This window comes from Gymnoscopelus microlampas (assembly GCF_963454915.1).
Source record: "Gymnoscopelus microlampas genome assembly, chromosome: 16".
NCBI lineage: Eukaryota > Metazoa > Chordata > Actinopteri > Myctophiformes > Myctophidae > Gymnoscopelus > Gymnoscopelus microlampas.
This window is the reverse complement of record NC_139953.1, coordinates 5671226-5743314: the sequence shown is the minus strand read 5'-3', so window position 1 is coordinate 5743314 and position 72089 is coordinate 5671226. Positions and strand designations below refer to the sequence as shown.

At 40.9% G+C, this 72089-nt stretch overlaps 3 protein-coding genes, 1 long non-coding RNA gene and 1 pseudogene across 5 annotated transcripts; 1 reads left to right on the top strand and 4 right to left on the bottom strand.

Moving 5' to 3' along the window:
• Positions 1-555: 555 nt before the first annotated feature.
• On the bottom strand, positions 556-3163 carry LOC311063529 (uncharacterized protein). The gene is made up of 4 exons (XM_084083008.1): positions 2782-3163; positions 2223-2333; positions 1532-1632; positions 556-1095 (listed from the first exon to the last, which is right to left on the bottom strand). Exons 1-4 carry the CDS (start codon positions 3155-3157, stop codon positions 946-948), a joined length of 738 nt encoding a protein of 245 aa, XP_083939134.1. The 5' UTR covers positions 3158-3163; the 3' UTR covers positions 556-945.
• Positions 3164-25807: 22644 nt separating this feature from the next.
• LOC311062777 (nuclear factor 7, ovary-like) lies at positions 25808-27220 on the top strand (annotated as a pseudogene). Its single transcript has one exon. The product of its transcript is annotated as a nuclear factor 7, ovary-like (transcript).
• Positions 27221-30441: 3221 nt separating this feature from the next.
• Positions 30442-39482, bottom strand: LOC311062511 (E3 ubiquitin-protein ligase rnf146-like). The gene is made up of 6 exons (XM_084081601.1): positions 39372-39482; positions 36150-36352; positions 34998-35209; positions 34163-34348; positions 32800-33124; positions 30442-31218 (listed from the first exon to the last, which is right to left on the bottom strand). Exons 2-6 carry the CDS (start codon positions 36285-36287, stop codon positions 30850-30852), a joined length of 1230 nt encoding a protein of 409 aa, XP_083937727.1. The 5' UTR covers positions 36288-36352; positions 39372-39482; the 3' UTR covers positions 30442-30849.
• A 1487-nt stretch (positions 39483-40969) lies between these two features.
• Positions 40970-48063, bottom strand: LOC311062776 (R-spondin-3-like; the record flags this gene model as incomplete). The annotated part of the gene is made up of 5 exons (XM_084081995.1): positions 47785-48063; positions 44304-44444; positions 42450-42599; positions 41646-41834; positions 40970-40974 (listed from the first exon to the last, which is right to left on the bottom strand). Exons 1-5 carry the CDS (start codon positions 48008-48010, stop codon positions 40970-40972), a joined length of 711 nt encoding a protein of 236 aa, XP_083938121.1. The 5' UTR covers positions 48011-48063.
• Positions 48064-63123: 15060 nt separating this feature from the next.
• On the bottom strand, positions 63124-64774 carry LOC311062542. Its single transcript, XR_014602510.1, has 3 exons — positions 64690-64774; positions 64301-64347; positions 63124-64127 (listed from the first exon to the last, which is right to left on the bottom strand). It is a non-coding gene; the product is annotated as an uncharacterized lncRNA (long non-coding RNA).
• Positions 64775-72089: the final 7315 nt, after the last annotated feature.

Genomic DNA, 72089 nt, shown 5'->3' with positions numbered 1-72089 from the left:
ATTATCAAAAAAGTACTTCTTTTTTTTTTCTTCCCTGGAGCCAGGGTATGGCAGCTGCAATAGCCTGCCATACCCAATTGACGCCCCTGTTACAGATCTGCGGGTCCCCGGTCCTCACTTTGAGAACCACTGTTCTAGACACATTCTAACAACCAGACAACTAACAGCAGGTTTTTGGAGGAAAATGTTTTTTTTTAACATATTCAGGCCTTCTGGAATGATAATGAAAATGAAAATGAACATGAAAGTCATGTTAGAATTTAATTTTAAATTTAAACTACAGCATGAATGACTTCCTGGCGTAATATTAAATCAGCTTTTTTACCACATTTACACCTGCAGAGTTTTCAGTTTAAACCCCTTGTCTTAAATGAGATCAAATTACTTTATTTATCAAGTTGTGACAGCAGTGGAACAGTACAGAGACTAGTAGACATTTACTGAAATGTACGTATATATAAACATTTGAAAATAGTATAGCTTATTATACAAATACAACCATATACAAATACAACTTGCACCAGGTCCCAGGTCCACTGGCACATTATTGGTCCACCTGCTATTTTTGGCGAAGAGGTTTGGTGTAGATTTTAAAATAACGTACCAAGTTCAACTCATGTCCGTTTTACCCAGTCTAGACTAAAGGGTCTTAAGTGGTTAAAATGTAGAGATATTGATACATTCAAAATGTTGTCCAAGTATTCTGCGGCACCCCTGGACTAGTGTCACAACACCCACTTTGAGAAAGGCTGTAGTAGCCTAAGGTTACAGTACATGTGTTGGAACAGGTCCAGTGTGTTTAATATAAGGTAACAGTACAGGTGTTGGAACAGGTCCAGTGTGTTTAATGTAAGGTTACAGTACATGCGTTGGAACAGGCGCAGTGTGTTAAATGTAAGGTTACAGTACAGGTGTTGGAACAGGTCCAGTGTGTTTAATGTAAGGTTAAGGTACAGGTGTTGGAACAGGCATCTGGGCTTTGTAGTAAATACATTCTGAACCTAAACCTGAAGCACCAGGAGGGGGCTGGGACTCAACAGCGCCTCCATGATGTGACGTCTGTAACTGCACGGTGCTGCTCTGGATCTCCTCATACTGAAACACACGACAGAAAAACACATTCAATTAAAAACACCCTAAAACACCCTGGACAACGCTGTACACGTCCCAGACTCTTCTCCCTTCCCTAAAACACCCTGGACTACGCTCCACATGTCCCAGACTCTTCTCCCTTCCCTAAAACACCCTGGACAACGCTCCACACGCCCCAGACTCTTCTCCCTTCCCTAAAACACCCTGGACAACGCTCCACATGTCCCAGACTCTTCTCCCTTCCCTAAAACACCCTGGACAACGCTCCACACGTCCCAGACTCTTCTCCCTTCCCTAAAACACCCTGGACAACGCTCCACACGTCTTAGACTCTTCTCCCTCCTCTAAAACACCCTGGACAACGCTCTACATGTCCCAGACTCTTCTCCCTTCCTTACAGTACATCATAAAAGTCAGTGACATAAAAGTTTCCACTGACCTCAGCGGGGTCAGGGTTTCCAGGTGAGTCAGGGATGATGGGTGAAAGGTCACGGTCGGGGTCACTGCGTCTGTTGCGACATCGAGTTGATAAATAAAAACCTTCAAACACAAAACATACATATTCATTATTATTAATAATGACATCAAACACAAAGTTCATTCTCTATATCATTGAGATGCATCTGACTGTAGCTTAACATTAAAACCTTTATATGTATTGTATGAACTCATGAAGTCAGTGTGATGTCAGTGTATAAATGACTGACATATTAGATATTATATGTCTTGGTAGTTTATTTCCACTGAGGTGTCAGATGATCATGATGGAGAAATATTTCCATTCTGACACATACACACACACACACACACACACACACACACACACACACACACACACACACACACACACACACACACACACACACACACACACACACACACACACACACAGTTGAAGTAGTCATTTATTAATTGTTGATTACAGCTAAGGAAATTGTCGGGTGGAAACCTCATTATCTCCAAAACTTTTACTTTCCAGGATTCAAATTCAAAACTGTCAAAAGTAGTGAAAGTAGAAAAGTGCTACTTTTGATGCTTTTGTGTGATGCTGTAGTAAAAAAAAAGTTAAAATATGGAGATAAGACCTACAGACGTGCTATCACAGAGGTCATGACCTTTGACCTACAGACCTGTTATCACAGAGGTCAGGATGAAGTTGACACACAGAGAGACTGCTGTGACAGAAACTCTTGACCATGAGCAAACTTCCTGCTGAAACTCTTTGGTTGGCACCTCGCCAGCTGAAAATGTAACACTCTTAGTTAATGTCATACCAATAAAATAATGTATGTGTCACTAGAAAATAACTAGATGAAAACAGTGGGTTGTGCATATCCAGTTCGTTGATGGTGCTGGACACAGCGACAGTTCAGAAGAATAAAAGTCAGCACAACAGCATTGCTCCTAAATGATGAAGGCCAACTGTGGCTGAAATGTTGTACCATGTCATTTTGTCTGTGTTTTAAAGTAAACTAAACACTTAGGAGCAATGCTGTTGTGCAGACGTTTATTCTTTTGAACTGAAAAAATAACTATAATTTTCTTCATGCTTATTAGTGGAGCACTTTTTAAAACCTTTGTGATGATTGTGATAATTAATGGATCAGGTTTTTATAAGTACTAGTTATCTTAAGATAAAACATTTTCAAGTTCAAATGTTTCAAAAGTCAGGAAGTTTATCATGCTTACCAGAGACCAGATAGTAGATTTCATTCAAAGAGGTGTCTGTTTTTTCAGCAGTGCAGTAGTAGAATCTGAAGTCTTCCAAAGTCACGTTGTGAAGGAACAGACGGTTCCCTTTCTTCACAGAGAACCTGCCTTTCAAAGTCTTTGAAATATTGAAATATTCAAAATCCTCAGTTTTTTTAGTGAATGTTCTCAGGATGAGAACAGGAGCTTCTCCCAGTTGCTTCATGTTCCAGAAAACATTGTCTTCATCCAGAGAACAGTTGAGCAAGGCATCTTGTCCCAGTTGTACACGGACGTCGGTCCATTCCAGAGAGAGGACACATGTCATGAAAACAAATAAATACAACACAATCTGTAAGCCTTTACCTTTATCCATGTTGTTCTACTGTCTGTCTGTCTGTCTGTCATCATCTTCCTCTTTATAATTAGTTTGATGTCAACCCAGCCTCCAATGAGCGTGTTCGCAGGAAGGTCACAGTCTTAGTGACTCAGCTTCTAAACGAACTGACAGTAATTACTTACACATCATTTTTCTGTGTAACTTCCTGTTTAAGTGGTTTTGTATCTGTCAAACTGATCATGATAGACGATCATGATGAAACCTCAAACTTCTCCCTATAGTTATAAACAGGAAGTTTAACCTACTTCTTGTTCACAGTGACATCTGAATAAGAACGGGTTGACATGCATTGCAGTTATAATGAAGTCTAAATGCTCTTTGATACAAAATGATCATAATAAATAATAATAAAGTGGTTTATCTCTTGTTTATCAGACAGTTTCAGTACGTTTAAGATCGTTCAGATTCCATGTCAGCACAGATGGAGTACGGTGTGCAACAAGGCTCTATATATAGAGGGTATGCGACATCATCATCAAACCCGGAAATTATGCAGGAATGCCTACTGAGTGTCAAAAAAAGACTTTCTGGCCTTGACAGCCCATGCATCCAAACAGAAAAGTCATATCTGATTGCATTAAACAACATTAAACAATGTTAAACTCACTTTGCGTGTTGCTTTGCCACTCGATGTGCCATTCACTTTAAGCATGCGCATACCCTCTAATTCTCTTTCATTCTCACTCCACATGCTTCTACTATAGGCCACAGACCACAGACAGTGGTGGCTTAGCTGCTACTGTACAGCACACAGCCTGAGATTTAGGAGTGATTTCGGACAGCCGTCTTAGTCTTAACACACTAATAAGGTTGTCTAGTCCAGTATTAATCTAGGCTAGGAAAGAATGCTCTCTAAAATTAAGTCTTTTGTAACTCCTGCTGATCTAGAAAGTGTGTGGCCGGCATTATTTCATCTCTTTATTATTGGATGGTTAGGGTTTAATATAACAATATAAAACAACGGAAACACTCTTACACATTTATTACACCTACAAGACGCTCAACTATACATCATCTGTAATTCTGTAAATCAAAGCACTTTACAGAAAATAATGATTTAAAAGAAAGAGACATTTGAAACAGAGGACAATATAAATACATGAACATAAATGTAAATAAAAGCAGATAACGACAGCAGTAGTGTGGCCTGACCAAAGCAACCACGTTACAGTTAAATCAAAGCAAATAACTACAACAGCATCCTTTATGTGGCAACACCTCTAAGTCCTCAGTAAACTCAATATGTATTAAAGCTATAGAACCTATGTAGGTTAGAACCTGCTCAGCAGAACCCAATATAGACTTTAAAAAGCCACCTATAAGACCCTCTACAACCTGTCTGACCTCCTACCTGTCTGCCCCCCTAACTGTCTGATCCCCTACCGGTCTCACCTCCTCCACCATCATGTCATTATCATGTAGAACCCCCCCTCCCACATCCAGTTGCTGTTACATGACCTTTACATAAAGTACAAAAAATGCCTTTTACATTTCAAGACTATTCCAGTTTCTTAGTCGCCCCACATTTTTCTAAATGTATTTCAGCTTAAGGGAAACAAATTCTTCATTTCTTGTAGACAAAATGGAACCTCGTTTAAAAAAAGTATATAAAAACAAATAAGACTTGTTGGTTGTTTTGTATCCCCAGGGTATAAAACAACGTATAGAATAGTCCAGTTTATACTGCGGGGCATAAAACAGCCTAGCCCACTTCCACCCTGGCTATAATGCGTTTTATTTTGGGACTGCTCCAAATGAGGTGTGTGTGAATATGAAGCGCATGTTATAAAATACCATGTAAACATAAAATACTATACATGTCTGCTGGTTTGTGCGCTTGGTAATAATAATAATATGCTGTATCTAGAGATGCTGGAACCTGGCGCCAGTGGTGTAAAGTAACTAAGTACATTTACTCAAGTACTGTTCTCAAAGTGCAATTTTTAGGTACTTCTACTTTACTGGAGTATTTCCAAATGTCAATACTTCTACTCCACAACATCTCAGAGGCAAATATTGTACTTTTACTCCACTACACTTATTTGAAAACTTCAGTTACAAGTTATTTTTCAGATATAAATTATTGCATTACAAAACATACATTAACCACTTTAGACCTTTTTTATACCTAGGCTATTTGAAAATAGCCGATCTACAAGCTCACAACGCGTCGCATCGCAACGCGTTGTGAGCTTGTAGATCTGATATTTTCAAACATTTTAGTACATCAAACATTTTACTTTTGGTACTTTAACTCATTCACCACCAATGACGTCTTTTGCCTTTTCTTCTCTTTTTTTCCGCACACAGAACCAGGAGATAACGCGATCCAAAGACGTACTGCTCCATTCACTTCCTGCTTAAAGTATTTGGGAAATATTCTGTATCTCAGATCCTGTGTTTTACTATGTATTTCTGGCGAGACATGCTATTTTCAACGCACGATTACTTTTTCCTTTTCTTTTCGCGGAAGCACAGTGAAACCTTCCGTGATTAGCAACCATCTGGGGATTGATCATACTGGAGATAAATATTCTGTGACTACTTGAAAAGGTAAGAAAATCGCTGTCAGTCTGGGCTTTTTGGGCTATTTAGTGAATGGCAGTGAAGTACATTTTGATACCAATACTTTTGTACTTTTACTCAAGTACATTTTGAATTCCGGAATTTTACTTGTAACAGAGCACTTCTACATTGCAGTATTGATACTTTTACTTAGTAAAACATTGGAGTACTTTTCCCACCACTGGTTGAGGAATGGTTTAGTTCCTCAGAGCGAAGGTCACACACAGCATGATGAGGCTGTGTGTGTGTTCTCTTACAGACACACTGTGGCCTCTAGGTGGAGGCGTTTCTCCTCCTGGTCCAGCAGTGGATGGATCCTCTGTGGGTTTGACTGGAAAACAACAAGGGTTTATATTAATGATTCAAAAATGACTGTTATTAGTTATGTTAACATGTTGAAACACAAACACCTGGTTCAACCACTTAACCCATTTTGGGCGGGAACCCCTTTTTGTCACTATACCTTTCAGGACGGGAACCCCTTTTGGGGTTTCTGTTGCTATGTACAGTATACAGCAACATACATTTTTTTTTAACATTTTGGAATATTTGAAAATTTTCAGAAAACTTAAAAAAACCTTCTACAAAAAAAAGAATCACACCCAGTGTGAAGTGAGCGGTGTTATTTAAGGTCATCACAGTGATGGAAGCTCACTTTTAAAAAAAAAAGTAATGTTTTTGAAGTGCGTGGTGCTATTTATAGGTTATGAATTTCATCATGCGTCTCGCTAGCCAATCACAATACTGAGCAAAGGGTCTGAATACTTATCAGCCAATCACAGTACAGCGACGCATTTTCACGACGGATGGGTCATGGGTCCCAACCCCACTTATATTTATAGGAGCGGCTACACCGCTCAAAAAAGCCTTCAAAAAAGATTTAGAAGCTGTTTTTAGAATCGGCCTCAGGTCTACGGGTGATCTAGTTCACAATTTAACCCGGTTTTATCATTTAGTTGATTGTTAGACATTATTATACATTATACATTTAAATATTTGTTCTACTTCACATAGGATACCAATTTGATTAGGTCCATTTGGTTCTATTTGTACACTTTTGAGTTACAGACCTATTTTGGAACCCACACATTTGGAACCCTCTAAAGCGGTGGTTCTCAAACATTTTCATGTCAAGGACCCCCAAAATTATATGTATTTGGCTGTGGACCCCCATCTCAAAATATTTTGTTCCAGACCCCCCCAGAAGCAAAGATTTGTGTTACAAATGTTCGCTTTAAAAATATATATATATATTCAAAGATTTGCACACATTTTCACGATTTTTCAAAAATAGCCAAAGAATAAAATGATTGTGACTCTTTATTAACCAATTTTGCTGGGAACCCCCTGGTACCCCCCAAGGACCCCTGGGGGTCCCCAGACCCCACTTTGAGAACCAATGCCCTAAAGTAACCCAGAGGGTTCCTGGACCCCACTTAGAGAACCACTACAATAATATGTACAACATACATAAATATAATTTGTCTATGTTCCTGAGGCTAATGTATGTATGATTGAATTTGTGTTTGTCAACAATTTTAAGGGCAGAATTATACAGATTTTCATTTAATATATGAATGGTTAAAGGGAACCATTGAGGACTTTTTAGACTAACATTTGAATTTCATTTCTGAGCTCTTTTACCAGCTCTAATCCTCACACACACACACACACACACACACACACACACACACACACACACACACACACACACACACACACACACACACACACACACACACACACACACACACACACACACACACACACACATATCCAAAGCGACTTACAATAAGTGCATTCAACATAGGTAGGTAAGAACTACCTATGTTGCATTCTCTTCTAAAACAAGCAACTAAGAGTATACCTAGCGCTAAGGTAAAAGTGCAATATATCAGCTACCTACTTTCTTAGACAGATGAGACAAATAGGAAAATTAAATGAGCAAGAGCTAAAACAAACTAGACGCGTCGCAATTCCGGGGAAATTGCAAAGTGTGGTTGCGCCGACGCGGTCGGGACTCCAATAATACGCCGGGAGGAATACCGTCGGAGACTGCGCCAATTACATAGTCACGTCACTCCTGAGATCACCTGCGTTTCATTTTGAGAGGATTGATCCCCCAAAAATCATGTTTTTGCATCAAACGGTTACATTTCGTGCATTCGTGGCGCCCCTTATGGATCAAAGTAGAAATGCTTTTGGGGATTGGTTTAGTATACCACCCTCGACATGTGATTCAAATTTGGGATTGACCGGACGTTTCGTTCGTGATTTATGGCATTTTTTGTCAAACGGCCCCTCCCGCTGACTTTGGAAGCCATTTACGGACGAACGGTACGGACTAGCAAAATGCCGCTTGGATAGGTTTATCGCATGGGTCCATAGGTCACGTATACCGATTTTTGGGAGATTTGGAAAAAATCTGTAGGAAAAGGAGCAAAAAGTGTGTTTTGAAGAAATTTCAAAATGGCGGAAACTCTATCCTGACGCAAATGGGCGTGGCCTATATGGGGAGATGCGTTGGGAGCCAAGGAATCCAGGGAAAAAGAAATTTTGATTTTACGACATACGGTTCAAGAGTTATAGGCCAAAACGTAAAGGGGGCTGTTATAGCGCCACCATGTGGCCGACTGGTGTGATTCTTTTCGTAATAATTTTGCAAAAAACTATTAACCTCCCCTCCAAGTCTTGTAACTGCAGCCCTTACGGTTTCCGAGAAAAAAATACTTGAACGGGAGTTTTTGCAATTCCCATTAAAGTGGATGGGGAAATTTAATGCACTAATAAATCAATATCAAAAGATCTATCCTGACGCAAATGGGCGTGGCCTATATGGGGAGATGCGTAATGACCCAAGGAATCCAGGGAAAAATACATTTTGATTGTAGGACCTACGGTTCAAGAGTTACAGGCCAAAACGTAAAGGGGGCTGTTATAGCGCCACCATGAGGCCGAATAGTGTGATATATTTTTTAATAATTTCGGACTAAATCATACACATCCCCTCCAAATCTGGTAACTCTAGCTCTTACGGTTTCCGAGAAAGAAATACTTGAATGGGATTTTTTGCAATTCCCATTAAAGTGGATGGGGAAATTTAATGCACTAATAAATCAATATCAAAAAATCTATCCCGACGCAAATGGGCGTGGCCTATATGGAAAGTTGCGTAATGACCCAAGGAATCCAGGTGAAAATAAATTTTGATTTTAGGACCTACGGTTCAAGAGTTACAGGCCAAAACGTAAAGGGGGCTGTTATAGCGCCACCATGAGGCCGAATGGTGTGATTTTTTTTTTTTTAATTTCGGACTAAATTATGAACCTTTCCTCCAAATCTGGTAACTCCAGCTCGTACGATTTCGGAGAAAACAATACTTGAATTTGAGTTTTTGCACTTTTCCATTAAAGCGGATGGGGAAATTTAATGCACTAATAAATCAATATCAACTAGACGCGTCGCAATTGGCAATTGCAAAGTGTGGTTGCGCCGACGCGGTCGGGACTCCAGTAATACGCCGGGAGGAATACCGTCGGAGACTGCGCCAATCACATTTTCACGTCACTCCTGAGATCACTTGCGTTTCATATTGAAGGGACTGACCCCCCCAAAAATCATGTTTTTGCATCAAACGGTGAAATTTTGCGCATTTGTGGCGCCCCCTATGGATCAAAGTGGAAATGCTTTTGGGGATTGGTTTAGTATACCACCCTTGACATGTGATTCAATTTTGGGATTGACCGGACGTTTCGTTCGTGATTTATGGCATTTTTTGTCAAACAGGCCCCTCCCGCTAACTTTGGAAGCCATTTACGGAAGAACGGTACGGACTATTAAAATGCCGCTTGGATAGGTTTATCGCATGGGTCCATAGATCACGTGTACTGATTTTTGTGAGATTTGGAAAAAAATAGCAGGAAAAGGAGCAAAAAGTGTGTTTTGAAGAAAATTCAAAATGGCGGAAAATCTATCCTGACGCAAATGGGCGTGGCCTATATGGGGAGATGCGTCGTGACCCAAGGAATCCAGGGCAAAATAAATTTTGATTTTACGACCTATGGTTCAAGAGTTATAGGCCAAAAGGTAAAGTGGGCTGTTATAGCGCCACCATGTGGCCGACTGGTGTGATTATTTTTTTAATAATTTTGCAAAAAACTATTAACCTCCCTTCCAAGTCTTGTAACTGTAGCCCTTACGGTTTCCGAGAAAAAAATACTTGAATGTGAGTTTTTGCAATTCCCATTAAAGTGGATGGGGAAATTTAATGCACTAATAAATCAATATCAAAAAATCTATCCTGACGCAAATGGGCGTGGCCTATATGGGGAGATGTGTAGTGACCCAAGGAATCCAGGTGAAAAGAAATTTTGATTTTAGGACCTACGGTTCAAGAGTTACGGGCCAAAACGTAAAGGGGGCTGTTATAGCGCCACCATGAGGCCGAATGGTGTGATATTTTTTTAAATAATTTCGGACTAAATTATGAACCTTCTCTCCAAATCTGGTAACTCTAGCTCTTACGGTTTCTGAGAAAAAAATACTTGAACTTGAGTTTTGTCACTTTTCCATTAAAGTGGATGGGGAAATTTAATGCACTAATAAATCAATATCAATAAAACTATGTAACCAATCTCTTAACAAAATACAAGCACACGATTCCCGGTGAAGCCGGTCATTTTGATATATGGCACTAAATTGGGAAAAATAAACTGTGGGAGGAGATGCGGTTTGAAATATTGTTTATCTTGAAGAAGTGGAACTAGACGCGTCGCAATTCCGGGGAAATTGCAGAGTGTGGTTGCGCCGACGCGGGTCGCGGGTCGCGGCCGCCGGGACTCGAGGAATACGCCGGGAGGAATAACGTCGGAGGCTGCGCCGATTACATCGTGTCGTCACTCCTGAGATCGCTTGCGTTTCATTTTGAAAGGATCGATCCACCCCGAAATAATGTTTTTGCATCGAACGGTTACATTTTGCGCATTTGTGGCGCCCCCTATGGGTCAAAGTGGAAATGCTTTTGGGAATTTGTTGAGTAAACCACCCTCGACATGTGATTTGAATTTGGGATTGACCGGACGTTTCGTTCGTGATTTCTGGCATTTTTGGTCAAACGGGCCCCTCCCGCTAACTTTGGAAGCCGATTACGGACGAACGGTAAGGACTATCAAAATGCCGTTTGGATATCTTTATCGCATGGGTCCATAGGTCATGTGTACCGATTTGTGTGAGATTTGGACCAAATTTGAAGGAAAAGGAGCAAAAAGTGTGTTTTGAAGAAAATTCAAAATGGCGGAAAATCTATCCTGACGCAAATGGGCGAGGCCTATATGGGGAGATGCGTCGGGACCCAAGGAATCCAGGTGAAAAGAAATTTTGATTTTACGACCTACGGTTCAAGAGTTATAGGCCAAAAGGTAAAGTGGGCTGTTATAGCGCCACCATGTGGCCGACTGGTGTGATTATTTTCATAATAATTTCGCAAAAAACTATTAACCTCCCCTCCAAATCTTGTAACTGTAGCCCGTACGGTTTCCGAGAAAAAAATACTTGAATGGGAGTTTTTGCAATTACCATTAAAGTGGATGGGGAAATTTAATGCACAAATAAATCAATATCAAAAAATCTATCCTGACGCAAATGGGCGTGGCCTATATGGGGAGATGCGTAGTGACCCAAGGAATCCAGGTGAAAAGAAATTTTGATTTTCGGACCTACGGTTCAAGAGTTATAGGCCAAAACGTAAAGGGGGCTGTTATAGCGCCACCATGAGGCCGAATGGTGTGATATTTTGTTAAATAATTTGGGACTTAATTATGAATTATCCCTCCAAATCTGATAACTCTAGCTGTTAAGGTTTCTGAGAAAAAAATACTTGAATTTGAGTTTTTGCACTTTTCCATTAAAGTGGATGGGGACATTTAATGGCACTAATAAATTAATATCAATTAAAGTATTGAACCAATCTCTTAGCAAAATACAAGCACACGATTCCCGATTTAGACGGTCATTTTGACATATGGCGCAACATTGGGGGATGAAAACTGTGGGAGGAGATGCGGTTTGAAATATTGTTTATCTCAGTTTATCAATAACAATAGTCTGGTTGCCCTGTTGGGCAACCACACTAACTAGACGCGTCGCAATTCCGGGGAAATTGCAGAGTGTGGTTGCGCCGACGCCGGTCGCGTGTCGCGGCCGCCGGGACTCGAGGAATACGCCGGGAGGAATAACGTCGGAGGCTGCGCCAATTACATTGTGTCGTCACTCCTGAGATCGCTTGCGTTTCATTTTGAGAGGATCGATCCCCCCAAAAATCATGTTTTTGCATCGAACGGTTACATTTTGCGCATTTGTGGCGCCCCCTATGGGTCAAAGTGGAAATGCTTTTGGGGATTTGTTGAGTAAACCACCCTCGACATGTGATTCAAATCTGGGATCGATTGGACGTTTCGTTCGTGATTTTTGGCATTCTTTGTAAAACGGGCCCCTCCCGCTAACTTTGGAAGCCAATTACGGACGAACGGTAAGGACTATCAAAATGCCGTTTGGCTAACTTTATCGCATGGGTCCATAGATTATGTGTATCGATTTGTGTGAGATTTGGAAAAAAAATGTAGGAAAAGGAGCAAAAAGTGTGTTTTGAAGAAAATTCAAAATGGCGGAAAATCTATCCTGACGCAAATGGGCGTGGCCTATATGCGGAGATGCGTTGTGACCCAAGGAATCCAGGTGAAAAGAAATTTTGATTTTAGGACCTATGGTTCAACAGTTACAGGCCAAAACGTAAAGGGGGCTGTTATAGCGCCACCATGAGGCCGAATGGTGTGATATTTTTTTAAATAATTTCGGAGAAAATTATGAACCTCCCCTCCAAATGTGGTAACTATAGCTCTTACGGTTTTTGAGAAAAAAATACTTGAATTTGAGTTTTTTCACTTTTCCATTAAAGCGTATGGGGACATTTAATGCACTAAGAAATTAATATCAATTAAACTATACTACGGACGAACGGTAAGGACTATTACAATGCCGTTTGGATATGTTTATCGCATGGGTCCAGAGATCATGTGTACCGATTTTTGTGACATTTGAACGTTTCGTTGGTGATTTTTGGCATTTTTGGTAAAACGGGCCCCTCCCACTAACTTTGGAAGCCAATTACTGATGAACGGTAAGGACTATCAATATGCCGTTTGGATATATTCATCGCATGGGTCCATAGATCATGTGTACCGATTTGTGTGAGATTTGGACAAAATTTGAAGGAAAAGGGGCAAAAAGTGTGTTTTGAAGAAAATTCAAAATGGCGGAAAATCTAGCCCGGCGGAAATGGGCGTGGCCTATATGGGGAGATGCGTCGTGACCCAAGGAATCCAGGTGAAAAGAAATTTTGATTGTAGGACCTACGGTTCAAGAGTTATAGGCCAAAACGTAAAGGGGGCTGTTATAGCGCCACCATGAGGCCGAATGGTGTGATTATTTTTTGAATAATTTTGCAATAAATTATGAACCTTCCCTCCAAATCTGGTATCTCTAGCTCTTACGGTTTCTGAGAAAGAAATACTTGAAATCTAGTTTTTCTATTTTGCCATTTTCCCCCAACTTTTCCCCAACTTTTCCCCAATTCACTAATAAATTAATATCAATTAAACTATGCAACCAATCTCTTAGCAAAATACAAGCGCACGATTCCCGTTCAAGCCGGTCATTTTGATATATGGCACAACATTAGGGGATAAAAACTGTGGGAGGAGATACGGTTCGAAGTTTTTTTTTATAGAGTACTATAGTCTGGTTGCCCTGTTGGGCAACCACACTAATAAAGTGTATAGAGTACTATAGTCTGGTTGCCCTGTTAGGGCAACCACACTAATTAAACTATACAACCAATCCCTTAGCAAAATACTACTACTTATGCACGATTCCCGATCAAGACGGTTTTTTTGACATATGGCACGACATTGGGGGATAAAAACTGTGGGAGGAGTAGCGGCTCGAAGTATTGTTTATCTAGAAAGAAGGCATAAAGCCCAACTATAACAATAGTCTGGTTGCCCTGTTAGGGCAACCACACTAATAAGTGTATCAAATAAACTAGATCCAATAAAACAAGAGCTCGTAACACACACACGCACACACACACAAGAGTTCCTATTTCTGTTTCCCTGAAGACCACACACACACGCACCTGTGACAGTGAGCTGCAGTGTTTGTCGGTGCTCAACCTTGGGTATGTGACAGTTGTAAGGCCCTGTATCGTTCAGACCGACGTTCATCAGAACCAATGAGAAGTTGCCCTCCGAGTAGAGTTCAGGAAATCTACGCGTTCTGTTCCTGAAGCGAGGATCCTGACTGGACACGTCGGCCTCACCGGCAATGATGTCACAGAGGTTCAGAGTGTCTCTGTATCTCCAGAAGACGTTGAGGCTTGACGCCGTGGTGGATGTGATGTTGTAGGAACAAGACAGCAGAACGTCTTCACCTGGAGACACGCTGATCATCTCTACACAATACACTACACACACACACACGCACGCACGCACACACACACACAGGTTTTCAACTGAAATACTGACCACAGCAGACTATGCACACACAAACTATCTATCTATCTATCTATCTATCTATACACACAATTGTGTTTTTAGCATTGAACATTGGAACGTATGAATAAAAAAAACAAATCTGTTTGCCTCGTTATCAAAAAAGTGCACAGGGCATGACAAATAACTGAAGAAATGTAAATGACTGACATTTATACATTTTGTACTTGAAAAAATTAAAGTTAAAATAGCTGAAATAGCTGATCTACAAACTTGCAACGTATCACGAAGTGACGAAGTGACACGTTGCAAGTCAAGTCACGAAGTGACACGTTGCAAGCTTGTAGAACTGCTATTTCTGCTTTTATATGTATGAACATTTCTTGAACATGGAAACGATTATGACAAAATAATTGTGATTATCTCAAATAATTGCGATTAGACGATTATGTAATAATTGTGACAGGCCTACTGATCACTGTTCTGATGTTAATATTGATTAATACATGAATTGGTATTAAAGTGTTTGTGATTTTTACCTGAGTTCAACAGCAGGAAGATCAGAATCCAGACGCGGTCAGTGCTGTGAAATAAACCAATTAAAACTTTATGAACAAACACGTCAGTCACATTATTAACACTTAAAACACACTTCTTAAAACGTACAAACATTTGGGGAATAATAGTTGCGTGGAGGAAGAGAAGAAGAGACAGTTTGTTTACTATTCTCTATTAATAGCCTCACAGGAAGCCTCACTCATATCATCATTGAATTTGTAACATCCTCCGGAGGCTCATTTTTTTTTAGCTTTGACAACTTCAAAATGTTCAAACAGGTTGGGGTCATATACAAGACCCTACATGGTCTGTGCCCGTCCCCCCCTAAGTGAATTCATTAAAAGGAAGCCTGATAGGGGAATCACTACCAGAACCAGAGCAACCACTCGAGGAGATTGCGAAGTGCCGCACCGGCAAACAACATTCGGTCAAAATGTCCTCTCAGTACAGGGTTGTGTACCGTAGCATGGAATGGCCTTCCTCTGCGTATAAGGGATTGTGCTACATTTCCATCTTTTAAATTCAATCTGAAAAGATGGTTGATTGAAAACCAAAGCTGCAACCATTTGTGATCATGTTTTAGGTTTGTTTTTATGCTGTGTTCCCTATGTAATGTTGTGTGAATGTATTCCACCTCATGGCATCAGTGGCGTGCACAGACATTTTGAGGGGCAGGTGCTCAAGTAAAAAAAAAAAAAAAAACAGGGGTCTTCAACGGGCCAAGGACCCCCCAGCCGAGAGAGAGATCCCCTCTATATTGTATAAAATAGTGTTTAAGATTATACTTTTTTTTGTTTACTTGGTCTGCTCCTTTTTCCCTCTAGACCTATACCTCTTTGCCAAAAATAGCGCTGCGAGGCGTTGTGGGCTTGTAGATCGGCTATTTTTGGCTAAAGTTCTCCTCAGAAAAGCGATGCTAGGTTTCGAGTGGTTATGGTAAAAAAAAAAATCATATTACATAAAGATTTGGCGGACCCCCTGTAGTAACTCTGAGGAACCCCTTGGGGTCCCGGACCCCCTGAAAAAACAAAAACAAACTTTTTTTCCCCTTTTTTTCAAAAGGGCACTTCTGGTCAAGAGGGCAAAGGGCAGGTGCTCTAGCGACACCTACAGTCTATCTGTGCATGTCCCTGCATGGCATTGATGACATGAGTTAAAGGTAGGGTAAGTGATATTTTTTGGTTAAAACAAAAAGTATTTTGTTAAAAGGTTAAAATACTATATTCTGATAGTGATCATTGCTATAGAGTGTTTGTTCAGTTTGATTGATTGATGTACTTTATTTAGTAAGACATGAGAACAACAGTACATGGAAGTACAAATTCACAATACAAGGTCTACTAAACTGGAAGACTCATAAAAGCACTGAGCTTGTTTCAAATGAGTTCCCCAGTAACAGGAGTCTCCCTGTCTCTCCAGCTCTTAATAAACAGAAAATACATTTTTCGGTAGGTGTCAAAATCTCAGCCAATCAGAAGAAAGTACCCATTTTTAAGCTTAATTTGTATAGTGTTCCAGTTCCAATTTTGCATACTCATTTCTTAGTGTCATCACTTCCAATTTCACTTGTTTAATCTGTATCCTGATTGAGTTCTCTGTCCTGGTTGGATAAAATTGGAAATGAAACTGAAACTGAAACGAAAATGTATTTTCTGTTTAATAAAGAGGTGGAGAGACAAGGAGACTCCTAATACTGAACAAACACTCTATAGCAATGAGTACTATCAGAATATAGAGCTATTTAACAATTATTTTAACCAACGCAAATCACTTACCCTACCTTTAAAGGATGTAGGATGTAGGAGTGTTTAAAAAATTGAGTGCTCTTCATCAACACAGAGCCACAGGCCTCGACAATATCCCCCCCAAATTTCTAAAAGACTCAGCCGCCTCCATTGCTCCAATCATTACCCACATATTCAACCTCTCCACCACACAGGGACAGGTCCCCAATGACTTCAAAAAAGCAAGGGTGACCCCTCTGTTCAAAAAAGGAAACCAATTAGACCCTGGCAACTACCGCCCTATTTCTATTCTAAGCTCCACCTCGAAAGTCATGGAAAAAATAGTCTATGAACAGGTCGACAAGTATCTTGCCGAGAAAAATCTAATCTACAAATTCCAATCTGGCTTCAGAACAAACCACTCCACTGACACATGCCTTCTCTATTTGAACGACTCTATCAAACAAGAGATTGAAAAGGGCAAATATTGCGGCATGGTCATGCTGGACCTCCAGAAGGCTTTTGACACCGTTAATCACCCGATTATGATCAATAAGCTCAGAGCAATAGGTTTTGATGACACGTCGGTGAACTGGATGAGATCCTACCTGGAAGGGAGGGAGCAAGTGGTGGAAGTAAACGGCACCCAGTCCCCCCCCCTCCCAGTGACTTGTGGTGTTCCCCAAGGAAGTATACTAGGACCCTTACTGTTCCTGATATATGTGAATGACATGTCGTCAGCCTGCGACTGCAACCTGTTCCTGTTCGCAGATGACTCGGCCCTGCTAGTCTCGGACAGGGACAGGCTGCAGGTTGAGAAAACTCTCAGCTCTGAACTCAACAAGATCTGCATCTGGCTCTCCGACAACAAGCTCTCATTACACCTGGGCAAAACGGAATGCATCCTCTTTGGGTCCACTCCTAACCTCAGAAAGGCAGAGAGCTTCACGATCAAAGCGGGTGATGATATCATCAAAAGAAAAAACGAAATTACCTACCTGGGCTCTATCTTGGAGGCTGACCTCTCTGGTGACAAAAATGCTGAAAAAACGATCAAAACGGTCCACAAAAAAACACGCTATTTGCGGAGTATTGATCGTAAAGTCAGTAAGAAGACTCTGAAGACTCTTGCAGTGGCCCTCATACAAGGTCATTACGATTATGCATGTACTTCATGGTATCACAACACCACCAAGGCCTTAAAAACAAGGCTCCAAACATCCCAAAACAAACTTGTAAGGCTACTTCTTGGCCTCAACTTCAAAACCCATCTAACCCCTGATCATTTTGATAGGATTGGATGGCTTAGGGTTGCGGACAGAGTACAGCAACTTGCTATGGGCCTGGTCTTCAAGATATATCACAACATTGGGATCCCCCTGTATTTGTCAAAATACTTCCAAAATGTTAATGATGTCCACGATCACAATACCAGAGGCAGCTCCACAAACCTTGTCCAACCCTTTTTTGGCTCAACAAAGGGAAGTAACTCGTTCTTATGCTATTCATCAAAAATGTGGAACGCCCTACCAAAAGGAGTAAAGGAGTGCAAAACCCTACTCTCTTTCAAAACAGCCCTAAAGATACACCTTCAGGAGGCTGCAATTGGAAAATGGCCCCTGTCTAAGTCCTAACCTAACCTACCCCCCTACCCCCCCCCCCCCTCTCTCCTTCTCCTTTTGTACATATTTCTCACTCTTCATACCAGTAACCTGTAAACTGATTGTATGACATTCTATAGTAGTTGTGTATATCTGTCTGTCTCTTATATGTCATCATGATTTGTGTGCATGGGGAACTCATTTGAAACAAGCTCTGTGCTTTTATGAGTCTTCCAGTTTAGTAGACCTTGTATTGTGAATTTGTACTTCCATGTACTGTTGTTCTCATGTCTTACTAAATAAAGTACATCAATCAATCAATCAATCAGGATAGGCCTATAGTACTTTTATCATTACTGTATTTAATTATAATATGGTTTTATGTTGTGTCCATTAGTTTTTACATTCTGTTGTCCAGTGTACTGCCCTACTTAGTTCATACATATACAGTTGGTTGTTCCTATTTTCTGTCACATTATGCACGTTATGTTTATTGTACTGAAAGTCACATGTCCGCACTTTGACCTGTCGGAAACAAGTATCTTATCACGATTTTATGTGTATATCCTGAGTTTGCATTATATAAAAGGTAGGGTAAGTGATTTACTTTGGTTAAAATGAGTGTTAAATAGCTCTATATTCTGATAGTACTCATTGCTATAGAGTGTTTGATCAGTAAAAGGAGTCTCCTTGTCTCTCCAGCTCTTTATTAAACAGAAAATGCATTTTTAGTGCTCTTTCCTGATTGGCTTACATTTTGTCACCTACCTGAAAATGTACTATATTCTGTTTACTAAAGAGCTGGAGAGACCCCTGTGACTGAACAAACGCTCTGTAGCAATGATTACTATCAGAATATAGTACTTTAACCTTTTCGTTTTTAACAAAAAAGAAAAAGACCAAAAATATCACTTATACCCTAAGGACGTAGCCAATATTACACATCACATATCGCACATATGTATAGGACATAGATGAACTGAATCAATCAGTTAATCACAACTGTCGATTGTGTGCCACATACATCTGTGCTCCCCAAAGGAAGTTTTCATGTTCATGTTCAGTCCAGCAGTGACAGTCATTTCAGGTCCGGCCCCGTCACTGACAGAGCATGCTGTCCGTGTGCAGCTCATGGAAAAGTGCAGATATTTGACTAAACATACGTTTTCTGCCAGAACTTTCAAATGGATACGAAACTAGAGGACAATGGCTGACTCCAAGTTCCAGGAATTCATTATTTTAACACACGCAGCGTGGCAAAGATTAATGCCGCAAAGATCAGCTGCTACCTGTGCGGGACCGATCTATGGCTGTGTATTTGGAATACATGAAATGTAATATCACAGCCAATCTAGGGCTAATAAAGTCTATGCTATTCTATTCTATTGTGTACTCATAGTCCTATTTCTATTACCAAAATCTAATCAAAATCAACTAAACATAGATGGGTATTTCCTGCATTATGACCAGGATGGATAATAAAATATAAAACGATAAATTAACTCTACAGGGACAGGAACATGAGCCTTTATAAGTTCAATATTAATTAATTCATTCCAGTGTTTACTATATGACTCATAGCAAAATACCTTGGAACTCAGCCCAGATGTTCGCTGACATTCAGAACATAAACAAACATGATGACAACACTTTATATGCCTCATATACAGTAGTAAAGTCTCTAAACCTGCCGAAACGAAGTTGGAACAGAGCCCAGATGTTCAATGACAGGAGCATTAAACATGGCAACCATTAGAGGTGAAAGATTAACTCAAGTGTTTCGAGTGTGATTGATGAGTCATAGTGAAATAACTTGGACCACAGCCCAGGTTTTCCACTCTCATCTGAACAAAGGCATAGCAGAAATAAAATTGCAACAGAGAGTTGTTAACAGGGGGAGACATTTAGAGGTTAGAAGGTGAAAGTTCACTGAAGTTCACAGCTGCATCACATCATATTAACAGAAGTGAAACTACGTCTGCTTTCTGTACCAACTTGTGTCACTAATGGGACACATGCAATAATTGGTGCCCCTATATAATTGTGTGACTCCAGAGGGTTGTCGCCTTATTGTGATTTCAGTAAACTCCATCAATGCGATTAGATTAACTTTCAGAAATGTTAACTTCAAACCGTTACGGTATCAACGCATGGCACCTTTTCTTTCAGCGTTTTGTTACGTGGAGTCACAGAATTAGACGGGTCACCAATTTCGGTGAAACAATGCTACGTAGCTACCGTGCAGCTATAACAGAGAGCTATAACAACAGAATCCTCTCACTAACCTTGTGTTTACATGTAGACTCATGTCTCTGTTCATGTAGTTGTGTGGAGGATGGAGACAGACAGACAGGCTGTAGAAGGACTTATATATTCATAAATATGGTAAAGCTAAAGTTAAGTCAAGTGTTTTGTCAAGTGTTGTCAAGTGTGTAGTTCCATTCTAAAGGTAGACTAGCAGTAGTGTAAAGTAACTAAGTACATTTACTCAACTACTGTACTTAACTACAATTTTGAGGTATTTTTTAGTTTACTGGAGTATTTCAAATCTTCTATATTTTAATGTTTTACTTCTACTCCACTACATCTCAGAGACAAATATTATACTTTTTCTCCACTACAATTATTTGAAAACTTTAGTTACTAGTTACTTTGTAGATAAGTTATTATTTTATAAAACATACATTAACCACTATTTTATACCTAGGCTATTTGAAAATAGCTGATCTACAAGCTCACAACGCGTTTTGAGCTTGTAGATCTGCTATTTTCAAACATTTTAGTACTTTTACTTTTGGTACTTTAAGTATATTTTGATGCCAATACTTTTGTACTTTACTCAAGTAACATTTTGAACACAGGCCTTTTTAACAGAGTATAAATTATATTATATAGGCTACCATGCAGTCATGGTGGAAGTGGAGAGAATGTTTTTTTTTATTGATTGAATAACACAATGTTTAGATACCAACTCAATTCGAGTGGGTGAATATTATTAGGCCTTAAATATCATTAAATAAATATTATGTATTTGCCATGGTCGATTCATAAAATGAATAGTCAGTATGAAATATAAAATAAATACATATTTTAAAAGAGTTCTCAAGTGACCACAATATGCACAGCAGCCATATTGGGAATGAATTGGGCCCCTTCCTTACTTCCTTCACGTGTTACCAATGATACTAATTAAGGCTCTGTTCCATTTAGTGTGGCACATTGGTTGTCTTATTTTCAAGGACCCCCATAACTCTGAGAGTGTACAAATGGAACCAAATGGACCCGTTACACACCCACCATAAGGGGCCATTTGGGAAACAAAATGGAAGAACAGAGCCTTCATTAGTCATTGGTAACACCTGTGAAGGAAGTAAGAAGAGGCCCAATTTCTTGTGTGTTATGGCTGCTGTGCATAGAGCCCATTCCAGTTACCAAACAGTCCACTACTAGACTACAGTCCACCTTAAGAAGCGGTCGGTCAGCCAGCCACACCCACACCCACACACTGGCACAGACGGAAGAGTGGGCATGAACATTGTGGTGACCTCAGTCCACTTTCCTTTCCTTTCTTTTTCCACAGTGGTGGAAAAAGTACTCGAATTGTTTACTTTAGTAAAAGTATCAATAGGCCTACCTACTGCAATGTAGAAATACTCTGTTACAAGTACAAGTCTGGAATAAAAAATGTACTTGAGTAAAAGTACAAAATTATTGGTATCAAAATGTACTTGAAGTACCAAAAGTAGAAAGTACTCGTTATGCAGAATGTCCCATATTAAGTTTTCAAATGTATACAAATCTTTTGAAAATAGCAGATCTACAAGTTTGTGAGCTTGTAGATCGTCTATTAACAAATGGCCGATACAGGGCTGAAGTGGTTAATGTATAATATATGTATTATATTTAACAGTAATAATACAAACTATGTTAATATTGCTCTGATTAGGCATTATATTACTTTGACTCTAGCACCATCTCCTGGTATCCAAGTGTAACAGCTAACTAATTTACGATGCACATTTGTTGCATTCATATTTTCTAATAGTTCAGTTTACTTTATAATGAATGTTGTGATGAATGAAAACCAGGATCACTCTTCCTCCCTCAGTGCAGTGATGCTGGCCTCCTCTTCCTCTTGTAGAAACATATGAAGCTTCTTAAACTGGTCTCTAATCTGCCTCTCTGTCTGCCGGGTCTGAACCTTAATGTGCTCTGCTTTTTGGTCACAGTTTCTTTTAACTTTATTAAAGACCTTCGGTTTCTCCTGTAAAAGCTTCAGTGATTTCTGGACTTCCATGTGATCCAGAGCAGCTTCATCGATGGGTCTGAAACTGTGGTTGGTGTGGGTTTCTGAATGAAGATATTTGCTAGTTTAGTTTAGTTTTTTTAATTAGTTTTAGTGTTTTAGTTTTAGTGATTGATTGATTGATGTACTTTATTTAGTAAGACATGAGAACATCAGTACATGGAAGTACAAAAAAATCACAATACAAGGTCTAGTAAACTGGGAGACTCATTAAGCACTGAGCTTGTTTAAGATGAGATCCCCATGCACACAAATCATGATGACATATAAGAGACAGACAGATATACACAACTACTATACAGAATGTCATACAATCAGCTTACAGGTTACTGGTATGAAGAGTGAAAAGAAATGTACAAGAGAAGAGGGGCCATTTTCGAATTGCAGCCTCCTGAAGGTGTATCTTTATGGCAGTTTTGAAAGTGAGTAGGGTTTTGCACTCCTGTACTCCTTTTGGTAGGGCATTCCACATTTTTGATGAATAGCATGAGAACGAGTTCATTCCCTTTGTTAGTATTTATTGTAATATGGGGTATTTGTCAGGGGTGAGATTCCAAAAGGTATAAGATCTACACGCACGCACGCACGCACGCACGCACGCACGCACGCACGCACGCACGCACGCACACACACACACACACACACACACACACACACACACGCTCTTTTAAATGAGCCCAGTTCGCTGGGCTCATTTAAAAGAGCCTTAAAAAAACTTTCAGGAGGCCAAAAGAGGAGGTAGTACCATTTTCCTGTTAGACAGCCGACCCCCCCCCCCCTGTTCTTGTACATATCTTTCCCCCCTTTTTTTTATTTCTTTTGTTGTACATAGTGTTTTATTTTATTTTATTTTTTTGCTGTTTTATTTTTATTTTCTTTGTGTAATGATATTCGAACTGTGGTGCCACTATATATGTCTATGAATTGAATACCAAGGCCCTCATTGGAAACAAGTCCGCAAGGACTTTTATGAACGGACCTGTTAGACAAAGTATCTTAGATGTAAATGTGTTGTTTTACATTTTTTGCCTAATAAAATATTCAATCAATCAATCACACACACACACACACACACACACACACACACACACACACACACACACACACACACACACACACACACACACACGGTTGTGACCCCAGCTCCAAATCCCTGTCTGCATAAGCTTTGTACTTTGTCAATACTACCCAGAGTATGACAAAATATACTGTATGTCCATACAGTTAGGCTCCTGTTGTTAAAAAGGACTATGATAATGTGATGTAAAAGTAATGTTTAATTGAGTTGAGTAATCCAAAATTGTGCCCTTATGAATCTGGAATGTAAGAAAATGATTTGCCATTATGCTTCTGTTCCAGACATTTGAAGGTCGGCGTATCGTCATAACGTTTGTTTAAATAAAAACTTCAGTTTTATTCACATACCACTACAGGTTTCATATTGTTTAAATAAAAACTTTAGTTTTATTCACATACTACATGTTTCATGTTGTTTAAATAAAAACTTTAGTTTTATTCACATACTACAGGTTTCATGTTGTTTAAATAAAAACTTTAGTTTTATTCACATACTACATGTTTCATGTTGTTTAAATAAAAACTTTAGTTTTATTCACATACTACAGGTTTCATGTTGTTTAAATAAAAACTTTAGTTTTATTCACATACTACATGTTTCATGTTGTTTAAATAAAAACTTTAGTTTTATTCACATACTACAGGTTTCATGTTGTTTAAATAAAAACTTTAGTTTTAGTCACATACTACAGGTTTCATGTTGTTTAAATAAAAACTTTAGTTTTATTCACATACTACAGGTTTCATGTTAAGTGGTGATGATGGCCCTTCAATCAGGCTGGCTTTTGTTATGGGCCTTTTGGCCTTTCACACTGAAAGGGACCAATGACTGCAGTATACTGGGGGAGAGGTGTTGGGAGGTGGAAGGAGGTGTTTCTCCTCTCCAAGAACAAAGAGAACACACTGGCCAGTGGCCTTCTGTCCTCCTGCTGTTCAGAGTCAGACCAACACACCAAACAGAAGGACACAACACAGGCACAGCACACAGACACACACTGCGACCACACTCGCACACCGCCATCGCCATGCAACTATAGTATCATTTCAGTTCAACTATTATCAGACCGCTTTTTCAAAGTGACCTTCTGTTGTAAGGAAACATTTGCCGTGGCCAAGTTACAGGTAAGGATGTATTGTATATGTATGCCTTCTGCATTCTTGCGCAATGCCCTCTGATAAACAACATAGCTGCATGCCTAAGATTTCTCGTTCTACCTGTACTTTAACTTGACTTTGATTGAATACTTTATTTGTCAGAAATGTAAAACGGCACGTGATACAGCAAGATATTAAAGCTAAAAGGATATCACAAAAAAGTCCAGGGGACTTGTTTCCATTGTGGACTTCTTTCTCATACACGAGTTTCCAGTGTCACATGAGGCCTTGGGTGAATTATGCAAGGATGTAATCTTTACTTGATTACATCCAGGATTATTTGTATTATTTTATGTATAGTTTAACAGTCTCTGTGGAAAAATGTACAACACATGTACAATGCTTGTATGTGTGAATGAGAGACACATACACAAATGTTGATTATTGATTGGTTTCCATGGTGATAATCAATGTTGCCATGTCAGCTTATTATAAGCTACTTTGGGCTTGTTTTTCTGTAAAATTGCTTGTAAATATTGGTAGGTGCGGGTTGCGTTTTTTTAGTCTTGTTCCTAAAGTTTGCAGATGCTTTAGGGGCCAGTGTTGACTTCAACTCCAATAATATTCTTCTCATACATATGTAAATTAAGTAATCCTCTTAATCCTGTGTGTGTGTGTGTGTGTGTGTGTGTGTGTGTGTGTGTGTGTGTGTGTGTGTGTGTGTGTGTGTGTGTGTGTGTGTGTGCGTGCGTGCGTGCGTGCGTGCGTGCGTGCGTGCGTGTGTGTGTACTTTGCAACAGGTCTTCACAACTTCCAGTGAGGAGGACAGACTGTTTTTCCACAGCTACAGGAGGGAATACTGACCCAGACCACTGGAACCTGCTGCTGACTCTGTCAGTTGAATGGACTTTAACAATAACCAGGTTTCACAGTGAAAGTAAACTTCAGGGAACATTCTAGAGCAGGGAGTGTTACCACCACTGACTGACTTCCTGTATTGAGCAGAGTGTTTGTAGCTTCATAATCTCTCAAGACAGATTCAGAGTTCTGCAGAGGGTGCTGTTTTTTCCTTCTTTTTGTCGATGGGTTCCCAGATTTGTAGCTTCACTCATCGGACCCAGTCTGAATCCGCCCTCAGAGACAAAATAGCTTCCATGTCCTCTCTTCCAGAAGATGATCTTAAATGTCCTGTATGTCGTGACATCTTTAAAGATCCTGTTCTCCTGTCATGCAGCCACAGCTTCTGTAAAGAATGTCTTCAGAATTGGTGGAGAGAGAAGGGAATAAATTAATGTCCAGTTTGTAAGGAAATACATTCAACGGATCATCCACCCCGTAACCTCGCTCTGAAGAACCTGTGTGAGGCCTTCATACAGGAGAGACATCAGAGAGCTTCAAAACGTCAGAGAACTTCATCAGGGTCTGAGGATCTCTGCAGTCTGCATGCTGAGAAACTCAAACTCTTCTGTCAGGAATGTCAACAGCCAGTGTGTGTTGTGTGTCTTCATTCAGAAAAACACACTAACCACAGTTTCAAACCCATCGATGAAGCTGCTCTGGATCAGAAGGAGGAAGTCCAGAAATCACTGGAGTGTTTACAGGAGAAACTGAAGGTCTTTAATAAAGTTAAAATTGACTTTGACCAAACAGCAGAACACATTAAGGCCCAGGCCCGGCACACAGAGAGGCAAATTAAATACCAGTTTAAGAAGATTCATCAGTTTTTACAAGAGGAAGAGGAGGCCAGCATCACTGCACTGAGGGAGGAAGAGCAGCAGAAGAGTCAGATGATGAAGGAGAAGATTGAGGGTCTGAACAGAGAGATATTAACCCTTTCAAACACCATCAGAGCCATAGAGGAGGAACTGAGAGCTGAACACATCTCATTCCTGCACAACTACACGACCACAATGGAAAGAGTCCAGTTCACACTGCAGGATCCACAGCTGATCTCAGGAGCGCTGATAGACTTGACCAAACACCTGGGCAACCTGACCTTCAGAGTCTGGAACAAGATGAAGGACATCGTCTCCTACACTCCTGTCATTCTGGACCCCAACACTGCCCATCCAAGACTCATCCTGTCTGATGATCTGACCGGTGTGAGATGTTGGGAAACACAGAAGGTCCCTGACAACCCAGAGAGGTTTGACCAAGGGCCCTTTGTCCTGGGTTCTGAGGGCTTTAACTCAGGGACCCACAGCTGGGATGTTAAGGTTGGAGACAATACTAACTGGATGCTGGGTGTGTTAGTGGAGTCTTTTCAGAGAAAGGGAAATAGACGGGATCAACTCTGGGCAATGGGGTCACTGAAAGGTAACTACACAGCACAGTCCTCACCAGGGTCAGTCACTGATCTCTCATTGAAGCAGAAACCTCAGAGGATCAGAGTCCAGCTGGACTGGAATGAAGGAAAGCTGTCATTCTCTGATCCTGATACTAACACACACATACACACCTTCACACACACTTTCACTGACAAACTCTTTCCATACATTTATTGCGTTTGCCCTCATACTTTCCCTTTGAAGATGTTACCAGGCAAGGTCAGTATAACTCTGGAATAAAGTCGTTTTCTATCTCGGTATACAGATTATGGCTTCCACATCTTTTTGCATTGATGTTTCATTATTTCTGCTTCTTTCTTGATGGGTATTAATGATGGTTTTCTTGTTGTTTGGATCACCGTTTCTCAACGTCGGGTACAGGGACCACCAAAAGGACCCTTATTAACTCTGAGATCTTAAATACACACAGGAGTTTACAGTGCAGATTTTGGAGATATGTTCTTTAATCTTTAAACTGGGGGTCTGTTGCCTAATGCATAAACCTGGGGGTCCTTGAAATTGAAAACATTGAGAATCTCTGGCTTAGATCATTGTAGGGCTCCATGAAAGTGTTTCTATTGAACACTTATTGACGTTGGTCATTTGTTTGTTTAAGTGAATACTCACTCTTATTGTGTTCCTCTGTTACCAGTTCAAGTTTGAGGTTGAGATTTCATTTGTTTATACCTGTGTATTGTTTCTACTTTCCGTTTGGAGTTCTTTTAGTGGACAGTTACTAGTATGCCATTTGACCTGTGTACCAACCCATGACCACTTAATTTGTTTTTTCATACTGTACACTGGTCTTTAAATGTATATGCTGATGAAGACTCAAAATGTGTCAGAGTTCCTGTTGAAATAAAGAGTTTAAACTTCGGATGCTTTTATTCCGTCAGGTCAGTCTATACTAATACTAACTAAAGTGAGTTGTACATTCACTGTGTAGCAGGAGGCAGCTTTTTAAAGGGAACAATAGTAATAAAATATACAATGCCTACGCCACCTTTTTCTAGAGGGAAGGTCCTCTTTAACAATGCAATGCACAGGTTCGTGTAACCAAGGATGAGCATGGAAATAAGACATAGAATTATTTTTTGAACATAAAGTATTCAAGCTTTTAAAATACACACTAGACTAAAAACCCAACAAGCATATAAATAACCAACACATACAATACCATATATTGGGCTGACGTAACAGAGGAGGAGAAGGAGCACAGCAGCATGGACTAAGGGCATACTTTGTACCATACTTACTAATTCACCAGGCGGCCATATGCCGATATATTTAGATACACCATGCTTTCCCGCTCTTGTCCTCCTCAGGTACGCCAACCCTATAGCAAGCTAGGGGATCCCCTGAACAAAAAAAGTAGCTTTATAGCAATGATTACTATCAGCACACTTTATAGCAATGATTACTATCAGAATATAGAGCTATTTAATACTTATTTTAACCAAAGAAAATCACTTACCCTACATTCAAACAGCTACCACTAGTGTTATTGTCTCCGCCAGGCCGAAAGGCATGGCCGAGTCTATGTTGTGCACCCTGTCTGTCCGTCCGTCCGTCCGTCCGTCTGTCTGTCTGTCCGTGTGTACAATTGGACTTGTTGATAACTCATGGATCATGATGACTTCAAAAGATTGAGTTTACTGCCCTCTTCTGGCCACCCACTGTTACTACAAAGGGAAAACCTGTAACAATTAAAATGTAGTGCAGTTCCACTGCTTTGAACCAGTGTTCTCAAGAGTCTTTATTGTCTCCGCCAGGAGACTATGTTTTCACTTTCCGTCCCCCCCCCTCGGCCAAGCTAACATTGGTCAAGCCTCACGTGACACGTGACAATACGTTGAAAGAGTGTGCTCTGATTGGCTAGTGAGACGCATGACGTATAGACGGATTTCCGCGCGACGTCATCACAGAGCAGAATGCGCAATCTGCGCATGCCTGGGGGAAACGAATTGTTGCGCCGTTCACTCTGTTGTTATATTCGGGAGTTAGCTAGCCATAATTCTGCTATTATAGGCATAATAGGCATAATGCTGCTATTATATACAAACAGATCCAACTTCCAACAAATCATTTTTATTGAGTAAACAAGGTATTACAAACTGCATAATTTAATCTACTTTCATTAAACCCGGTGAAGATCATGTCTTTTATGAATGGACATTTGACCAGAGCTGCTGCGGGTAATGGCGCCCTCTATAGGCTTAGTTGGCTTACCCCCTCCTCTGCGCGGTCATATCCTCTCAATGTTTACAAACATGAAACCCGTCTATAGCGGCCTATAAATAGATATTATAGATGTTATGTCACTTTGAAAGAGTCTTAGCCTCTTTCAAAGTGAGGTAAGACAGGAGTAATCACAAAATGGCTGAGAAATGGCGGAGTAACACTTAAGACAGGATTAATCAAGTAACACTTAAGACAGGATTAATCAGGAACACTACTGGCGGAGACCTGTGCTCCGAGGAGCACATTTTCTAGTTTTTCAATTGTATTTACTTTTTCTTATAGTGGAGGTATTAAGTCTTAAAATGAAACTATAGAAGAAAACATAAGAGCAGTAAATGAATTCTCTATAAACGTCTTTATTTTGATGTCGGTCTCCCGTCTTCAGTGTGATTTGGGAAGGTACGGGAGCCTATATTTAGGTTTTATTGTTAAACGGAGCTTTAGAATGAAATACTGTAAGTTTGTTCAAATGAAAGAAGTCTGTGGTTTAATGTAATATCAGTTAGTATTATATAGCTTTATTATACATAGTTGTGTTTATTGTTAATGAAAGTTCTTTTTGTGTTTTATCCTTTTGACAGACAAGTACACAAAATGGTCACGTGTGCAAAAAAGAGGAGAGGGGAGGAGTGGAGCAGTGTTGCCAGATTCTGTGAGAGAAACAAGGAACCAGGTCTAGGAAAACCAGCCCAAAAGAAGTGACTATGGGCCACAAGAGCACTTTAACATATGCATCAGCTATTTGAAAATAGCAGATCTACAAGCTCACAACGCGTCGCATCTTGTAGATCGGCTATTTTCAAATGCAATCTTGCGGGGGAAATTATAATAAGCAGATCTGGCAACCCTGGAGTGGAGTGGAGGGGAGGAGAGGAGGGGAGGAAAAGAGAGGAGAGGGGAGGAGAGTGGAGGAGGGAGGAGGAGAGGAGGGGAGGGGAAGAGAGGACGACAGGACAGGAGGTGTTAATAAACACATGATTATTATCAGAATACAGTACATAACTACATAACACTTATTTAAAAACAAAACAAATGACTTGCAGCACCTTTAATTACACAACAGGGAAGCAAAAGTGTAGTAAGTGGTCTGTATATACCTGTATCATATTCTCTATAACAGAGGTTCTGTATACCTGTATCATATTCTCTATAACAGAGGTTCTGTATACCTGTATCATATTCTCTATAACAGAGGTTCTGTATACCTGTATCATATTCTCTATAACAGAGGTTCTGTATACCTGTATCATATTCTCTATGACAGAGGTTCTGTATACCTGTATATAACAGAGGTTCTCAAACATTTTCATACCAAGGACCCCCAAAATCCCCATCTCAAAATATTTAGTGCCAGGGACCCCCACACAAGATGTGTGTTGTTAAAATGTTTTAAGAATATAAACATTTCATATAGATGGGGGAAAAATCATTTTCAAATAGCCTATGTATAAATAGGGGTTGAAGTGGTTAAACTGATATTGATGTTAATGTTAATGTTGCTGGGGCCCCTGGAAACTCCCTCAAGGACTCCTGGGGGTCCCTGCCCGGACCCCAACTTTGAGAACCTCTGCTCCATTATATAATCCATAATCCAGGCCCCACACACACACACACACACACACACACAGTTACACTTCAGTCACGGTGGACTGTCCTTCCGGGCTATGGGAGCGGACGCCGCTGCTGCTGGGCGTTCCGCCCCTAGGGGGCGCTCTATCCGGCCGCGGCGTCTCCCTGAGCTCCCCGCCGCGCCCTGATAATAATAAGAGTCTTTGCCTCCTACGCCTCCTCCTCCTCCGCTGTGGCCCCGATTCAGCCCCCCGTCGCTCCACCCGATGCCTTTCCTCCTCCTCCTCCTCCTCCTCTTCCTCGCTCTCACTGCTGCCCGACGCGCTCTGGTACGCCTGGTCACCACTAGGGGGCGCCCCGGCCTCATCCTCGCCGCCGTCCACCGCCTCACCCCCTCCTCCTCCTCCTCCCTGCTCCGGTTGGTTGGCCTGTCACAGATGATGATGACATTTTTAGTTGGCGATTGATCGTCATAACAAATAATTACAATTCACAATTAAACCCATTAAAAGGAGCAGTTCACCCAAAAAAATACTTATTTTCTATCAATTACACGCCCCATGAAGCCTTGAATTCATGGAGATGTATTTGTTTTTGTCGCATTCCTGAGCCAATAATTTGATTTCTGGTAGGCGACTCAAAGAGACTCCTTTGTGTCCCCTATCGCAGTGGTTCTCAAACCTTTTCATGTGGACCACCAAATTGACACTTATTAGCCTGTGGACCCCCATTTGAAAAGATATGCCATGGGACCCCCACAAATGAGGATTTTCACGACTCTAGCAGTGATTCTCTTTTTTTTTTTTTTTTTTACCTAATTTTTGTCCCACGATTTTGTAACCCACATTTTTTCACCCAGTGCCAATTGCCTATGTAATCCTGGGCACTACCTACCCTCTGCCAGCCTAGGGAGAGCCCAAGCTGAAGCTCATGCCTCCTTCAACGCATGAGGAGCAAGCAGGCCGCTTCTTATCACCCGGCAGGGGGGAGTTTCCCTGGTTGGACATAGCGCGTGGAAGGAACACGTTATTCCAACCAGTTCCCTTCTCCTCCATCAGGCGCCCCGGCTGACCAGGGGGAGGCAGTATAGTGACCAGGATTACTACATATTTTTGTGAGGGTATTAACTACCCTAGGAGACACGGGGAGAACATGCAAACTCCACACAGAGTAGGCCCCGTAGCAGTGATTCTCAACCATTTTAATTTCAAAGACCCCCAGTTTGACATGCATTAGGCTACGGACCCCCATTTAATGGCATTTCTATCTCTGGGACCCCAATTTATATATTGTAAAATCAATGTTAATTTTACTCTGAGAGTGTACAAATGGAACCAAATGGACCCGTTAGGGTTCATTTGGTTCCATTGTCCAATGCTAGCTTAGCAACCGTTGTTAGCCTGGCATAGGGTCTGGCAAGCTTTCGTCACCTGTCATAGCTGTCAGTTATTTCGCCCGCACACACACAATCATTTGCAACATAATAGCAAGAATAGGAATACCATGATAACACAATGGTGACTATGAACCAGCAACAGATTCCAGGTACCCAAAACCGTTGGAGGGTGCTTTTCCCCAAGCTGAAATCTGCGCTTAAACTGCAAGGCTGCATGGCTGTGTTGTTGAACACATACACAGCTTAAAGTCGCGAAAGTTACACGACTCACTCGCCCAGGTGGTGTCAATAATACTAATCACCGTAATCGTAACAAAATTCAGAATCACAGCGCTGCCTGTTTCGGATTCCGCACGTTAAAGTAAATTCATTTGTTCGTCTATTTATTAACTGCTACTGGTCAACCTGGTGTTTGCACTTTCTCCATTTAGGGTCAGTACATCTATATATACGATTTAAAATATAAAGTGCTATACCCATGGTCACGGATGTTACAATTATGCACAGGACTCTCAAAAGTACCCCTTATATTCTGTATTGTTCAATAAAATGGCCACCGATCGGTGGCCATTTTCTCATAGAGTTGAATATATTTGTCTCTGAATTGAATTACCGGCTGGCCGATGGCGAGCAGGGACAGAGACTCTTCCAGGGTGGAGGGGGGCGACAGAGAAGAAGAAGAAGAAGAAGGGCTGGCGAGATCATCATGGCCCCCCAGGATGGTCGGGGGTCGAACCGGGGATGCGGAGTCCAGAACTCCAAAGCTGGCGGCGGCGGTGGCGGTCGTCGGCGTCTGGCCTTCCGTGTCCGCCGGCGCCCCGTCGGCAGAGCTGACGCGCTCCGTTGCTGCTGCTGCCGCCGGCGCGGTGGTCGCAGCTGTTCCGGCGAGGAGGGAGGTGGTGGCGGGAGCCGGGGCCGGTTCAGGGTCCAGCCTCAGCCTATAGGGGTCGTCACGATAACATGACATCGTCAGTTGGCGCTAAATTGTCGTATACAAACAGGGCTGTCACGATTACGACATTTTACTCGATGATTAATTGGTGCTCAAATGATTTGCGATTAACAATTTAATTGTTATTAATTAAAACCCTAAGTAGGGCATTCATTTACGAAAAAAAACACAAAGTTTAAATATGGAGATAAGAGGTTTCTGCCTGACAGCGACATTAAGCAAAAATAATTTAGATCATCTCAAATAATTGCGATCAAGGCGATCATGTTAACCCAGTAAAACCGGGATAGCATCTGTATTATTTTAGGTTTTAATTTGAACCACTTTAACCATTATTTCATACTTTGGCTATTAAAAAATAGCAGATATACAAGCTCATAGCTTCATGCTGCGCTATAAGCTTGTAGATCTGCTATTTTTGAAAAATCTTGAAAATGTGTGCACTTTTTTTAAAGCAAATCTTTGCTTCTGGAGGTCCCTGGAACAAAATTTTTTGAGATGAGGGAACGCGGCCAAATGCATATAATTTGGTCCTTGACATGAAAAACTTTTAGGATTTAGAAGACATTTTGTAGAATCGGCCTCAGGTCTTAATGGGTTAAAACACATTCCCTGCCATTGATGTAGATCTCCGTCATTTCCAAAAGATATATTTTATTTAAAAAAAAAAAAATATATATATATATATATTCTTTCCACACAGAACCAGGAGATAACATGATCCAAAGATTTACTGCTCCATTGACTTGCTGTTTAAAGTATTTGGGAAATCCTGCCTGTATGTATTTTTGGCGAGACATGCTATTTTCAACGGTGTATAACAAGCGAACGAGAGGTCGTGATGACATTTTTTTCACGGAAGCACAGTGAAACCCTCTGTGATTAGCAACCATCAGAGGATCGATCATACTGGAGATAAATATTATGTGACTACTTGAGAAGGTTAGAAAAATCGAAAAATCGCTGGCAGTGGGTGCACGCAGCCAGAAATAGGTCTGGCGATAATTTTGACAGAGCCATTTACCTCAACCCCGCCACGCCCTTCTTGGGGATGTCCAGGACGTCCCTCTTCATCTTGCGGCGGCGCCCGTGCTCGTTGCGGCGGTACTGCACCATGTGCTCCAGGTCGGCCACGTACAGGAAGCCGGCGATCAGCATCTCCGTGCTCTTCCTGCCCTTGGCGAAGGCCTCCTCCAGCTCACTGCTGGTCCTATATGGCACCAGGTGGTCAGCAACGTTAATTACATTTACTTCACTACATTTCAAATGGAAATATCATCATTTCTCTAAGGACCCAAAATTAAATATATATATTATTAACCCATTAAGACTGGGAAAAGCATCCATCATTTTAGATTGTAACCACTTTAATATTGTCCTGATATTGTCCTTCTAATGCGTGAGGACAATTACTTTTTACATTTATTGTATTTATTTATTTTTGTCATTTTCCAAAAAACAAATAAAAGGAAAAAATAAATTGAAAAAACACGGCCCCCTCACGCATTAGAAGGACAATATCAGTCAATAGAAACCAAGGATGACTCTTTTCAATGAATCTAACATGGTTAAATGCACAAATCACAACACCTTGCAGCGCGGGGCAATGTGAGCTTGTAGATCTGCTATTTTCGGCTAAAGTTCCCCTCAGAATAGGGATGCTGGGGTTCAAGTGGAAAATATATAATAATCCTATCACACAAAGAATGGCGGCCCCCCGTAGAAACTCTGAGGACCCCCTAGGAGTCCCGGACCCCCTGTTGAAGACCCCCATTATAGAGTCATATTTGACCAGGCAGTATCAATAGGTACTTTCACTCAAGTACTGTCTGAGGGTTGAGTACTCTGTCCACCACTACCTGTCGTCGTACTGCCACCAGCCGTTACGTCCCTCGTAGTACCAGGCGTGGCCTCCGGGGGCGCCGCCGCCACCTCCGGCGGACGTTCGGGAGCCGCCGCCCACGGCCGCCGCCTTCAGCTCGTCGGGGGACAGGAGGGTGGGCCGCTCCAGGAAGTCCTCGGGCACTTCCTGCCTGCAGAGGGCGCAGCGCTTGCTGTGCCATGAGGCGCCCTTCATGTAAAACCATATGAAACATTGTCACAATAATGTCACGATTATTGTGGCCAAAAAGATAATTTGCTATTAACGATATTACTGTGGTAATCAAGTATGTCTGTGTTTTTTTATAAATATTTCCATTGCACTCAATTCAACAGTAATACATAATACATACAATACGGTAGAAAAGTTGCATCAAAAGGTATAATCAATGAAAAGTATGACTAAATTATAACTACATTGGATCCATTTCCACAGATTCTTTCCTGAAAAATAACAGTTTTGGACAAAGTTTCCAGCCAACAGCATGAAGCAGTTATGCTTTTTTCTAAAGTTTTTATAGAGCACAGAAGTCCTGACATCACTGCCAGTAGAGGGCGCTTTCCGCAGGTTCATGGCTTTACTTTTTGTATTGATATCCTCATTGGGGAATCTTAGATCGCTTCATATAAGAACTGTGCTCCAAAAATAAACACACCACCCTGGCGTTTTTACTCATATGGATATGAAGCATCGACTGAAGGTGTGAATGTACACATTTACCCAAAGAGTAACACAATATAAACACTAGAAACGAGTCAAACGACCAAAAAGACTACATTTCCCATGAACGCGGCTGCTGTGGGGACAGTGATTTCAGACCCGGAAGTAGTAGTTCTTAAGACTTTTACGGCAGAATGAATTCCATTTTCGCCAGAAACAGGCTGTATCAAATATGAATGAATATCATAAACGATGCAGAGCCACCCCCCCTGACAAAAACGCCAGGGTGGTGTTTGGAACACAGTTCTTATGACGTGATCTAAGATTCCCAAATGGGGATTTCAACACAAAAAATAAAGCCACGAACCCGTGAAACAAGCGCCCTCTAGTGGTAGTGACGTCAGACTCCGGTGCTCTATTGCGATAAATAATAATAATAAATGAATAAAGTGACCCATATCCCCTATACCTTCACACACAGGAAACAGAAGACGTGGCGGCACGGGAGGCGCACGGGGTGCACGCAGCTCTGCAGGCAGATGGCGCACTCCGGGACGGGGGAAGAGGAGGAGGAGGAGGAATCGGTAGCAGCACCGCCATCCTCCATTAGTTTAGACGGAGCAGGGGGGAGCGTCCGTGGAACGGGGGTCCACTTCACCACAGCCTGCCATACTGACAGCAAACAGACAGCCGTCAATGACAGGACATATGACCACCATGTGGAATAAAGCAGAATAAAATCTCATCTCGGAATACTGATATATTATTGATTTCAGCTGTTCCGCTTTAAAAACTATATTATCAGTTTAATGACTTTTTTTTATGTCCAATGTATTTGTATTTAAGTTCATGAAGTTAACTTAAGTATAACTAAATGCATTTGAAATTGAATACAAATGTTACTTTTCAGGATTCCAATTCAAAAATACCAAAAAATAATTCAGGATTCCAATTCCAAAATGGCTAAAATAGCAGATCTACAAGCTCAAAACGCGTCGCATCGCGACGCGTTTTGAGCTTGTAGATCAGCTATTTTAGCTACTTTTGTGTGACATACTAGAATGACGAAGTACACAGCATTAAAACACATTAACCGCCAAGAACGTAGTCCTACGGTCCATTAAATCCAACTGTGAAGCGCCGAGACCGTAGCCCTACGGTCCGGGTGCTTTTTCCTTTTTTTCAATTTTTTTATTTTTTTTTCAATTTTCTACACAGACCATTTTCAGTGTAACACCAACAAACTATTGCGATCCGGTTTTGCCGTTCCCGTCGGCCTCCATTCTAAAGCGCACACTAAAACTCCATTTTCTCCCTTGTAGTTTTTTCTCCTCGGTCATCAATGTTTAACATAAACCGTTCTAACTACAACATGGATGCCCCGTTTGACACGTGGTCTGCACTGGTAGACACAGGGACATCTGCACGATGTTTACAAACAGTGCATCGCGCATTCTTAAGGATTTTAACGGGGTCTAAGGCGACGTGAAAAAAAAAAAAAACAACAATAAAACCTTGGCACTGGTGAGTACATTATGAGATTAACCTCTGGCGGTGGATGTGTTAATTTACGGGAAAAAAAGAATATGGAGATATGAGGTTTCTGCCCGACAGCAACAATATGCAATGTGGCCCCCTGGAGTAAGTGTGGAAATATAGTGGCCCTCTCCATCATCAAAGTTGCCCCTGTTCTAAACCTATGTTGCTGATGTTCAACATACAGCCAACCAGTTGAGGAAATCACAGATTGAGGTTAAAGGCCAACTAGGTGGCTTTTCTAATCTCCCCTCTCTGACATACTTCAAAGCGGTGGCTGTCTTTGATGCATTCATTAGTTGTGCCAAATCTGAGTTGAACATGATCCGTGGAGCTGCCTCTGGTGAACACTTTAGTTACTAGTTACTTTGTAGATTTTGATTATTATTACAAAACATACATTAACCACTTCAGCCCTGTATACATTTCGGCCATTTGAAAATAGCAGATCTGAAATGCGTCGCATTGTGAGCTTGTAGATCTGCTCAAAAGATTTTCATACATTTGAAAACTTGTGAAATGGGACATTCTGCATAATGAGTACTTTCTACTTTTGGTACTTTAAGTACATTTTGATACCAATACTTTTGAACCTTTACTCAAGTGCATTTTGAATTCCAGACTTTTACTTGTAACAAGAGTATCATTCATACCATCACTATTCATCTTATAGTGATGGTATGGTAGGCCCTACCATGCCATCACTATAAGATGAAGCTGATGATTATTATAAAACATAAACAAACACAGAGAATGCTTTTCTTTTACCTTGCTGGTACAGAAGTGTCTTATGAACCCATTGCTACAGTAAGTAGGCTATGCATAAATAAACACCTGTTAATAGCGCTACTACACTATAATTAGCAACGTGTGTGTGTGTGTGTGTGTGTGTGTGTGTGTGTGTGTGTGTGTGTGTGTGTGTGTGTGTGTGTGTGTGTGTGTGTGTGTGTGTGTGGCTTGCACGTAGCTCTGGTCCATAGCGTTAGGAGTTTTAGTTGCTCCACTGCGCCCCCTACAGACCTTGCCAATAGACAAATTCCATAGCCCAGATCTGTAGGGGGCGCAGTGGAGCAACTAAATGTTTTTTTTCCATCCGGTGGAATATTTTCTTTTCTGGCCAAAAAGTGTATTTTAGACATGACGTGGGGGTCTCCGAGTGTTCCCACCACGGAGAGTGGGCTTTCAACATCTTAAATCCGTCTTTGTTTTGATGAATAGCAAAAGCGTATTGTTTTATTTTTACTCCAGTCGAGAGGCTGCACTACAGAGGGTGTGCTAGCCTGGTAAACCCCCCCTTCGGTTGGGTTTACCAGGGAACCCTATACCTAACCCTAACCCTAACCCTAACCGCACGCGGAAGCCACTAGTCGGAGTGGTGAGATGTCGGAATGGAGAGTGAACACCCAGGCGGAGGGTGTGCGGGCAACGGCTTGAAAGTAACATAGCAGTTCGGGAGAACTCCTTCTAACGCTATGGACCAGAGCTAGCTTGTTGTACACTGTTAGCCATGGTTCACATGACGCTCGTCTAGTCACAAGCGTCATGGAACCACTTGTTCCTGGTTTGAGAATGTTTTACATTTACAACCAGTCCATCTACATAAACGGTCAGATGTGTAATATAATGTGCTGGCCCCTAAGCCACTGATGTAACACGTTAAATCGCCCGGGACTAACTACCATATATTCCGTATTGTTCAATAAAAAACTTTTTAATCCGATCAGTGGCCATTTTCTTTGAATATTCCCCATTGTGCTTTCAACTACGCGCCCCTATCGGTTGGTATGTGTATTGCACTTCATTATACAAAAAAGAAATAGAAAATGGCCGCCAATCGGATTAAAATGCGTTTTTATTGAACAATACGGAAGATACAGGTACTTACACCCAGGCGCTTTAACTTGTTACATCCGTGGCCATGAGTTAAGCACTTTATATTAGAAATCTGGACGTTTATGTAGATGTACCGGTTGTAAATGTAAAACATTCTCAAACCAGGAACAAGTGGTTCCATGACGCTTGTCACAGACGAGCGTCATGTGAACCATGGCTAGCTTGTACACTGTGTATAATAATAGTTAGCTCGTTGGCTAACTTTACGGGCGGGATTCTCGGGATAATTGAATGGAAACGCATTCATTTCCCGACAACTCACCTTCATTAGAGCCGCGGAAGGCTGCTGTGAAAGCCCTGCTGTGTTCATAATATCCATAATGTTTTGGTTGTTCAGAGAGAGAAATGGCTGTGCTCTCTCACTGCTGTCAGTGTTGCCAGATCATGCGAGAGAAGTAAGCAACCAGGTTTATGAAAACAAGCCCAAAAGTAACGACTACGCAACGGCTATTTTCAAAAAGAATCTTGAAAAAAAAGGTAATTTTTTAAAAACATTTTTGAAACATTTTAACAACACAAATCTTGTATGGTAATGGAGGGTCCCTGGCACAAAATATTTTCATATTGGGGTGGGGGGGGGGGACTGTGGACAAAGGGGTCCTTGATATGAAAATGTTTGAGAACCACAGGTTTAAGCAACATTAGGAAACAAGGCCAAATAAACAACTACACTTTTCTTTTACCCAAAAAAAACTCAACCCGGCGCAACTAACCAATATTTACAAGCGACTTTACAGAAAAACAAGCCCAGAGTCGCTTAGAATAAGCGGACATGGCAACACTGAATGCTGTCAACACAGAACGCACACACCTCCTAGCTGCCTGGAACACGTGCGTCACGTGACCCAGGCGAGTTTTGGGCAGGCGAGCCACACTCTCGCGAGAAAAGCATTATCCAATGGAATACAATCTTAAAAAAAAGAAACTACAAATCATACTGTAGTCCTACTGTACGAAACTGAGCGTTGAAATATCGCTGCTTGTATTTCTTTTTAAGTTTTTTCTTAATTTATCTGTACAATATTGTATTTTTTTGTAAGCTACCTTTTACATTTCTTAAACTTAAATGTGATGGCAGTTGCAGTGTGACACCTTGTAAACAGCTCTGATGTGTTTAATAGGCTTTATTCTATTTTAATTGCACCACCATACATTTCTTGCTGTTTTATACATTTTATTTGACACTTGCTTTGGTAATGTAAACTTGAGTTTCCCATGCCAATACGTACAGCCCCATTGAATTGAATTGCATTTGAATTGAATTGAATTGAATTGAATTGAATTGAATTGAATTGAATTGAATTGAATTGAATTGAATTGAATTGAATTGAATTGAAGCATTATGTTCAGCTGTGTACACTATGACCAATGGAGGCCCAATATAAACATACTGAAGAAGACGAAGATGATTTGAGGAGGGGGGGGAGCCATGTCTTTTCAATAAATCAGAACATCAGATGTTATCTTATATAAGAAATCAATTGTTATTTCTATAACTTATAAGAAAGTAAAAATGAAGAACTGTTTTGGGTGAAAGTTGGCTAGACACAGAAAAAGATAGCATCTTTCATTGATCAGTAGTCCATCCATTATGCATTTCACATTCACCAATACAGTAGAATATACATTCATTTGGCTACATCAAGTTCAGCAACCTCCCAGAAAGGCATCAAACTACTGTATATACAGTAGGCTACTATAGTCAGCTGTTGATTTGTCGACCAAGATTCACATTAGTTTGTGTGAAGTTGCAACAATGACAATGTTTTTGAATTCATAGCTTTAGATTGATGTTATTGGAGTCGTCATTTGCCTCCATCCAGTCCAGCCATCACCATCTTCTCTTATAGCCTACCGATGTCAGCCTAGGAAGGAAAAGAAGAGGAAAAGAAGAGGTTAATATTGAACCTCAAACCACATTTCTTGTAGAATTGTAGATCGGCTATTATCGGCAAAGAGGTTTGGCGTAGAGGGGAAAAAAAGAGCAGACCAAGTACTGAGTGAAAAGTCAAGTTTATGACGTTTTAGGCGGTTAAACGTCGGAAAATACACATTAACATGAATCTAACATGCACTGATGACTGTGCTGTCAAACAAGTCTATGAGGCTATCTATGAAATCTATGAAAAAAGTTTAATCTTCAACACAATTGTATACAATATGTAGTGGGGGGCTCCCTGCTTCATCTCTCTCAGCTAGGGGGTTCTTGGCATTGTCGTGGAATTCTGGATCAATCAGCAATCGATAATAAGGCACATAGGAGTCGAGACAATATTCTAGGTGGTGGTGGTTATGCTTTATGTACATGATATCATGGTCAGAAGTACATTAACACTCATGTCAGTGGTACGGTAGTTCTGCCTGGAGCACAGGGCAGGGATCATAGTTATACTGTAGCTGCCTGAAGGACAAACTGAACCATAACAAGATAGGCTGTACCAAAACAATAGCTATTAGGCCTAGTGGATAGCCATTATCATTTCTTCCTCTGCATGAAAAAGGTTGAAGACCCCTCATATAAACCATTGCACTTTACTTGGACGCTTTTTGATGACACACTTCCTCCACTCCGAGACATTCGGGCACGGGCCGCCGTGAGTGGCGGGCGGCTGAGGGACCCCTCCTCGCGTGCGCGTTTCCTCTCTCCTCCTGTAGGCGTGGTGTGTGCTGCCTCCTTTGCGAGTACACGGTCCCCAGCGTCCCCACTCCCCTACCACACAGTGCACTGCAGCATGAGACAGAGGGGACAACATATGAGGGGTCCATGAGAAATGGACTCAGTGGCAGGAAGAAAGAAATCAGAAGAACAAATATATGGGAGTTATGGAAGAGACACTGTAACTTGTAAATTGTCTATGAAAAAACATTTTTTTTTCATAGATCAATACACTACTCCATCATATTACAGTGTCATAAAATAGTTGCAAGAAATAGCAGATCTACAACCTCACACCGCGTTGCAATGCGTAAATCTTTTCAGACGGTGGCCCTTGGCTAAATACATACTTGGGGGTCTGTCACAACCACTGAGTTAGATCGGGTGTAGTAAGTAATGTAAGTAATTCAGAGAGGCTTATTGTCGGTATCAGGCGAGAACGCAGGAGTCTATCCCGTTTACAAGCACTAGACCCCTGGGAGATGGATTGCTGAGGTGGAGCGCCACACCTATACCATCAGGTCCCAGTACTTACCGCACAACTTGCCGCAATGTGCTTCTCATACGCTAAGTTGGTGGTGCCCTGGATCGATCCCACGACATTGTGGTCCAAATGCGAGAGCTCTACCAACTGAGCTCTACCCGTCACAGTGGTGCTTGGGGTGCAAAAACCAGATCTCTCACCTGGCGGGCTGCACTGCATGAGCTGTACGTCAGCCTCCAACCCCTGTGGGCAGGTGTGATGACACTGGCCGTGGAGGAGGAACAGGTGTGGCCTGCACCTGGCACAGGTATCCCTCTCCTCCTCACACAGCTGGCAGCCTGACGGACACTCTGTGAGAGAGGAGCACACGCAGTGGTGTAGAGTGACCAGTTGTGGAAAAAGTGGTCAAATGTTTTACTTAAGTAAAAGTATCAATACTGCAATGTAGAAGTACTCTGTTACAAGTAAAAGTTAGGGCTTTTAGTTGTAATGTAATTTTATGTAATCTAATTTGACATTGCTGTATAGTACGTTTACTTAACCTCCCTGGCATCCATACAAGCTCAGTGCTTAATGAGTCTTCCAGTTTAGTAGACCTTGTATTGTGAATTTGTATTTCCATGCACTGTTGTTCTCATGTCTTACTAAATACAATACATCAATCAATCAATCAATCAATCAATCAATCAATCAATCAATCAATGTTGTCAGTTACTTGGAAGTCGAATGTCAAGAATTTCCATAGAAATAGGAGTTAGAATTTCAAGGGAAACTGTACCGGTTTACCTGGTTGAGTCATCATTTAGGAAATGTGCCCATATCAATCACATGTGCTTGCTCATAAAAATGTTGCAATGAATCAGTTAACATGAGTTTAATATGGAAGGTTAAGAGAACAGAATAAGGGCAACCATGTGAAAGGAATGGATCAGTGGTTCTCAATCTTTTCTGAGCTCTGGACCACTAGCATATCTCAGTTAAATAATGACTGTTAAGGGCTTGATCTAATTCACCTCGAATTAACAAATTAAATTAAGGCCTTAACAGTCATTATTTAATTTCAAGCGTTGTCCCCCACATCACGCCCATATCCCCCCTCCCAACACAACAGTGGTCCCCAGGTTGATTCTCAGGGTGGTGGTCCCTGGTTCATAATCAGTTGAAAACCCATGGCCTTTTTTTTCATCATTGGCACCCGTCAGTCTCGAGAGACTATGGAGTCGCGCCCCGGACAGTGGCTCCACTGCTCCTGGTGCAGTGTTGGGTGTGGCTGAACAGACCTACTGTATGCGGGATTTACATTCTCTTCCACACTTCAGACAGGGGAAGACTGATGCTGGTCTGTCTGTCTGGCTTTGGGCCTCATTTTTTTTCGCCTCAGTCTCTTCGCCACGGACTGCTGGGCAAGCGTCTCTTCAAGCTTGAAGCTTGCTTAATTGTTCAACCACCATCGTTAAGACGCTGAATAGATTTGACTGGGTCGTTCACACTCGCTGTGCGTTGATCAGTGGTGTGTTCTACCGTCAGACGTTGTATACGCCGTACACAGTCCAGATTATTTTGGGAAGAAGCGTATACAGTCTAATAACCATTTCATCCATTGAAAACGCGAGAGCGTATACCCACGGCCGCGCTCATCGTATCGTAGCGTATACCCTCCGAAAAAACCTAGAACATAACACTGGCGTTGATGGCTTGTTAACGACCGTCATTGATTCTAAATAGACCAAGGTGTTGCTGGATTTGAATCCTTCATATCATTTGAAATAGAGAGGGGTCATTGACCACTGTTCTGCTGCACTAAAAAGGTACTGTATATAAAAAACAGACTATTTTATCAATTCAAAATTGCATGACCCTCCCTTGGATTCAAAGTAAAATTAGCTGACCCTCCCTTATACTAAAATTAGAAAGGCATGACCCTCCCCTATTTTCCTCCAGGGACCCCCTTCTATACATTTCGACTGGTCCCTTAGCTACTTTCCACCACTACTGCTAATAATGTATTCAATCAATTCAATCTATCAATGTTATTCCACATCATGTGGTCTTACCAGTGCACTCTCGTAGCGCAGTGTTTGGCGCCGTGCCCTCCGGACAGCTGTCCCCGCACCTGCCCCGGAACAGGAAGTGTCCGGGGTGGCAGCGCGTGCAGAAATTCTTGTTAAAACAGGATGTGCAGTCCTCCCTGCACCCTGCAAGACACGAGAAGGGTCACAGTATGTCAGGACACTCATATAGAGTCATAGGATTCACCATATGCTGCACATTCAAGATTTCATAATGCTTTAATACCAGTGGTTTTCAAAGTGGGGTCCGGGGACCCCCAGGGGTCATTGAGGGTGTTCCAGGGGGTCCCCAGCTAAATGTTTATAGTAGGATCTACAAGCTCACAATGCGTCATAAGCTTGTAGATCTTTTTTTTCTTTTTAAATCTTAAAAAAATGTAAGGTCAATCTTGCATGGGGTCTCTGGCACAGCATCTTTTCAAATGGGGGCCCATGGCCAAATATATATTAATTTGGTGGTCCTTGACATTGAAACGTTTGAGAACCACTGTTTTATACAGTACCATAGTAGCTATATTAGTGGACGAGTTAAAGGGTTACGGCCACACACGTCACGTGCAAATTGGGGTCTTCCATCCATCCATCTTCTACCCCTTATCCTGAATCGAGTCACAGCGAACAGTTCCAGCAGGGAATCCCAGACTTCACTATCCCGGGCCACATTAGCTATACATCTAACGGGGTGATCCCGAGGTACTCCCAGAGGCCATAGGCGGCGGGTAATGAAGGCTAGGGTAGGCTAAGCCTTCCCAAATGTTATCCTGGAAATTTTTTGAAATTGAGCAAATTATATATAATAAATGTGCGCAGCATTATATATTGTGTGTGCTGTCGCTGCAGCCCCCTGGTGACAATCACGCCTACCCGCCGATCAAAGGAGCACCCTCTCCGCCCCCTCCCTTCAGCAGAAAATAACGTGCATTACTGCGTTCACATCAGCGCAGGCTGCGCAGCACTGCTTGTCACCCTATAACCGAAATAAACTTAATAAAGTAACCAAAAAAGTAACTTTATCCACGGGAAACCCGAAAAAAATCGGGTTTCAACCCGAAAAAAATCGGGACACATGCACGCGCGCTGCGCGCGCGTGCATGTGTCCCGTACTAGCCTTCCCAAATGTCGGACTCACCCGCCGCCTATGCCAGAGGCCAGGATGAAGATATAACAGGCTCTGATGTGCATAACTGTAATTCTGTGTTTCCAGAAGGTGGCATGCTTGTTTCCTGTTCATTTTCCCATATAGCTGCGTTTGATTGGCTCAGTACCATGTTTGAACCAGCGAGACACACAAGACACCTTCACAAGTGTTTCCACCAGTTCAGTCGGCTGCCGGGCCAAATCAAAATGATGCCATGGGAAAATGAACCAGAACAACCGGAAACCAGTAGCCTGCCTCCAGCCCCTGAATAGGCTCTATGCACAGCAGCCATATTATCACTTCCTTCACAGGTGTTACCAATGATACTAATGAAGGCTCTGTTCCATTTAGTGTAGCACAGTGGTTTCCACGACCCCCATAACTCTGAGAGTGTACAAATGGAACCAAATGGACCCTTACGGGTCCATTTGGTTCCATTTGTACACTCTCAGAGTTACACACCTGTAAGGGGCCATTTGGAAGCCCATGAGGGTCCCTGGACCCCAACTGTAGACCCACTGGTGTAGCAGAGTGTTTCCAGTGAGCCAACATGCACAACATCAGCACCCTGACTCTGTTTGACCAGAATGGAACAGAGCCTTCATTAGTATCATTGGTAACACCTGTGAATGTCTTCATAATATGCCTGCTGTGAATAGAGCCTATTGCTAGCCTCTCATTCAGTGTCTGGTGACGCTGTCGACGGCCGGGTTTTCTCGGTTGAAAATCTACCCGGCGGCCCGGCCCAATTGAGATCGGGATAATCCAGTATGAACCAATCTTCAAAGAGTCCCACTTTGGCCACGCCCCCATCTCAGAAAACGGCTGCACTGAGAGGGCTTGCCTTTCACACTGAATAATGGAGTGAAACGAAATGAAAATTCAGGCTGAGTGTCAGGCTAGGAAACCAGTGGTGTAAAGTAACTAAGTACATTTACTCAAGTACTGTACTTAAGTAAAATTTTGAGGTATTTTTTTTACTTTACTGGAGTATTTCCAATTTTCAGTACTTTTACTTCTACGCCACTACATCTCAAAGGCAAATATTGTACTTTAACTCCACTATAATTATTTTTAGTTAGTTACTAGATTTTGATTATTATTACAAAACATACAATAACCACTTCAGCCCTATATACATTTCGGCCATTTGAAAATAGCCGATCTACAAGCTCGTAGATCTGCTTGTAGATCTGCTATTTTCAAAAAGATTTTACACATTTGAAAAATTGTGAAATGGGACATTCTGCATAATGACTACTTTTACTTTTGTACTTTAAGTATATTATGATATGTTTCACTCAAGTAAACTTTTAATTCCTGACTTTTACTCGTAACAGAGTATTTCTACATGATGGTGTTGATACTTTTACTTGAGTACTTTTTCCACCACTGCCGGAAACACAGGTATGCCACGTTCTGGTAACCCGGGACTATACATTTGTTTTTGAGCCTGTTCCCACATCTGCTCCTGGTCTTTCACGTGGCGCCCTGCAAGGAGGCATCTGTATTAGATGCCCCCAACCACCTCAATGTATCTGTGATCTTGTTCTTTCAGTCATAACACACATTTCATGACGATGATGAGGTGAGAGCAGGAGTGAAGACTTGACCGGTGGTTTGAGTGATTTTTGCCTTCTGTCTCAGCTCTCTTTATAAAGGGATAGTCCTACTTCCGTTTCAAACATGTTTGGGGTCATTTTAAAGGAGAATTTCACCCGACGGGTTTCTCACTTTTCTTATGATGTTATGATATCCTAGGACGAGTGGTACAGTAGAGAAATTTCATAACTCCATAACGGGTCCGCCGCAGTTAAAAACCCACGCCTATGGTCCTTGCTCTAAATCTCGTATTTTTCTTTTTTCCGGGAGAGATCTGATGTTGAGTGCTAAAATCGTATATATACCTTTTTGCAAATACACCCGTGGAGTGCCAAAAAGGTATATATACGTTTTTTTATCTTTTTGTTTTTTTTGTTTCTTTCTTTCCGCGGGGCTAGAGCAGCTCTGGAATCACCCTAGGCGATTCTGAGAAGGAAGGGACAGATGGATCACCGTGTCAAAAAGATGGCTCCCCATCCGCTTCCGTTCTATTTCCTCACGTAAGTCACGCTTTTGCGACACTTCCGGTCGGGCGCCGGAAGATACTTTAAGTATCTTTTGATACCAATACTTTTGTACTTTTACTCAAGTACATTTTGAATACGGGACTTCTACTTGTAACAGAGCACATCTACATTGCGGTATTGATACTCGTACTTAAGTAACAAACGTGAGTACTTCTTCCACCACTGTAGAGGAGAACAACAGTGCAATACATATACTTACTGGTGCAGGTGCTGATGTGGGGCGAGCGGACGCCGTAGTGGCCTCGGGGACAGGAGGACAGACACGCTCCTCTCTGCCTCGCGCCGTCCCACTCCAGGTGGAAGAAGAGGCGGGGCTTACAGGACAGACAGCCGTTGAGGGCGGAGCACGTGACGCAGCCAGGCTGACACAGCCTGCTCACTGTGGAGCCTCCTGGGATGGAATATAGAGTCACAGGCATAGACATATAAAGGTAGACGCCTCCTCCGGCTCTGAGGCGTCTGTATCTCCGGCGCCATTTTGGAGAAGGCAAGCTTCCTGACTACTGGCCAATCACAGCGCGTCTTTTCCGGGACTTGACAGAATCTAGTGGTATAAAAATATAACAGGATATTTGTATACAACTAGATTCTGACAAGTCCCGGAAAAGACGAGCTGTGATTGGCCAGTACAGTAGTCAGGAAGCTTGCCTTCTCCAAAATGGCAGCTGCAATACAGGTCGCTCCAATGAACTGCGGAGGCCAGTGAGGTTGGTTTCTATATCTATGGTCACAGGTGCAGAAAGTGATTTTTTGTTTTGTTTTGCTGCTAAAATGAGTGTTAATATAGCTCTATGCTCTGTAGGCAATCATTATAGAGTGTTTGTTCAGTAACAGGGATCAGTAACAGTCTCTCCAGCTCTTTAGTAAACAGAACATGCATTTTCAGCAGTGGTGTTTAAGTAACTAAGTACATTTACTCAAGTACTGTACTTAGGTGCAATTTTTAGGTATTTTTTACTTTACTGGAGTACTCAGAGGCAAATATTATACTTTTACTCCACAGTCTCCACTACAATTATTATTACAAAACATATAACCACTTAAACCCTAGCCTGGTAATCCATCCCCCTTCCGGAAAGCTCATTTGCATTTGATTTCAATTTGTGAATGTGAACTTGTAGATCTGCTATTTTCAAAAGATTTTCATGCATTTTTTAGATTTGAACATTTTTCAAATGTGAGGTATAATGAGTACTTTCTACTTTTGGTACTTTAAGCACATTTTGATAGCAATACTTTTGTACTTTTACTCAAGTACATTTTTCATCTCTGACTTTCACTTGCAACAGAGTATATCTACGTTGCAGTATTGATACTTTTACTTAAAGTAAAAAATGTTAGTACTTTTTCCACCACAGATTTTCAGGTCAGTATCCAATCGAGAGAGAGAGAACTCATACAGGATACAGGATAAACAAAGTAATGAAATAAATACATGAGCAGACACAATTGGAACAAAATTGAAGCCAATAAATGGATATACTCTCTCCTGATTGGTTGAGATTGGTCACCCACCTGAAAATGTATTCTGTTTATTAAAGAGCTGGAGAGACGAGGAGACCCCCGTTCCTGAAAAAAACACTCTATGGCAATGATTACTATCAGAATAATTATAGAGCTTAAAGGAGTATTTCGCCCCAAAACATGGTTGTTTTCTATCAATTACACACCCCATAAAGCATTGAATTCATGGAGATTTTTTTTTTTTGTCGCATTCCTAAGCCAATAACCTGATGACAGGCGGTCTCTCCGGTAGGAGACTCAAAGAGTCTCTTTTGAGTCTCCTACCGGATACATTAGCATCTTTCCGCCGGATAAAAAATTATTGATGCCACAAAAAACCCCAAAAATCTCCTTTTTGGGTCTCTCATTTTTTTGGGTGAACTACTCCTTTAAACCATTTAAAGGAGGGGCCTAGTATAGAGCCACGGGCCGGGGGACCTCCGGTCAACTAATGTATATAGCGTTTAATTGGTTAACCCTTGAAGTAAAGGGCTATCTTCAATTTATAGCCCATCGTAAACATTTCAGCCAATAATCATGAATCATGGCTTTTACTGTATGGCAGTCCGAGATTAACGTCGGTCCCTCTCCTCCTTTACCTATATGAGGTTTTCAAACAATTTATTGTTTGGACATGGTTCTGACCCATGGAATTCCCTTTGAGCTTTACCCCCCAGAACCCCCCCCCCCCCAGAACTGAAACAGTACACTTATTGTCCCCACATGGGGTCGAATTTTCTGCAGTAGCAGAGGCAAAAGATTTAAAGAAGTGAATTCCACAGGTGCCCGGGATGAATTACAAACAATTTGTCTTACCGCGTTCAAGCCGGGAACGCACCTGTGTCATTTTAAGATTTTCTTCGGCTATTCAAAAATAGCAGATCTACAATCTACGAGCTTGCAGATCTGCTATTTTTGAGAAATCGTGAAAATTGGTGCAAAGCTTTGAATATATTATATATTGTTTAAAGCAAATATGTTTTAACTCAAATCTTTGCTTCTGGGGAGGTCCCTGGAACAACATATTTTGAGACGGGGGTCCGCAGCCAAATAATCTTCCTTCACATGAAAAAGTTTGAGGAACACTGACATAGAAACATACGATTTTCAGAACACTGTTAGGATTTAGAAGATATTTGTAGAATCCCCAGAAGCAAATATTTGAGTTACAAATGTTTGCTTAAAAATATATATATTCAAAGATTTGCACACATTTTCACGTTTTTTCAAAAAAAATACTAGATCTACAAGCTTATAGCTTATGAGCTTGTATATCTGCTATTTTTTGAATAGCCAAAGAAATCTAAAAATTACACACAGGTGCGTTCCCGGTCTTAACGGGTTAATACTTACGTTTGTATCGCAGGATCTTGGCGTGATCTTGACCCTCACTGAATTCCACGAAGAAGTGCAGAATCCAAATTAAAAGCGGCACCTGCATTTTCCCGCAGTACGACACTGGACCATTAGATCCTATCCTCTCACAGCGGCACGTTCACATTACATTGCATCCTATAATTCCAACAGAATAAACTGAATCACACCCCCCCCCACCCAAAACAAATATTCATCCCTGCAGGAACTCCAGTCTGTTGTAAAGAGTTTAGAGCAAATGTTTTGTTGGGATAGAAGAAGAAGGGGGAAAAAAGAGAGAAAATCCCATGTACATTCCATGAGATCAGCCAAGCCGGTAGAATGCCATAAGGAATGCAAACATAGGAGAAACTATCATATGATAGTCGCAACCCAGATCAAATGTAGAGGTTTGGGTTATAGCTGCTGTGGGATTGTCCTGTTTCCCACACATCTCTCTCTCTCTCTCTCTCTCTCTCTCTCTCTCTCTCTCTCTCTCTCTCTCTCCAGCCCTCCCTCTTTTTCTGAAACCCCCTCTGGGTCTTTTCTCTACCATGAACCATCCCCTCTTGTGACTCCTGTATGTAAAATGCTCCGTTTTTTTTAGTCAACCCATGGAGCCTTGAATTCACGGATACTTTTTTTCTCCGCATTTCTAAGCCAATAATTTGATGACCAGCCGGTTCCAGTAGGCAGCGGTTCCGGTAGGAGACACAAAAGGAGACTCTTTGTGTCTCCTATCGGAACCACTGCCTACCGCTCCGCTGGCCATCAAATTATTGGCTTAGGGAACTTAGGGGTGAACTATCCCTTTAACCGCTTAAACCCTATATACTTAACTTGACCGGAGTCCCAAAGGGGTCAATCCAGTGCCAAGTCCTAACAAGTCATGTCAAGACACTTGACGTGTAGAGCAGTTTGAGAGTGTCCATACTCTATAGCAGGGGTCTTCAACAGGGGGTCCGTGACCCCTAGGGTCCTCAGAGTTACTACAGGGGGGGCCGCCAAATCTTTTTTTTTTTTTTTTACATCAAGGGTTTGGTGTAGAGCGAAAAAAGAGCAGACCAAGTTTTAAAAAAAAGGTTTAACCTGAAACACAATTGTATACAATATAGAGGGTGTCCCTGCTTCATCTCTCTCTCAGTTGTGGGGTCCTTGGCCTGAAAACGTTGAAGACCCCTGCTCTATAGCCCCCCACCTGGCATTTGGTGGCAAGGAAAAAATAAACTTAGATTCCTGCACACCCCCCCCCCCCCCCCCCCCCCCCCCCACACACACACACACACACACACACACACACACCTGTGTTAAAAAAAACTCTATGTACTTGTAGATCGGCTATTTTCAGCAAAGAGATTTGGTGTAAGGGGAAAAAAGGAGTGGACCAAGTATAGTACAGGGAACTCCGTCAACTATCTTTATAAGGTTTCAGTGGTTATTAATAGGCTCAGAGATACAACTGCAAACAACATTCTCATGTAATGTTAGGTGGAGCTTATTTACAAAAAGAAACAACTAACACACTGGAGTGCGTAAAGCGGAAAGATGCGCAAGACCATAATCCACGTGTTCTCATTGAAAAAGCATTGGCAGATTCCGCCCCATAGGTAAAACAAAATTGTGGTGGGACCGTGCCCTTATGATTGATTATTTAACAGGGATGTACAAGCAATAAAATAAAGAAAAGAAAAACAACTTGCTTACGTTTTTCCTTTCATGTAAATCACACTCCACTCTCTTCAACCTATAGTTGTGCATAGTAGTGCAACCGACTTGAGTTTGGTTTGCTCTTGTTTCCTTCTACAGAATCTACACCAACTTTGCCAGATGTAGCAGATCTACAAGCTCACAAGGGTATAGGGTTCAAGTGGTTAACCCATTCAAACCGGTAAAGCATCTGTTTCATTTTAGATTTGAGCTACAAGCAGCATACGTTTTTCAGAAAACTCTTAGGATTTAGAACAGTGGTTTAGAACAATTGTTCTCAAAAATAGCAGATCTACAAGCTCACAGGGCGTCACTTCGTGCTGCGCTGCGAGCTTGACAGCTTGTACATTGCTGTTTTTTGTTTTGTTGAAAAATCTTGATTCTTTTAACACAAATCTTCTCTTCTGGGGTCCCTGGCACTAAACATTTTCAGATGGGGGTCCGTGGCCAAACACATCATTTTGGGGGTCCTTGGCAGGAAACAGTTTGAGAACTACTGATTTAGAAGGCATTATTATAGAATCGGCCTCAGGTCTTAAACTGAAGGTTGCATTACTATGCTTTGGAGGGACAGTATTTTTGATCACAACATACAACACTAGCCTTTCAGTGTCTCTGTCCATGCAAGCTGGATTGAGTTGTAAAACGATTGAGGGCAGGCAAAAAATACCACAGCACAAAAACTGCAATTCCCATGAGCCCCCACTTTGTATTATTATGTCCCACATCTAAAGCTATAGCCAACATCTCCCGACTTTCCCCCGAGTTTGGCTTTCATTGGTTCACCCCAGTCTGTACTTAGGTTTTCCAGTGTTGGGAGAAGTAGGCTATACTCAGATTTCTTTACTTAAGTAAAAGTATCAATACCACAACGTAGAATACTCTGTTAAGTAAAAGGACTGATTTCAACATTTTACTTAAAAGTATTATAGCAACACAATATGCACAGTAAAAACGTAAAAGCATTTTTTTTTTAAATGTGTCATTTTCTTTGGAAACTAGCTGACAAGCTCACAATATGAAGCAAATCTCTCAATGTTTCATAGTTAGAGCTTGTAGATCTGCTATAACTAAAACAACAAAGTAACTTAAGCTGTCAAGTAATTGTAGGCGACATGTCGGAAAGGAGAAATGCCCCCATTGTAGTGGAGTAAAAAATACAATATTTGCCTCTGAGATGTAGTAGAGTATAAGTATTAAGTGTTGAAAAATACTCAAGTAAAGTATAAAAGTACCTCAACATTTTTCTTAACCTAAATCCAGCATTTGTATTGTGGGGAAAGCTTTTGCACACAATGGCTCACAATGGCTCGCACTGCGAGCCATTGTGAGCTTGTAGATCTTCTATTTTTGGCTAATGTTCCACTCAGAATAGGGATGCTGGGGTTCAAGTGGTTAATGAAAAAAACATGATCCTATTCACCTGTTTGCTAGGCTGTGTGTTTTCCACTTCCTGTCGATTTCATTGGATATCATTGGTCATCTGACCAGTTTCACTGGATTTCATTGGATCAAATCGACAGGAAGTGGAAAACACACAGCCTAGGAAACAGGTGAATAACACAAAGATTTGGCGGCCCCCCTGTAGTAACTCTAGGGACAGACCCCCTGTTGAAGACCCCTGGACTAGACTGGATATGTTTTACATTTTCTTGAATAGGGCTTAAAGGACCACTTTACCCATTACCTTATCTCTTTGCCTGCCACTGACGAATTTGAGTTGTCAGTCGATATACATACACACACACACACACACACACACACACACACACACACACACACACACACACACACACACACACACACACACACACACACACACACACACACACACAGTGGCGGAGCGTCCGGGGAGGCCAGGGAGGCGGCCGCCTCCGGGCCCGCGACCCTGGAGGGCCCGGGCCGTCAGATTATAAATCGGTAAAATCAGGCAAAAATAAGAATTAAACAAAACCGAAATAAAGTGACAAAAAGCCCCCCAAAAAGTGGCGTGCGTGCGCAGGGGGGGCCTGATCACTGTGCTGTGCCTCCCGGCTACGGCTTTGAGTTGTTCCGCCACTGCACACACACACACACACACACACACACACACACACACACACACACACACACACACACACACACACACACACACACACACACACACACACACACACACACACACACACACACACACACACACACACACACACACTATATCAAATGGAGTCCGTCATGGCTCCAATGCATATACAACTGGGTGTCCTGTCCTTGAAATGAAAATAGCTTGAGAAACACTGGTCTGGGGGTGGGCACCCTGGGCAAGACCTGCGATGTTGGTTGTCTAGGAAGTTGACAACCGGAAACGGTTGAATTTGGCGGAAGTACCGCCCAAGGAAATGACGTTGATGCTTTACAAATCTGTTAACATTCTTCGTGAATGAAACGAGTGTTGTGATTGGTCAAAAAATATAGTTTCCGGGGGAAACGGAAATCCTGTCCACTCGGACTTCCTAGACACTCGATGCTTTAGGTCGTGACCAGGCTCTTCTTTTCGCAGATGAGTGAGGCTGGGACCGAGGTTAGGGGGTGGGGGGACTCTCCGAAAGAAATCGGCATCGGCAGTCGGACCCAAACTTCTGTCATCATCGGGACTCTTGAGTCTTCAGTTAAAATGAAAAGCAGTGATTTCACCACATCCTCGATGAGCAAACTGAACTCTAAGCCCTGAGGTGTGAGGAGATCTCCGGGCTCTCTGTCAGAGGGTCGCTGACAGGTGGTGATGGGTCTTGGACTTCCAGCGGGAACATTTGTTTGGGATCGTAGTGTGCAGCGCTGCTATCAGCATGTTTTGGGAAACTCTTGTGGTTCCGTAATACTCAAGCCACTTTTCTGCATAACAGATGGGGGACTTGTCAGTGAGTGGTGGGAAAAAGTATACTCAAATGTTTTTACTTAAGTAAAAGTATCAATGCTGCAATGTGGAGGTACTCTGTTGCAAGCAAATGTCTGGAATTCAAAATTGACTTGAGTAAAAGTACAAAAGTATTGGTATCAAAGTGTGCTTATAGCAAAAGTAAAAGTACTAAAAATGTTTGAAAATAGCTGATCTACAAGCTCACAACACCGTTGTGAGCCTGTAGATCGGCTATTTTCAAATAGCCTAGGTATAAAATAGGGCTAAAGTGGTTAATGTATGTTATCTAATGTAATAATTTATATCTGCAAAGTAACTAACTAAAATATTCAAATAATTGTAGATGTAGTGGAGTAGAAGTAAAAGTATAGACAATTGGAAATACTCCAGTAAAGTAAAAGTACCTACAATTGTACTTAATTACAGTACTTGGGTAAATGTACGTAGTTACTTTACACCACTGCTTGTCAGTGAATTCCCCTCTTCATGGAACGGACATGTTGTTCTCTCCATGAATAGTTTTTTTCACTCTTCAATCCACAACGGTGATGATTTTATGAGGGGAAATTTGTCCCCCACCTCCTTCCGATTGGCCAGCTCAGCTCTGATCTCAGCTATAGTTTTTTTTGGGTCATTTTTAACTTTATATTAAATCTTTATATGCTAACTACTAATTAATGACATGGTGCAATAAATGTAAATGCGGTTTGTAGGGTGTGCGCAAAAAAGACAAAGTTAAGTATCAGTGGTGTAAAGTAACTAAGTACATTTACTCAAGTACTGTACTTAAGTACAGTTTTGAGGAGTTTTTACTTTACTGGAGTATTTCCCATTTTCAATACTTTTACTTCTTGTCCATTACATCTCATTGTACTTTTACTCCACTACAATTATTTGACAGCTTTAGTTACTATACTTTCCAGATATAGATTATTATTACAAAACATGCATGAACCAGTCCAGCCCTATATACTGTACATTTCGGCTATTTGAAAACAGCTCACAATGCGTCGCGATGCGACGCATCGTGAGCTTGTAGATCTGCTATTTTCAAAAGATTTGTATACATGTTGAACTTGTGGGAATGGGACATTCTGCATAATGATTACTTTTACTTTTGGTACTTTAAGTATATTTTGAGGCCAATACTTGTGTACTTTTACTCAAGTAAATTTTGATTACCGGACTTTTACTTGTAACAGAGTATTTCTACATTGCAGTATTGATACTTTTTACTTAAGTAAAACATTGTAGTACTTTTTCCATCATTGGCAAGTATTTCAACCTCATACAGATGAGTTATTGGTGGTATTACTGTAAATACAAGGTGTTCTTTTTTTTTCATGGCAAACTGCCACAAGCCTTTGATCCACAATGTACAGTATCTAGGAGAGAGATTCCTGTGGGCCCTCGAGAATGTAATATAAGTTTTTTCTTTAAAAACTTGAAAGGATAGGAACTTAAAGTAGTTTCCTTGATCCAAGCTGGCCGCACAACCGATCCATAGGCTCTATGCACAGCAGCCATATTGGGAATGAATTGGGCCCCTTCCTTACTTCCTTCACAGGTGTTACCAATGATACTAATTAAGGCTCTGTTCCATTTAGTGTGGCATAGTGGTTGTCTTATTTTCAAGGACCCCCATAACTCTGAGAGTGTACAAATGGAACCAAACGTCCATTTTGTTCCATTTGTACACGCTCAGAGTTACACACCCACCATAAGAGTGTTTCTAGTGAGCCAATAACATGCACAATATCAGCACCCTGACCAGAATGGAACAGAGCCTTCATTAGTATCATTGGTAACACCTGTGAAGGAAGTAAGAAGAGGCCCAATTTATTTCCAATATGGCTGCTGTGCATAGAGCCTATTGAATAACTTAAACATGCCCTGAAAATGCACCCACTTATAAGAAGACAGTCTGAATGCCTGCCGTGTTAAGTGGTCAGATGGGTGGGCCACGGACACTTTTAACATTTTCAAGTGGGCCCTGATCCAGAAAAGGTTGGTAACCTCTCTAGGCGATCTAGGCGACGTCCTTTTTATCGTGATTTGATGTCCATTTTTTTGGTTCATATCTGACGTTCACAATGACAGATACCTCGCCACACTGTTTTTGTCCCACATGGGCCGCCGTAGCGTTTACAAGCTGACGCAGGGCGAAATCTCGTCTTCCGGAGGGACGCATCTAAAACAAACACTGTGGACAGTTTTATGTCCATATGAATGTCAGATATGAACAAAAAAACATGTGTAAAAAATGTGATAGCGCATGGACTGTCCGCTCCGGTTTTTAGCTGCGGTGGATTTTTTCCTACTGTAGGCCTACCAACTCGTCCTAGGATAGAGTAATAATTACCTTTTACAATAATATAATGTAAAAGGTAAGAAAAACGTAGACACGTAATTCTCCTTTAATTTATGAAAACAAAAATGGAGCTACAAAGGTTTCTGCCAGACACCAACAATCCTGCTTCATCTGTCTCATTCCCTTCGGTGATTTGCAGCCATCTGTATGGTGTTTGAGGGCGTGGAGCAGTAAGGCAATATCTCTGTGTGTTGATATTGAAAAACGCCAAATGAAAGCATGGAAATACAAACAAGGTCATGCTTAGTCACTGCATGGATAAGCAGAGAGACACGCGCGCACACACGCGCACACGCGCGCGCATGCACACACACACACACACACTCACACACACACACACACACACACACACACACACACACACACACACACACACACACACACACACACACACACACACACACACGCACGCACGCGCTGCGGCTCTTGGCAGTGGTGGAAAGTAATTAAGTAGGCTACATGTACTTAAGTACAATTTTGAGGGTCTTTTTCTTACTGGAGTATTTCCAATTTTCAATACTACTCCATTACATCTCAGAGGCTAATAGTGTACTTTTTACTCCACTACAATTACTTGAAAACTTTAGCCACTAGTTACTTTGTAGATTTGGAATGGATTATTATTAGAAAACATACATTAACCACTTAAGCCCAATATATATTTCAGCCATTTGAAAACAGCTGATCTACAAGCTCACATTGTGAGCTAGTAGATTGTCTGTTTTCAAAAGATTTTTATACAATTTGGAAACCGGGACATTCTGCAAAATAAGTACTTTAACCCATTTTGGGCAGGAACCCCTATTTGTAACTATACCTTTCAGGACAGGGTTCCCGTTTTTAGAATCAGCCTCAGGTCTAAATGGGATAAGTTCTGGTACTTTTACTCAATTAAATTTTGAATGCCGGACTTTGACCTGTAACCGAATATGTATACAGTGTGGTATTGACACTTTTACTTTAAGTAAAATATACGAGTACTTCTTCCATCACTGAAGCAGAGAGGCAGACACACACACACACACACGCACACACACGCGCGCGCGCACACACTCCAAACCATGTGTCTTTTCTTCAGCAGAACATCTTCAGGATGAGCTGCGGCTCATCTCTGTTGGTTGTCTGCCTGTCTGGATGCGTGTCAAAGGAGGACTCAGCAGGAGTTTGCACGGCAGTTTACAGAGTGCTTGATTTATCTGTGAGAAAGTGGAGGCTGGCTGGACGTGGCTCGGCTCGGCCGGCCTAAATTATCAACAGGTGCTCGGACTCTCAAGCAGTAGTTCCCCCCAAAAATGACTTATTTTCTATCAATTGTAAACCCCATGAAGCCTTACTGTATATTCTTTTTGTTTTTGTGGCATTCCTAAGCTAATAATTTGATTCCCGTCTCCTGCCGGCTAATGTATCCGGCAGGAGACACAAAGTAGATTCTAAATAGTATCTCCTACCGGAAATACACCCAGTCATCGAATTATGGGCATAGGAATGCCACAAAAACTAAAATAAATCCATGAATTCAAGGCTTCATGGGGTGTGCAATTGATAGAAAATAAGTAATTTATTTGGGTGAACTACTCCTTTAAGTAGCAATACCACCAAACATAAATACTCTGTTAGAAGTAAAAGGCCTGTGTTCAAAATGCTACTTGAGTAAAAGTACAAAAGTACTGGCATACTAAAAATGTTTGAGAATAGCAGATCTACAAGCTCACAACGCGTCGCACCGCGACATGTTGTGAGCTTATAGATCGGCTATTTTCAAATAGCCTATGTATGAAATAGGGCTAAAGTGGTTAATGTGTATTTTACGATATAATACCGATCTGCAAAGTACTAGTAAGTAAAGTTTTCAAATAATTGTAGTGGAGTAAAAGTACAATATTTGCCTCTGAGAAGTAGTGGAGTAGAAGTAAAAGTATTGAAAATACTCCAGTAAAGTAAAAAATACCTCACAATTCTACTTGGTCTGTGTCTCATGGGAGGGCTATGGACAGTCCAGAAACCTGTCTACCAGTGACATCATTGTTAGGCATGATTTTTTTTTCCAACAAGATTTCACTTTTCTTTTTTAGATTTTTATTAACACGAGAACAATGGCTTCTTTTATTGCATTGCAACTGTCCAGGAATAGAAAGCCTGCAGTTTCTATTAGCTTGGATTCCCCATTGATGATGTCACTGGTAGACGGGACTCTGAACTGTCCACAGCCCTCCTCTTAGAAACAGACCGAGTAGATTTTTTTTTTACCATTTTATCATGAGTATTAGTGAGGACCAATTATATGAAGATAGGTTGAAAAGCGGTGAAGTCGTCCTTTAAGTACAGTACTTGAGTGAATGTACATAGTTACTTTACACCATTGACACTCACAGTATACGGCAAGACAGGGCGACTTCTTTACTGTACTTTGTTAAAGGCAAAAGGCATCTTTTGATTGATTGATTGAATACTTTATAGGTAAAAAATGGAAACAGCACAAGGACCTTCAGGCTACCTAAAAGGATAACACAAAAAAAAGTCAGTGGGGATGAGTTTCCATTGTGGTCGTTGCTCGCTCCAGAGCAACCACAGGAAAAGAGCACAATAATGTACGGTATGTGCATGGACAGATTATGAGCCAAGAATCGAGAATCAAGAACATTCTCAGGTCACGGCGTGCAAACCTTTAAATCTTTATATTTTTTTAAGGCGAACATTTTGAACTCAAATCTTTGCTTCTGTTGGGGTCCCTAGCACAACATATTTTCAGGTGAGGGTCCGCGGCCAAATACATATCAATTTGGGGGTCCTTGGCATGAAAAAGTTTGAGAACCACTGCTAGAAACAACAATGGCGATAATAATAATCCAGGCCAATGGGGCCAGTGCCCGGGGTCCGCGACTACCATGGGCCCCTGGGGGGCCTGCAACTTTTCACTCAAATTAATATAAGGTAACCCTCAAATATGTGGGCCCCTCAATCTATACCGTACAAGAACCTCTCCAACATAACCGTCTGACTTTAATGTCTGTCTAGCAGAAGTATTTTTAAGGTTTCCTTTTATTACATGCAAAGAAATATCATATCTCTGCTGTCGGGCAAAAAACTGCTAACTCCAAAATGTTTTGGAGTTAAGAGGTTTTGTTCATCATTGATAAGAACAGCTGAATGGACCTCCAAGCTCACACAATGAGGTTGCAGGTCAAAACGGGGTGGAGCCTGGAGTCAGCAAAACCAGCTAACTCCACCCCCCTTTGGTGGAGTTAGCTGCTTTAGCAGAAAGTTTGAGGATCCAATGGAGTTAGCTGGTTTTGTCAGAAGTGCTTTTTAATACTTTTCATCGGTTCAATATGTTTTTAACCAACACACGGACGTAAAGGGTGTTCAATAGCACTGATTTATGGGGAAAAAAATCAAAAAGATGAAAAATGGAGTTCGCTGGTTTCTGCCAGACAGCAACGATTATATACTAGCTTATAGACTGTATGATGAATGTCTACATGTGCTCTCTTGACCCATGAATGCCTTACAACTCGTATAGTAGTGTGAGTTTGCAAGGGGGGGGGGGTGGGGCGGGCTCCATAAATCTTTATCGCCCCCTTCCTCCCTTCCTTCAGAGTTGCACCCAAAACCCACCTCTTCAAAGTAACTTTTCCCAGCTGAGCTCCAGTTAAGATGTCTAACCCATGCTTAACCTTTCATCTATTTCAGTCTCGAACTCGTCTCTTTTTATTGTTTAGGCTGTTTTCCTAATAAATGTGATTCCCTCCTTCTCTTTTATGTAAAGCTACTTTGGTATATAGGCCTACTTACTGTAGATAAATCTGAGCTATTATTATTAATAATCCATCCCTGACTGTATGTGCACCTGGGCCACAGGCAGGACCAGTTGAAAAGGAGAGCATTGTGAGCTTGTAGATCTTGTATTTTTGGTATTTTCATTTAACCAGTTAAACCCTATATATATATACTTAGTTGACCGGGGTCCCCCAGGGCTCTATACTAGGTACACTAGTATTTCTCTACACAAAATCTCTTCGCCCCCAAAATAGCCGATCTACAAGCTTGCATTGCATTGTGAGCTTGTAGATCGGCTGTTTTCGCTGAATGTTAGGCCCAGATTAGGGACACCCAGGTTCAAGTTGTTTTTAAAAGCCATTTCGCAATAGGGCAACCATTTCGCAACCATAGACAGAGGCTGGTTGGTTGGGGAACTCCTGGAATAACCAATGCATTTCGTGACCATCTAAAACGTAACTAAATTAGATAGATTGAGTAATAGACGGATTAGTGGTGTACAAACTGTGGTTTGCACATATGCATGAATAGACTTTAATGACTTGACTTATGACGGACATAACAGTCAGTGGTGGAACAAGAAGAAATGCTATGTTACAAGTAAAAGTCTGGTATAAAATATGTACTCGAGTAAAAGTACAAAAGTATTGGTATAAAAATGTACTTAAAGTGCCAAAAGTAGAAAGTACTCATTGTGCAGAATGTCACATTTAACAAGTTTTCAAATGTATGAAAAACTTTTGAAAATAGCAGATCTACAAGGTCACATAATCTACAAAGTAACTAGTAAATAAAGTTTTCAAATAATTGTAGTGGAGTAAAAGTACAATATTTGCCTAGAAGTACAAGTACGAAAAATGTAAAATACTCCATTAAAGTAAAAAAAAAAACAAAAAAAAACATGCACTTAGTTACTTTCCACCACTGCTAACAGTTTATGGCATAATGCTGCCGTATTTGTATTTGTATGATGATGCTGCTATTTGAAGTGGGCGCACTAAACTAAATGTTGTTGTACTCTGAATACAGCAACAATAAACATCTTTCATGGTTCACCAGCAGGTATATCTGTTTTGTCGTGGAATAGTTAAAATGCAGCAACATCAGAATGGCAATATGCCAATACTTCTAGATAAGTGTTCATTTTTCGCTGCCTTGAGTCAATTCTATGTTTTTTGCTGATAATAACATAACATGGTGTTTACCGGTATGCATGTACGGACAGCAGGCTTTGGTGTGCCTTCGGAAAACTATTACAACAACAGTTTACGGGAAGAAGACCTCATATTTGATCAAAACATGGTGTGGTTTGTCCTGAATCAAATGCCCTGAAAAAAAAAGAAGAAGAAAAAAAAAAGCCTCTGGTGTTTTGTTTTGTTTATCGTTTTGGCTTTTTCAAAGTGTACAAACTCTAAAGCCCTTTGCCAATAAAGTCAGCTTTGTTTTGCAAACACTTTTTTTTTGTCCTGTGTCTGTGGCCTGGCAACTCTGAGCGCCTCTGTGTTTCCCACACTATGTTCCATATTTTGATATTGTGATTTTTGTGATTGATTGTTAATTTCGGTAACTTTATCCTTTTCTGTAGCTTTTGATTTTGGGTCATTGCTGAAAAACATTTCTGCACCAAGAGATTACACACTGGGAACCATCACACATGCAACTATTTAACCACTTTCACCAGATAGTGTACATCTATACATATATGTATGTACATATTCAAAGCCTATAAACAGAAAAAATGTATACAAATTAGATAAACTGGCCTCGACCAAAGTGTTTTTTTCTCTTCCCACACATCAGCTAAAAGAAGAATGGCGATTCTCATTCAAAATAATCATATTTATTAAAGAAACACGTATTAGAGACGAGGAAGGACGTGTTTGTAACAAAGATTCAGATTTACCCCCCACAGTATTGATGATGTTGTTAAGATATGGGAAGGGAAAGGCCTCACAAGATCTTATCAAATATACTGTACAGTATAATGAAGAAGGAACATTTAGCAATTAGATATGGTATCCATAGCTTCTATTAATATCTGGATAGTGGATAACATGCAATACTGGCTTCTTCCATTGTACACACGCACACACGTGCGTACAAACTATCAGTCAACATGTTTAAATCACAGGAAATGTATCAGAAGCCTAGATAATTGTTTGAATTTTGTACTGGACACAAAATGAAGTATAGGACCATGATGAAACCAGAGAAGAAAAGAGAAACAAGAAGAGAGGTGGGACCAGCCAAAGACGGCGCCTCCTCCAAATTGAACGGCTTCCTATAATAGCTGATATCGAGCAGTACCTTGCTAATTGTTTAGCTCTCCTTTTGGAGAGGCCGGCCATTTGAAGGCCCCTCACAACCAACTTGTGCACGTGCCCTGGGCTACCAAAGATAAAAACCAAAAGTTTACATCTGTAGCCTAGCTGAGAGATGGTCTGCTCTAGCTGATGATATTTTAGCACTTTGGTTAGGAGGGCTTCCTCTAAGCTGTAATCAAAGGTACAGCCGACCTCAAAAATGAACACCTCCCTATGGTTTTCATGAACAACAATGACATCAGGGGTGTTTATAATGGAGGACCTGAAAATAGAAGAGATATCTTTTGATATCAGATCCACTATTCTGTCATGCCTACTTATGTAGAGTCCCATCCCTAGAGTGGTTTCAGCTATTTGTTCATAACCATGATGTATACAGTGAGGAGCATGGTTGCCTGGAAACCAGATGGAGAGGTTAAGTTTAGATGGTAAAACCTGCAACCTCGCTTTCAGAGTAAAGACAACAATGCATTTGTCTAAAGCAACATTTTTGCACACAGAGTGAGAGACGGCATGGTCCGCAGCAGGGAGACATGCAGTCTTCCCTTGCAGTCTTAGCTCGGTCCAATGTTGCAGCTGCCTTTGCTGTTGTGCCCATGTGTTGACTGGCCCTAATTGGCAGAGAAACAGATTGCACAATATTAAAACAAATGGACCAATGGACCAAAATCCCCCAATGATTTGTTGAACTGGATATTTGCACTGAACAACTGACGGATGCCATACAACTAATGACAAATATAACATGATCCAATTGATGGTTAAGCTTTTGAAATGCACTTACCGATATCTGGCATTCACTGGTCAACCCCCATGCTGACCTCTGTGTCACTGAGGGAAAGAGAAAGAGTCAGATGTAAATAGTAGTTTTCTTTAGAAAACATATTTTTTTCAGAGTTTCATTCTTTGTAGGCTAGTCTGGAGTTGAGGTGAGTGGCCTTTATACACACCAATCTGCACACATTTCCCAATCTCTTATAATGGCAAAACATGCTTCATGGCTATATCTGGTAAGATATGGGGTGTGTTTTTAAATATTAAACACACACACACACACACACACACACACACACACACACACACACACACACACACACACACACACACACACACACACACACACACACACACACACACACACACACACACACACACACACACACACACACTCACATTGCCACGCCACCCACTGAGTCTGGGAGCAGTGGGTGGACGACCTGGATGGGAATCGCTCCATGTTGTCCACGAGGGAACTGGGATGGTTTCACTGACCTGCAGCATGGTTAACACAACACAGCAAAGCCTTTACAGGACAACTCCTACTTTTCCTTTGTATTTCCCATTAATACCTGGGGCCAATTCTACAAATGCCTCCTAAATCAATAGTTCTCACACTTTCAAGATTACACTTTTTTTGTTCAAAAATAGTTTGCTAGTTTTTGAAAAACTAACGCTAAAATCTAAAATCTAAAATGTCACAGATGCGTTCCCAGGTTTTAATGGGTCAAAAAAATATTCAATAGTAAATACACTAACCTGGGATGTCCATTGGCCTCCTAGTTAAAACACACAAAATGCATGGCAAAAAAGTTAATTGATGGAATATGTTGATACTACATACCAGAGGAAATATAATGTGCTACATCACAGAATGCTTTGTGTTAGCTGGTTGCAGACTAATGGCTTCTAAACTAACATAGGCCTACCGTAGCCCGTTGACTCACAACATATTACATTTTACCATCCTATTTGGAACTTTACGGCATGTAGGCCTCATTCACCATGAGCTTATAATTTGCTTTTGAGTAAATCACTAGGGATGTCCGATATTATCGGCCTCCCGATATTATCGGCCGATATTAGCATAAAAATTGATATCGGGAAAATATCGGTATCGGTATACTTTTTATTTTATTTTATTTTTTTACTTTTTTAATAAGTTACAGGAGTTCTTACTGTATATGGTGTGTGTGATATGAAATTTGAGCTTACCCTAATCACAATAATCCCCGCATATATCGGTATCGGTTGATATCGGTATCGGTAATTAAGAGTTGGACAATATCGGTATATCGGTTATCGGTAAAAAAGCCAATATCGGACAACCCTATAAATCACCATAACTGATGGATTATTTTGCATACCTAAGGAAATATATTTTACAATTCTTTACAGACTGCTTCCTGTTAACGCCTAACAACGGTATAGAAAACGATCTATGATCGTACCATATAATGGTAACCTACTTGACTACCACCAACTCCCAACAATATGATACAATGAAGTCCTACTTTAAGTATACATAGCAGTACTTTGAGCTCATATCAAACATCTTGTTACATCACCTTTATACTGAGTTGTGTTTCCATTGTTTTAACGTTGGCCATGTCCATATAGTATCTGTTACCGGATATTGTACACATCATCATGTACGTGATGGCTACGTAGCTACGTATTGTACCTACGCCATCATGTACGTATCGTACATACATAGGGTGACCATATTCTGAATCCCCAAAAAGAGGACACTCTACCCGGCATATATTTATATATATATTGGTGGTTATTAGTGGTTAATGTAAGTTTGTAATAATTATCTAAATAGTAACTAGTGACTAAAATTTTCAAATAATTGTAGTGGAGTAAAAGTATAATATTTGCCTCTGAGATGTAGTGGAGTAGAAGTAAAAGTAGCCTACTGAAAATTGGAAATACTCCTGTAAAGTAAAAATACCTCAAAGTTGTACTTAAGTACAGTCCTTGAGTACATGTACTTAGTTACTTTACACCACTGTGTGTTACTGTCTGTTACAGGCTGAAATAAATATGCATTATTAATTTGTTTGAACCTCATAAAGTTATTTAAATTGTGTTTGTTTGCGTATTTTATTCGTGGCGGCTGGAGGGTTTGTGTGATAATAGCAATTTACCTACTTGTTTTTTCTTTCTTCTTCCCCACGGTTAATTAGCCTGGTAAACCCTAACCTGACTCCGCCAGATGGGAGCGGTATTGAGTAACCAGGTTCCCCAAGACAGCTGTGAAACAAATGTGTGTGAAGCAAGCTTTTTGCATCTGGTGGAGCCAGGTTAGGTAAACTCCCCCCCTTCCGGAAATCTCATTTGCATTTGATTTCAGGAATTTCACTAGTGAAATCAAATACAAATGATTTCCAGAGGGGGGGTTTTACCAGGCTAGCGGTTGATGACGTGATACAGACTTGAGCTGGATAGACTAATCGACAGTGGTGTAAAGTAACTAAGTACATTTACTCAGTACTAACTACTGTACTTTTGAGGTACTTTTACTTTACTGGAGTATTTCCAATTTTCAATACTTTTAATTCTACTCCACTACATCTCAAAGGCAAATATTGTACCCTAGTTACTTTGTAGATTTTGATTATTATCACAAAACACACTTCATCCCTATATATTTCGGCCATTTGAAAATAGCCAATCTACAAGCTTACAATTCATTGCGATGCAACGCATTGTAAGCTCATATTTATTTCCAGTCGAAATAAAAATGAGTCATTGATGCAACTTCTTGGAACACTCGGTGTTAACCAATGTTTTTTCCCCTCTTTATCTCTGGAAGAATAATAGATTGTATGAATAGTATGTATATTCTATTATATATATATATATATATATAATAGTATAACTTTGTCTCAAAGCCAAATAGATTTTTTTAATAATAAACTACATTATTACTATTGTATTAAGTTAAATATCAACTTGGCCTTGAGCGCGTTGTGTCTCTTCTTCCTATGTAGTATTTTTAGAAATTATAATAAATTAATAAAAAATAACCTTCAGTGTAGACTTGAACCCATTGCGGCAAAACTGGAACAATTTAACTAAAATCAAGTCAATACATTTTCATTTTATAGAATATCTTCTTTCTACCTAAGTGCAGGCTGTATTAGCCATTGGCCCGCCGGAGCCGTCGCCCAGGGGCCCTTGGCTCTCAGGGGCCCTTTGGGGGAGCTGGGTCGCGCGGCCATCGACAATTTACTAAAATGAAATGTATAGGTTAATCAAATATCAAATATATGGGCCCCTCCTCTGTATTTACAGGAGTGATTCTCGCTGGGTTTGAGGCCCTGACAAGGGCTACTGGGGCCCTTCAAGGGCTCCTGGGCTCCAAGGGCTCCTGGGGCCCTTCCATATATGATGGAATATGATTCTTTACAAACAAAAAAGTTTTAGGGGGGGCCCTAAAAAGATTGGTGGCCCAGGGGCTCGTGCGGGGGTTAATCTGTCCCTGCCTAAGTGTTTAAAATAAAATAACCCTAACCCTGAACAGGAGGTCCATTTATTCCAACCTGCCCTTCAACATAAAGTATTTTAATTTCAATTAAATTTTAATTATGTTAAAGTAAAAAAATGTTAGGTAAAGGTTTTTACCTACCTATGTTGTATCAGGTCTTTCTCCATACGATTTGTTCAGTTTTCTTTCCATCCATATTTGAGATATTGTTTAATAGCTCAAAGTCATCGAGTAAAAATTACATATCTGTGAGCGTGAGGACTCAGTATTGAGTCCTCAAAATAAGACACCAATTATCTCAGAGTTTCAGGTGTTGTTTGCAAATGTGGGCTGTCTTGACTTGACATACCGCCTTCTTTGTTGTTGAAATGACATGACGCCTTGGTGGATTTGTCATTTCTCAGTTCTAGACTTGACACCGCCTTCTTTGTGACCACATTCTGCAGCAGTTTAATATGCAGAAGTTTCATATGTAGTTTCATGTATGTACCCACGCAAACGGTAAGTAGACTACCTTGATAAAGTACCAAAAAGAAAAGCTTCACCCTGTCACCCAAAAAGAAAAGCTTCACCCTGTGAAAAGCTTCACCCTGTCACCCAAAAAGAAAAGCTTCACCCTGTGAAAAGCTTCACCCACGACAGAGACAAGTCGATTTGCTCTCCACACAAACAACCTTTGATTTCCTTTACTAACACATCTGGTCGAAATTCATGTCAGATCCTGTGTTTAGGTGAGACATGACCCTTTGCCACGATCTAAATGTCTCAATAGAAGAGCAAGGAGACAAAATATAACCTCCCCAATTGTATAAGTTATATTGTATTAACATACTCTACCATACAGATTGGACAAAATTACATTTTATTCATTAAAAAAAGTAGCAGCCCGGCCACTTCCATCAGTGTCTTGTCTGTGTTTCTTATGCACATTCAAATCGAGCCATCAAATCCATCAGCTCTGACTGTTCCCTCCCACCTGTGTATGAATGGAATAACTATTTCACAGAAATGTTGAGGTGGGTGTGGTGGTAGTGCATGTATCATCAGTGTGAAAGCTCATACAAGCTCAGGAACATATTCTGAAAGAAACAAAACCTGAGAAAGAAAGATGAAATATATTGAAGTGAACAGTTTTATAAAAGAACAGACGAAAGTCTCTCAAGGTTCAAGGCTCAAGTAAGTATCAATACTGCAATGCAGAAATACTCTGTTGCAAGTCAAAGTCAAGTATTCAAAATATACTTAAAAGTATTGGCATCAAAATACACTTTAAGTACCAAAAGTAAAAGTACTCTTTATGCAGAAAACATATAATTCATGCAGAATGTCCCATTTCACAAGTTTCAAATGTATTAAAATATTTTGAAAATAGCAGATCTACAAGCTCACAACGCCTCGCATTGACGCGTTGGTGACTGTCCGAGAAGGCGAATGTTGGAGAAGTGAGAGTGTACTGGTCAGCTCCCAGTACAACAGGCTGAGATTTCAGTTCCTTATTTATTTTTCTCAGTTCTCTGTCTATTGATTCACGTTTACATGTGTGCATGTAACCTCTAATCTCTCAAAATACGGATAATTAACAAGTTCTCTCACTAATCAGTCATAAATATAGACAGTATGTCAGATAGCGTGTGCAGCTCACATGTCGATGTAAAACCACAAAAAGCCTCTTCCTGTTGCTAGCGTTCTAGTGTGCCTCAGCAGGCTTTTCGACCATTCAATACAAACTGTAGTTTCCTCTATCATATTCCTTCTTTAGGCATATCTAATGATAATATAATGTTAAGCCTATATCCTAAAGTGAGCTGTTCAACATATATTGCATTCTAATAAAATTACCATATTGTCAAGGTTTTTATTGTTATATCTTGTGCACAGGTACATACGCGTATTAAAGCATTTTTTTTGTTCGGCTTCCTTCAAACAATGTAGCAGGTAATAATTACTATAGTAAAGAAACAAAGAAAGAGAAAAAGAGATGGGCATGCCCATATGGGTCGGACCGACATTAAAATCGGCGTAAACTTGGTTGATGTGTGTGACCTGTTGTTGTGTACCCTACTCACCCAACATAAATCTGCATCCATGCCTGCAGAGATGGTGGTTGCAGAGAGGAAGGTGTTGTTTGCAAGGCATGTGGTTAGGTAATTTCTCAGTGCTAGACACGACATACAGCCTACTTTGTGACCACATCCTCTGCTCTCATGAGAGACAGTACAGATTTTTGGGGATAGAAGAGAGGTAGAGGAGACCAAAAACACACAAAAAAGAAGAAAAGGTTAAAAATCAAGGTCCCTTTAACTTCACCTTGTCAAAACAAGATGACGCCGACATGCACAGCGGCGAACTTCACCCTGTCAAAACAAGATGGCACAGAAACAAGTCGACTTGCTTGGTCTCCATTCAAACAACCTCTGATTTCCTATACTAACACATCTAGTCAAAATTCATGTCAGATCCTTGGTGAGACATGACCTTTGACACGATCTAAATGTCTCAATAGAAGAGCAGGGAGACAAAATACAACCACCCCAATTGTAAGTTATATATATTAACATACTCTACCATACAGATTGGGCAAAATTACATTTCATTCATTCAACAAAAAGTTGCATAGTGCCTTTTTAAGTAGATCTCATGTCATTATTATTATTATTTTTTACAGTACATGCTTTACAAGTAAAAGAGATGGGCATGCCCATATGGGTCGGACCGACATTAAAATCGGCGTGCGTATCATAGAGGACCTGAGGGTGTGATGCGCAGAGTGGGAAATGCCATGAGAAGTCAGTTGTATTAGTTGAGCTCCCAAAAATATCATAGAGTTATTATTAAACCTAGAGTGAATTCCTTGCTCATTCATTTCAATGAAGTTGCGCCAGTGCATGCTCCCTGTTTCCTGTTTCTTCCGTGTTGGTTTGGTGACGTTGTGGGGCCCTTTCTCATGTGCAGCGCAGTATATTGTCCTACGGACTACCTTCGTGTGCAAGCCTGTGAGTCGAGCCCATTAGTTGAAACCCTTTTCGCTCGTTCATGTAGTGGGCCCCAGCTAACAGTATCAGAAACGGCCTCCTGAGTCCAACAGACACAATTAAATATTTGGTAAGACTTCATGAAGCCCATGACTATAATGTATTATAATCTGCTTATAACACTGCATGTAATTATAACTTATAGTTATAATAACTCATAAATACTAAATACTAATAATGCTAATAATATTATGCTTTATAACAATACTCATAACACATTATATAGCCTTTCATAATGACTTTTACAGTCAAGTAAATGCATTGAAATGTGCTTATAACCCTGTATAATTACAGTTACAGCACCATCCATTTATTTTCTATCGTTTATCCGGATTTGGGTCGCTGATGTAAAGTCACTGTTCCAGCAGAGAGCTCCAGACTTCCCTTTTCCCGGGTCATATTATCCAACTCTACCTGTGCAGATCCCGAGGCGTTCCAAGGCCAGTGTGGAGATATGATCCCCCCATCTGGTGCTTGGTCTGCCCTGTGGTCTCCTCCCAGCTGGGAGACGCGACGCCCAGGAAGCATCCGTACTAGGGGCCATGTTAACTGACTCCTTTACATGCAAAGGAGCAGCCGCTCTACTCCGAGTCTCTCCCAGATGAATGGGCTTCTCTCTCTATCCCTAGGGGACATGCCAGCCACACTCCTGAGAAAACACAATTTGGATGTTTGTATGTATCTTTTTCTTTCGGTCATGACCAGTGGTGGAAAAAGTACTCACATTTTTTACTTGAGTAAAAGTATGAATACTGAAATGTAGACTTACTCCGCTACAAGTAAAAATCTGGAATTAAAAATGTACTTGAGTAAAAGTACAAAAGTACTGGTATCAAAATGTACTTAAAGTACCAAAAGTAAAAGTACTCATTGTGCAGAATGTCCCATTTCAAATGTTCAAAATGTCTAAACAATCTTATAGCAGATCTACAAGCTCACAATGCGTCGCATCGCGACGCATTGTGAGCTTGTAGATCTGCTATTTTCAAATGGACAAAATATATGTAGGGCTAGTGGTTAATGTATGTTTTGTGATAATAATCTATATCTGCAAAGTATCTAGTAACTAAAGCTGTCAAATAATTGTAGTGGAGTAAAAAGTACAATATTTGCCTCTGAGATGTAGTGGAGTAGAGGTAAAAGTACTGAAGATTGGAAATACTCCAGTAAAGTGAAAATACCTCAAAATTGTGCTTAAGTACAGTACTTGAGTAAATGTATAGTTACTTTACCACTGGTCATGACCCACATTTCATGACCATAGGTGA

Coding starts and splice junctions, on each gene's coding strand:
- LOC311062511 (XM_084081601.1), bottom strand. CDS start 36,287: ATGGAGGATGGCGGTGCTGCTACCGATTCCTCCTCCTCCTCCTCTTCC. Junction 33,125..34,162: donor AAGGGCGTGGCGGGGTTGAG/GTAAATGGCTCT, acceptor CGACCCCTATAG/GCTGAGGCTGGACCCTGAAC. Junction 31,219..32,799: donor TGCTCGCCATCGGCCAGCCG/GTAATTCAATTC, acceptor CATCTGTGACAG/GCCAACCAACCGGAGCAGGG.
- LOC311063529 (XM_084083008.1), bottom strand. CDS start 3,157: ATGGATAAAGGTAAAGGCTTACAGATTGTGTTGTATTTATTTGTTTTC. Junction 2,334..2,781: donor AATCTACTATCTGGTCTCTG/GTAAGCATGATA, acceptor TTACATTTTCAG/CTGGCGAGGTGCCAACCAAA. Junction 1,096..1,531: donor GAAACCCTGACCCCGCTGAG/GTCAGTGGAAAC, acceptor CGTGTGTTTCAG/TATGAGGAGATCCAGAGCAG.